A 72,089-nucleotide genomic window follows, 5' to 3' on the forward strand; every position below is an offset into this window, starting at 1 on the left:
CTAAAATAAGGGCAATTGTACGGACCAAGGCAATATACGAGTTTACGTGAGTTTACGTTAGCTAGTCTCAGTCTGGATACAGACAGTTACTTTAACGTTATATTGAAATGAAATGATTGTCTCAAATTGAAGCTATCCATTTTGACACTACTTAAACTGTGTTCATGTTATGTCTCCCCACTGCTCAGATACTAGAGGCTGAATGGCCCTGAGAGTGCTTCTCCCACCCCAAGTGTACCGAATGCAGATAGCTACATATTAAAATGAAAGTTGTTTCTGAAATGTTCATCCACGTTTATCCATTTTGGCTGTCCCCTAAAAGCTTGTTATGTCTTTGTCCCCAGATACTAAAGACGACATGGTTCTTGAGTGTTTCTCCCACCCCCAGTGTAGAGTGCAGGCAGCTACATATTGAAATTAAAGTAGTGTCTCAAATGTTCATCCACGTTTATCCATTTTGGCTGTCCCCTAAAAGCTTGTTATGTCTTTGTCCCCCAGATACTAAAAGACGACATGATCCTGAGAGTGTTTTTCCCAACCCCAGTGTAACGAGTTGGAAAGATGACTGCCCACCCAAGCATTGATGAGAATACATTTGGAATATTGAATATTATTTCATATGGAATACTTTAAATCAGAGGTGGGAAGTAACTAATTACAAATACTCTCGCTACTGTAAGGGCAGAAAGGCCAGACACTGGAGCAGAAGACTTTGTTTCGTTGTTGTTTTACATAAATTCCTATTGAAAATTGATACCTGGTAGGGGTTGGCGGAGGGTAAAGTGTTTACTTTTCTTCAGCCCCTTTCCTCGGCTTTAATTGGTAGGGCTGCTGTGATTTTCAAATGATGAATTGTGCTTCTAAAGTTGTTTTTAATTGTGTTTATCTTTTGCATGACTTCATTTTGTAGCTGAAATTAATATCTAAAAATAAACATTTTGTATTTTATCTACAATTTATCATGATTGGCCATATTTCATTTTAAGAATTTAATAGACTGTGTAGTGACGTTGTAACATTGGTTGTTATTGTTAGAAGTATTTGTACCTTTAGAAAATGAATGGATTTTGTAATAGAGAGAAGGTAGAAAAAAATAACCCAGCAATAAAGTAAGTAATAACTCACTGCTGGGTCAAAAATACATGGATAACAATTGCCCAGCAAAAGAGAAAAAGCAACCCACTGCTGGGTCAAACTAACCACATTTTGGGGCAAATCAAGTAACCCAACCATGCTGGGTCAAAATAACCCAGTGCTCGGTTACAGAAATTACCCAAGTTGACCCAGCATTTTTTTAATTTTTACATTTGGCCTATTTTATATGCCGCATACTTGCATTTTTCAAGTAGACAAGAGTGGTGAAAGAGTCCACTAAATAAGCACCAATGAGCACTAAGTGCTCAATAGGCTATATACGACAAGTAGGCTGTGTAGTCTATACTTGTATTTGCCCGGTCATACACTAAGAATCAACAGAATCTTGATTCCAGTGGTATCCTACCTAAGCAATTCTTCTCACTGCGAAAATAATTGATAGAGAAGTGCGCACGGCACAACCTGAATAAATGTAAGCACCCACACCTACCTCTCACACACCCTCTCTAGCTCATTTGAATTAATGTCATAACCCACTGAGCAAAATCTGGTTGATTCAACGTTGTTTCCATGTAATTTCAACAACAAAAATGAAATGTGATGACGTTGAATCAATGTGGAAAATTGTTTGGATTTGCAAAAAGTAATCAAAATAAGGGAATTTCATGTTTTTTTTTCACCCAACTTTGAACCTAAATCCAACGACATGGTGAATTTTTTTATTTATCTCACGTTGACTTCACATTAGTTGAAAATTACTCAACCAAATGTAAAACAAAACAAGGCGTTGACATTATGTCTGTGCCCAGTGGGAAGAACCTGTCCAACCGTGCTCTTGTGCTGTGTACTGTATGTAGTGGACAGCGGCGTATTAATATCTATAGCCTATCCATGTGATCTGTGTGAGTTGCGTGCGTTGGGGCTCTCAAAATCACTCAGAATAAATACCGTTATGCTGCTGCACCCCCACGTAGCTCTTCACCCACTGTTAATGCAAATTCCTTACAAAAGTCAGAGTTTTGCACAGAGATGTAAATACATTTATTAAACCAATATGGTTTGAAATCACGACTGTTAGCCTACATATGTTTGAAGATAGTCTTGTTGAGGTAACCTACACAAATTATGCGCACAAATATTGAAACGCAAATGGCTCCATACAAATTAAGATGTAGGCTACAGCACTCATTCCAGGTGATAATCTATCATTATACAACATTATCAACAGTTTATATATAACATTTTCTTTCAATAATGACACTATTGGATACGTTATGAGTATCTTACCTGCACGAGACGGTAACTTCAATCTTGGTCGCAGGTACCGTTGAGTTGAGCGGGTCGAAATCTCCAATTGTCGCCATGGTCAGGCTTTAAATCAGTTATTCTCAAATGTGAACTTCTCAGCTATGTTCAGCAAATACTCTTGAGCGATATCTTGTTTGAAAATATGTTCCATTCATTCACATGGGATTTTGTTTTTATAAAAGCACCAAGTATCGGCATTTGTTGACTAATGTCTTCGCAGAGTTGAGTGAGAGGCGCATACCTGTGGTTGAGACAAGTGGCAGCGCTCGAGACAGTCCTTGCTCGGAGGTGTGGCGATGGTGGATTTCATTCATCGAGGAGAGAGCGAAAGCTAGAGAGCGAGAGAGTGCACACAGGGGTCCTTCGCTCCGTACTTCTGCTTATCTATCAGCAGGTGGAGGCAGAGACTTTCGGGAAGTTGGTGCCAGCACAATGTTGGATTTCATAAGTTCATATGCATTTGGAGTGTGTGGTCTATGCAGCTCAACTGTGTACTGTAGTTTAAAAAAAATATCAAATATGATTAGAAGTACAATTGCATATAATGAATTATATTATGATCATATCATTTGGGTAGGGAGAGCTGCAATAACAATGATACATTTACAACAGTAAAATGCATTGCACCATAACACATTAGCTTGCGCTAATTATCAGTGCTTGTCCCGAGATAGACAGTGAAATGCCAAGAAAATCCAGAAAAATAAATACATACAAATACATACACATTTCACATACATAGCCTATATTCTATTACAGTACATACATGCACAGCAGACATACAGAGCCTTCAGAAAGTATTAATACCCCATTGACTTATTCCACATTTTGTTGTTTCAGCCTGAATTCAAAATTGTTTCAGTATTTTTCACCCATCTACACACATACCCCATAGTGAAAACTTGTTTTGCATATGTATTGAATATTAAATACAGAAATATCTCATTTACATAGGAATTCACACCCCTGAGTGTTATGTCATGTCAGAATCACCTTTGGCAGCGATTACAGTTGTGAGTCTTTGTGGTTAAGTCTCTTAGAGCTTTGCACACCCGGATTGTACAATATTTGCACATTATTTTTTTTTTAATTCTTCAAGCTCTTTCAAGTTGGTTGTTGATCATCGCTAGACAGCAATTTTCAAGTCTTGCCATAGATTTTCAAGCCTAATTAAGTCAGAACTGTAACTCAGCCACTCTGGAATATCCAATGTCACATTTGTAAGCAACTATATGTATATTTGGCCTTGTGTTATAGATTATTGTCCTGTTGAAAGGTGATTTTGTCTCCCAGTGTCTGTTGTAAAGCAGACTGAACCAGGTTTTCCTCCAGGATTTTGACTGTGCTTAGCTCTATTCCATTTATTTGAATCATAAAAAATTCCCTAGTCATTGCCAATGAATAGCATACCCATAACATGATGCAGCCAACACCATGCTTGAAAATATGAAGAGTGGTACTAAGTCATGTGTTATGTTGGATTTTCCCCAACCACAACGCTTTGTATTCAGGACATAAAGTTAATTACTTCACCAATTTTCTTGCAGTTTTACTTCAGTACCTTATTGCAAAAAAAAAAAGGATGCAGGTTTGGGAATACATTGGCAGTGGAATGGCCAGTACTGAAGAGCTCAATGACTTTCAACGTGGCACCGTCATAGGATGCCACCTTTCCAAAAAGTCAGTTCGTCAAATTTCTGCCCTGCTAGAGCTGCCCTGGTCAACTGTAAGTGCTTTTAGTGTGAAGTGGAAACGTCTAGGAGCAACAACGGCTCAGGCACGAGTTGGTAGGTCACACAAGCTCACAGAACAGGACCGAGAGAGAGTGCTGAAGCACGTAAGAATCGTCTGTCCTCGGGTTGCAACACTCACTACTGTGTTCCAAATTGCCTCTTGAAGCAACAGCAGCATAAGAACTGTTCGTCGGGAGCTTCATGAAATGGATTTCCATGGCCGGGCAGCCACACACAAGCATAAGATCACCATGCGCAATGCCAAGCTTTGGCCGGAGTGGTGTAAAGCTCGCCGCCATTGGACCCTGGAGCAGGAGAACGCTACCTCCCCCAATGCATAGTGCCAACTGCAAAGTTTGGTGGAGGAGGAATAACATTCTGGGGCAGTTTTTCATGGTTCGGCTAGGCCCCTTAGTTCCAGTGAAGCGAAATCTTAATGCTAACGCATACAATGACATTCTAGACGATTCTGTGCTTCCAAGTTTGCGGCAACAGTTTGGGGAAGGTCCTTTCCTGTTTCAGCATTGCAATGCCCCTGCGCATAAAGTAAAGTACATACAAAAAATGGTTTGTCAAGATCGGTGTGGAAGAACTTGACTGACCTGCACAGAGCCCTGACCTTAACCCCATCAAACACCTTTGAGATGAATTGGAATGAATGGATGAATTGGCTGAAAGTCCCCACAGCAATGTTCCAACATCTAGTGGAAAGCCTTCACAGAAGAGTGTCGGCTGTTATAGCAGCAAAGGTGTGACCAACTCCATATCAATGCCTATACTTTTGGAATGAGACATTCGATGAGAATGTGCCCACATACCATGTAGTGTATATATAGCCTATATAAAGGAAGAGAAGCTTATGTCTAACCCCAGAGAGAGAAATAGAGATATGCCAGTGGTATGCTATGACACCGACATGTAGATGGCTACCGTGTGGGCTATACAGATATAGACGTACAGAAGGAGGATCATTCGTTAACTCTGATAGGCCTGAAACTGACTTCCTCACCTCAAGTTCAACTATCGGAGTCAGTTGGTGCACTGCCTTCTTATCATAGGCCTGCAGTAGCTAAAGCTCGATAATAGCCACACCATACCAAACCTTCACAAACATTTCTAAATTTTATAAGTGTAACAGTCATGAAGAGGGTATGACAACATATTTTCTCACTCAGGAGACTGAAAAGATTTGGCATGGGTCTCCAGATCCTCAAAAAGTTCTACAGCTGCACCATAGAGAGCATCCTGACCGCTTGCATCACCGCCTGACATGCATCCGACCATAAGGCGCTACAGGGGGTAGTGCATACGGCCCAGTACATCACTGGGGCCAAGCTTCCTGCCATTCAGGAACTATGTAATAGGCGGTATAAGAAGAAGTCCCCAAAAATTGTCGAAGACTCCAGTCACCCAAGTCATAGACTGTTCTTTCTATTACCACACGGCAAGCCGTAACGGCGCGCCAGGTCTTGGTCCAAAAGGCTCCTTAACAACTTCTACTATTTACATTGACACCCCCCCCCCCCCCCCCTCCTTTGTTTTTACACTGCTGCTACTTGCTGTTTATGATGAGCTTGATGCTCCTTTCAATAAATATTGAGGGTCTTATTCTGGTGACATAATGATCGATGCTTGGCTGCCTTTGACAAATGAACATATTCTAGCACTGTATCTGCAAGCTGTTGGCTAGAGCACATTTGCCAAAACCATCTTGGTTTTCGATTTTCGGTTTCGAGATTTTTAATTTTTAAATGTTTACATTAAATGCATTATGAAATAATGACATTAAAGTGATTCTCTGTCAAGTCCACATTGGGTGGACATCAATATTAAATAATTTCATTCTTTAAAGTCATCATCTCCTCTCTGCTCAGGCAGCGGCAGCCAGCCAGACAAATGTGTGTATATATATATATATGCTCACTATACTGTACTGTTAGTCATCTTATATGTCGCAGAACTGTCTGACGAAATAATTGTAATAGTTATTTAAAGTAGCATACTTTAATGAACTGTCTCCATCCTCTCTTTGTTGTGTTGTGTATATTCCTCTCATGTGGTATATGCGTCTGTCTGTATCAAAACTAGCATAGCAGGCATGAAAGTGTTTCCTTCTCTGTCTGGGATGGAAAATCAGGCTTAATGGATTATGCTCATTGTGGTTAATTAACACGTTTCTGAGCTGAACTAGGTTGAATATTTGCCTAACTCCCTTCAGCCCAGCACCCCATATAGTTCTCGACTTGATTTCTCTTGTGAATGATTTGATTTATCTCAAGAGAAACACCCGGTTGGGCAAAAAAACTTTATAGAATTTAAAACAATAAATATATACAGACAAAATACAACAGACAGATGAACACAAATATCAATGACATCACATGTTACCACCGCATCCATCTCCAGTGCTTGTAAAACTATGCCATACCTCAAATTGCACTATTCAGTTTTTCTGTCGCCCACACATTTTCAATATTTAAATAATAATGCATTTGATCCATTCAATGTCTTAAATATGGAGGATCATTTGATCATTTCCAGCTAAGACAAAAGGTTTTCCAAAATGATTCATGAGAAAAGTATGGTCCAACCCATTGAGTATCTCACTGCACCCTCATATGCCATGTCTTCAAATATGCAAATAGATGGATATGTTAAAACAAATTAGACAGATTAAAAGTACATTTACATTGTAAAACTTCTGACAGACAACTTTCTAACTGTGCCCATAACTTTGACTTTATAGCACTCCCAGAAGGCATGAATTATTGAGTCACTGTCCATTTTACACTTAAGACATGACTCTGCCATTGTGCTGTAGAATTTGTGAATTTTGTCACTTGTATAATACATTCTATACATTAGTTTAGCATACATTTACATTAACTGTAATTTAGTCAGTTATGTACCAACACTCCCTCCATCTTGGGCCTATATCAGTTATTTTTAAGTCTTGGTTCCAATAGTTTATGTTTTCTAAGAGATTGTCAGTTGGATAGGCTCTCTGCAAGGTTTTGTATATCTTACCGATCATATGAACATCATTTTCTGACTCGAATAGCATTCCCTCAATATTGCTATGTCCTAAGTTGCGTCTATTTGAAAATGTCTACATTGGTCAGTTCAAATGGCTTTTTAATTGTCATGGAAATAATTGTATTTCCTATTACAAAGTAATTTATGGTTTCTATGCCTTTAGTTTTCCATGAAGACCAATTTATCGATTCATTTTGAAAAGAGATCTAAGGATTGTTCCATAGGGTTGTGTTTTTAGGGTGTGATATTGGTTATATTGTCATGGTGTTCTTAAAACCTGTTAAGGATAGGGCTGATTGCTGCCCCCTTTGGGGTGATTGCGTGCCCATGGTAAACAGAAAGAAAATCTGTCAAAAATTGATAATATATGCAATTAAAAATTATTATTGAATAGAAAACACTCTAAAGCTTCTAAAACCGTTTAAATTATGTCTGTAAGTAAAGCAGAACTCTCAGGGCACTCATTCTCCCAAACTCTCTCGTCATCCAAAAAGTTGGCCCAACTTTGACGTCATCGCCCCCACCCTTCCCAAGCACCTACAGTCCTGGGAACAGTTCCTATGCCTTCAGCGCGGTGTCCGCTTTCAATGGGGCTTCTCATTGTGTGAATCGCCCGCTCATGAGAGTAATGACGGGCCGAATCCTTTCGGTCACGCGAGAAAACAGGTTACTCTCATGCGCGTTCTGCTCCGGTGGTGTCTTTCTTCCAAGATTGATTAAACGATGCCTGTGTTTCTCTTCGTCCTGAGAATTGCTGTGAAGCTATATAGCATGCTAACGCTGTGTTCTGAACCAAGTTTGACAAGTTTAATCGACATATAATATGTAATTTCAACGTTTTGGTGCGCACCAACTTTACTTTTTGGCTGCATTTCAACCGAAATATGTCGTGTTTGATAACCGAAAGACACAGACTTCAAAACTAAAGCTGTTTTTGGTAAGTATAAACCCTTCCAGGTCTTCTGATGGAAGAACAGCAAAGGTAAGGGAACATTTGTGTTTTAAATTTGGGTTTCTGTGGACTCCGAGATAGAGGAGCCAAAATGCTAATTCCTGAGCGCCGACTCACATTATAGCCTAGTGAACGAAATCTGTAAAGTTAAAAATAAATGTAACACAGCGATTGCATTTAGAAGAAGTGTATCTTTCTATATATATATGTAGAACATGCATATTTAGTCAAAGTTTATGTTGTGTATTCCATGTTAGCTGACGGCATGTGCCGAAGCCATCGTCATTTCTCCGGACATTTGTGTAGCATTTCTTTAACATGGCGTCATTGTAAACAGAGATTTATGGATATTTATAGCATATTATTGAAAAAAACATAAATGTACTGTGTAACATGTTATATTACTGTCATCTGATGAAGATTTCAAAAGGTTAGTGAAATTATTTTTCTTTTAATCCTGCGTTTGGTGATTGCATATTTTGTTCAATTTGGCTATGGAAATTAGCTGTGTCTTCGGTGTGTCTTCGGTGGTGGTTTGACATAAATATGTGCTATGTTTTCGCCGTAAAACATTTTAGAAATCTGACTTGCTGGCTAGATAAACAAGTTGTTTATCTTTCATTTGAGCTATTGGACTTGTTAATGTGTGGAGGTTAAATATTTCTAAGAATATTTTTGCATTCCGTGCGCCACCGTTCCAGCTGACGGTGGGGGGGCTGGTCCCCAATTGGGAACCAACATCTTTGTCAGGTTAACTAAGAAGTTGTTCATGTTCTTCGCTTTATCTTTTGAAAACAGACATGTGCAAAGATTCTGGGGATGTGCATGGGCATCTTCAATATGTACCCATTGTTGCACAATATGTCGCAAGTAAAAGGAATTCCATGTCTGAAGGGTTAAACAACCCTCAGACTTAGGGAGATGTAAAACATATAATTTAATTATATGCATTTTATTTGCCCATATATGATCTGTTGTGACCGAGTATACTTTATTTAAAAAATGTCTTCAGTGGGGTAATTTCCTATTGCCATTTCATTTATTTTTCCACTTTACTTTTATATCCTTAGGTTTTAGAATATTCAGAAAATATTTTTTAAAAAGGGGGCATTGAGTTTTCAATATTAGTCAGGTATATCAGTATATCGTCTGTAGATATTCATGTTTATCAACACCCATACCTGTTAAGTTTGGATCCTGTCAAATAATTTCTGCAAGTGGTTCAAATGCCAATGCAAACAGGAGGGGAGAGAGAGGACATCATATAATCTATTATTTGTGTATATTTTTTCATTAGGATATTTCTATATTTTTATGAAATGCAAAATTTCAGCTGGAAAGTTGAAGGCTTACAAAGTTTTGAATAGAAAAGGCCATTCAAGATGGTTAAAAGCTTGCTCTTTCAGCATCAACAGCCATTATTGATAAATCTACATCTTGTTTTTTAGCATATTGTATTATACTGAAACATGTTCTTGTATTTGATTGTGTCTATTTTTAATAAACCCTGTTTGATTAATATGTATCAAGTCTGGTAAGACTTTTGCCATTCTGTTGCTTATGAGTTTTGTTATTTTATTATCACAATTTATTACATTTATGCAGGGGTATTCTGCAGGGGACTCTACATATTTTCCTGGTTTTAAAACTGAAGTAACTGTTTGAAACATGGAACTCTGAAGCACTGAATTGATTGACATGTTTGTTGTTATTTGAGTAAATAGGTGTGCTTCTTGTCTCAGAATGTCAATAAAATTATTTTGGGAAAGCCATCCATACCTGGTGCCTTTCTCCACGCAAATGCTTTAACAGTGTCTAATATTTATTTTGGGGTGATACATTTTTTTGTGATAATTTTTTGTCTGCTTATATTTGCTTAAGGGTTATTAAGTTTAAGAAAACTGTAGGATCAGTCCAAAAGTTTAATTCTGATTTAAATAGATTTAAATATATATTTTTTAAATTGTTATTAATAGCGTTGTTGTTTCTAATTAAAGCATTTGTATCCTTCTCTTTCAAAATCATCTTCTATTATTGCTTGAATTCTATGTAAAAACACCAGATTTGCCACTGGGGTGATATACAATGATATCAATGTGTATTTTTCTCCATGTAATATATAATTCAACATTAGAAAACGACCTTCTTGGTCAGTGTGCTGGGATATATGGGAGAAGAGTGTATTCTTATTTATCAGGATGCGCAAATCTCTGCTGTTACTACAGTAGGTGGCAGTATAGGCCTCTCCAACCCAGCTCCTCTTTAAATATAACATTTAAAATTGTTTGTAACTCTTGCAGGAAAACCATATCTGCTGACAATCTCTTTAAATGTTCAAGTACCTTCAAGTCCCCCATCATGGAACCCGTGCACATTCCATGTAATAAGTTGGATTTTGTTGGCCTTGTAAAGAAACAACTTTAACTTTGTCTGTTCCAATCTATCATTGAAGAACCAGATAAAACATTTTAGCAGACATGTCATGAGGGCCTCGAACATCCCTGCCCACCCAAACCAAGCTTGTCCCACCCTCCCTCTCATACACCAATCCTTTTTTTCACACCATATACAATCTTATACAAACGAACAACAATTTACAGATGCACACAAACAATGAATACATCTCATCTGCCCAGACCCGCATGCTCACACCCTCATCTCGAGTGCCTGCATTATTGTTTGCCACTTGGCCTGAAATTGTATCAATTTGTGTTAATGATGGCGGATTGACTGATTTCCACGTTTTATGGTATACATTTTTTCAAGATGTGTGATGAGAAGAGAATCGTTCAGCCAGTTGGGTATATCACTACACCCACATATGCCATTTCTTGAAATATGCAGATAGATTAAAATTAAGTTTACATTGTAATACTTCGGACAGCCAACTTTCTAGCTCCACCCACAATTTACAGACATTATAGAATTCCCAGAAAGCATGGATTATTGAGCCATCCATACGTCAATATACTCATCCATTCACATACAACCTATACCCTATGCATTAACATACCCATTCTCTCCCACCCTCCTATAAATATTCATATTCATCCTCCCTCACATACCCATTCATATACACGCACACATAGTGCCTTCAGAAAGTATTCAGACCCCTAGACTTTGCCAAATTTTGTTAAGTTACAGCCTTATTCTAAAATGAATGAAAGAATAAAAAATCCACAGCAATCTACACACATTACTTCATAATGACAAAGTGAATACAGGTATTTAGAAATTTTTGCAAATGTATAAAAAATTACATAAGTATTCAGACCCTTTGCTATGAGACTTGAAATTTAGCTCAGGTGCATCCTGTCTCCATTTATCATCCTTGAGATGTTTCTACAAATTGATTGGAGTCCATCTGTGGGAAATTCAATTGATTGGATATGATTTCAAAAGCCACAGACATGTCTATTTGAGGTCCCACAGTTGACAGTGCATGTCAGAGAAAAAAACAATCCATGAGGTCGAAGGAATTGTCCGTAGAGCTCTGAGACAGGATTGTGTCGAGGCACAGATCTGGCGAAGGGTACTAAAACAGTTCTGCAGCATTGAAGGTCCCCAATTCTTAAATGGAAGATGTTTGGAACCACCAAGACTCTTCCTAGAGCTGGCCAACCGGCCAAACTGAGCAATCGGGGGCGTTGACCAAGAGCAAGATAGTCACTCTGTCAGAGCTCCAGAGTTCATCTGTGGAGATGGGAGAACCTTCCAGAAGGACAAACAAATATGCAGCACTCCACCAAGCAGGCCTTTATGGTAGAGTGGCCAGACGGAAGCCACTCCTCAGTAAAAAAGAACACAACAGCCCACTTGGAGTTCGCCAAAAGGCACCTTAAGACTCTCAGACAATGATAAACCAAATTGAACTCTTTGGACTGAATGCCCAGTGTCACGCCTGGAGAAAACCTGGCACCCATCCCTATGGTGAAGCATGGTGGTTGCAGATTCATCCTGTGGGGATGTTTTTCAGCTGCAGGGGCTGGAAGACTAGTCAGGATCGAGGCAAAAATGAACAGAGCAAAGTTCAGAGAGATCCTTGATGAAATATGCTGTGATCAAGGCAAAGGGTGGCTATTTGAAGAATCTCAAATATAAAATATATTTTGATTTGTTTAACACTTTTTTGGTTACTACATATGTGTTATTTCATAGTTTTGATGTATTCGGTAATATACTACATGTAGAAAATAGTAAAAAATAAATAAAACCCTTGAATGAGTAGGTGTTCTGAAACTTTTGACTGGTAATGTATATGATTAACGTTACTGAGAATAATTCTGAAATGTCTCGACGATAAGTGTCCCTTTTTCTCTCTCCATGTCGTTGGGTAAAATGTCATATTGTGTGAGTCCACTAGGGACCTTTTGTCTTTTGTATTAAGTGTGTGTATTCTATTTTTTTTGTTAGCTCGTAAATAAATAATTAACCCAATTTGTGTAGTACTGAATAATGATCAAGGCTGGGTTTTTTGCAGATGCAAGGAGTATACGATGTTCAGAATGATGCATATGATGAGGTAATGATTAATAAGATGACTGTCTTTCGATAAAATAGATAGTGGCTTGCGAAAGTATTCCCCCCTTGGCATTTTTCCTATTTTGTTGCCTTACAACCTGGAATTAAAATGGATTTTTGGGGGGTTTGTATCATTGTATGCCTACCACTTTGCCTACTACTAAAAAATATGTTTTATTGTGAAACAAGCAAGAAATAAGACACAAAAACTGAAAGCTTGAGTGTGCATAGCTTGAGTGTGCCCCCCCAAGTCAATAATTTGAAGAGCCACCTTTTCCAGCAATTACAGCTGCAAGTCTCTTGGAGTATGTCTCTATAAACTTGGCAAATCAAGCCACTGGGATTTTTGCCTTTTCTTCAAGGCAAAAATGCTCCAGCTCCTTCAAGTTAGATGGGTTCCACTGGTGTATAGCAATATTTAAGTCACACCACAGATTCTCAATTGGATTGAAGTCTGGGCTTTGACTAGGCCATTCCAAGACATTTAAATGTTTTTCCTTAAACCACTCCAGTGTTGCTTTAGCAGTATGCTTAGGGTCATTGTCCTGCTGGAAAGTAAACCTCCATCCCAGTCTCAAATCTCTGGAAGACTGAAACACGTTTCCCCTCAATAATTTCCCTGTATTTAGCGCCATCAATTCTGACACGTTTCCCAGTCCCTGCCGATGAAAAACATCCCAACAGCATGATGCTGCCACCACCATGCTTCATGTTCTCGGGGTGATGAGAGGTGTTGGGTTTGCGCCACAGTGTTTTTCTTGATGGCCAAAAAGCCAGAGTACCTTCTTCCATATGTTTGGGGAGGCTCCCACATGCATTTTGGCACCAAAAACACCAAATGGGTTTGATTATTTTTTTCTTTAAGCAATGGATTTTTTTCTGGCCACTCTTCTGTAAAGCCCAGCTCTGTGGAGTGTGGCTTAAAGTGGTCCTATGGACAGATACTCCAATCTCCGCTGTGGAGCTTTGCAGCTCCTTCAGGGTTATCGTTGGGCTCTTTGTTGCCTCTGCTTAATGCCCTCCTTGCCTGGTTTTAGTGGGCGGCCCTCTCTTGGCAGGTTTATTGTGGTGCCATATTCTTTACATTTTTTAATAATGTTTTTAATGGTGCTCTGTGGGATGTACAACGTTTTCAATATTTTTTATAACCCAACCCTGATCTGTACTTCTCCACAATTTTGTCCCTGACCTGTTTGGAGAGCTCCTTGGTCTTCATGGTGCCCCTTGCTTAATGGTGCTGCAGGCCTTTCAGAAGATAACTTATATATAATCTCTCTCATGTGGCACTTAAAAGTCCACCTGTGTGCAATATAAGTAATTGTGAGAGTTCTGAAGGTAATTGAAGCCCCTAAAAAAGATCTGGTGCAACCAAAGGGAAAGAGTACAAAAGCACGCACCACTTTTCCATTTTGTAATTTAGAAAGTTATTTTAAGTTTCACTTCCCCAATTGACTATTTTGTGTCTGTCCATTACATGAAATCCAAATCCATTTAAAATTACAGGTTGTAATGTAACAAAATAGGAAAAATGACAATGGGGATGAATACTTTTGCAAGGCACTGTATACATGTACCTTAGAGTTTAATTCTGTAACTCCAAGCAATTTCTTCCGTGGTGCCCCAAATCCTAATGAGTTAATTGTTACCTGATTAATTTAATCAGGTAAAAAAATAAAAAAAAGTAATCAGATTAAGGAAGTCAACACGTATAAAGCCTAAAATATAAGACCAATGATTCAGGGTAGAAATGATTGTACATACATTTTATTTGTTTTTCTTTATTCATAATAACCACCTGCATATCAATTCACCTTTCTCAATGTAGCCCATTCTCTCTCTGGCGAGAATTAAGAGCAATTTAAAACAAAAACAAGATAAAATTACTTAAATGACTCAACTCGAAGATGTCTGTGTAAAGAGATTGACACGTCAATAAGGAAGATGAGTGCAATGCAGCATTTCTGTAAAATCAAAAGAAAAGTCATACTAAAATGGAAGGTTAATTTAGGAAACATGTATCCATGTACTGTATATTCCACTAGTTTCAATTAGTTGGGGGAAATTACATGCAAAAACATGGATGAGTTGAACAATCACGTGAGGTGCTTGCGTAATCCTAAAGGTAAATAATGTACCCAGTGAAAAGTGTGAACTGAAAGGAATGTATCAACTGCAAATTGTCTAGGGGCTCTGGGCCTTTTGCCTACAAACAGGGACCTAGGAATAGACCCAAGTGTCACCAATGTATCCTACCATGGACATGCCGGTTTTCAATAATTTCTCTGGTGTGGTAAATCATATCGAAGTTTGATAACAGGATGCGATGTAGTTCAAATGTTTTTGCTAAATCGTCTCTGAAATTCTTCCAGATGGGTTATGTTCAGGAAAGGTGAGGAGGGTCCAAAGTAGTTTCCTTTCTTTGATTTCAAAGGATTGGACAAGTGAAAGAAAGTCACCAGGTAAGCTTCCAACAAAGTAGACTGTTGGAAGATCCAGTGAGACAGAATGTACAAATGAGTTAAAACCAGATGATTGACAAGTGAGAGTACTCTATAAAAAAAGGTAACTTCTCACACCGATATTCCTGAACCTTCACCCCATCTCCTCTTAAACCCAACTGATTGACAGAAAGATCTCACACAGACTTTGCAGAAACAATATTGTACATTATGATCAATTGCCATTGACCATAGACAAACATTATTGAACAAAGACTGAAAAAATATAAATCATTTTGCATTCAAGTGATTGAAGGATTAAGCCATTAGCTTGCCTTTCAACTGACCAATGCGATGTGTTTTAAAGTGTAGTAGCTAGCTCTTAGTTGTGGATTCTCACAAAGCATTTAAAAAACAACAAGCTCTTTAAAATGTATAAGAAACAGAAATGACTTTGGAAAAAAGGTAAAAAAAAAAAAGGGTGAATCTCTTCCACTGCTACCGCTGAAAAGGCACAAAAAAGGTCCTGAGGTACAGTACAGCAGCCGTCAAAACCATTTGGCGTTGCAAACAAGCTAAACAAATCACAGTAAGTGCTGCCTCAAATGAATCTTTCAACGCAATGGCGCCACAACACTGCCATTTTCCTGCATAAACGCTACCTCCTCCGTGGTCGCGTTCCAGGCCCGACTACATTGCAGTCGTGCTGCATGCATCAACCAACTTAGCAGACGGCCATCAGATTGCTATATCAAATAATGCGGTTAGCTGTATGTTAAAAACCTATCCAGGCGTTGTGAGATCTGGCAGGTAACCGCGATGTAGTTGGTCTGGAATGCAGCCAAAGACTTGTCCACGTTACCTGAAAGGCCAATTGTTCAGTGGCAGTTAACTAATTTAAAGTAGGCCCCAAGTTCACTTGTTCATGCAGCAATAGAGCGCTTTTAAGTCACAGAAAGAGATGTGTTCCAGGCTGCTTATATTGCAGTCGCGCTGCTCACATCAACCAATGGTTCTGTGCCATGTCTTTCATATTGCTAGAGGAGATCATGCAGTAAGTGAATATGTTTAACACCTATCCATGTGTTGGGAGATCTGGCTACTGCAATGTAGTCAGCCTGGAACGAGGCCATAAACTTACGTACAGCAATAACAAAGACCGCGGTGTGGCTTGGAGCCGTCATGTCACAAAACTGAGAGACAAAAGTTGAGATGAAGTGACTGACCGTATGAATAGCTGTCAGAAGTGGGCTCAAATATAAGCACCTTAAAAGATCTAACACAGCCCAGCAATGGGACTGGCTTCTCCTGGATTGCGGTCTTCAGCACCAGTAATGATGGTGTAGCTTGATCCCAGATTGGCTCCTGCAACAACCATAGGAATCAGCAAGAGAGCACAAACAGATCTGGGACCGGTCTAATGGTGTGTATGTGCGGTTTAAATCTATTTAAAACAAAGGAAGACCGTATAAAAATGTTTTGTATGGCGACAATGCTAAACTGATCTTTGCTTTAAGTCTGCACATAAGTGACTTATCTGACCACAAGTTTGATTATTCAAGATAATTAACGAATTGTAAAAAAATCAGCTAAAGGTTTGCACTGATGGTGTTTTAGGATTCAACATATTACATTCTACAAAATAAAGCTACATCCAGCTTGACAGACTTTTCTACGCCGAATTAAGTTATAAAAAGTTCTGTTGCCCTGACACACTTGACTAGTGCTGTTTGTATGTAAACCACAGTATCCACTACAATGATATGGTTTATGCTTCCGCTTGATTCAGCACTGAATAGCAGCTTTCATGAGTTCAGTCACTGAAGAAAAGAGAAGGGTGGTCGTCTCCATTTAGGACGATCAGCACGTTGAATCCCAAATAATTATTTTAAAAACAGAAAAGTAAGAACTCCACATAAATAGGTGTCCATGTAAAAAGTCCTTTGTACTCTGACCATGTTCTTAGCACCAACCAAAGATAAATGACAAGTTGTTCTAAACCATGCTGCACATTTTTTATACAATGGCCAGCTGTCCCTTTTTGATACTGTGGCTGGCTTTGTTATCCCCCCGAACCACTCCCTGAATTGACAAAAAATGTGCAACAAACAAAAAAAAGGCAAAAGTCCAGAGAATAAGTTGGAAGGCATGAATAAAAAATAAAAAAAATGGAAAGAGATTTTTTTTTTTTAATCCGGGTTTGATAGATAGATATCTATAAAAATGCTTTTTTAAAGACGCTTCAGCACCTGGATAGAGTAGAGAAATGTGCACTTTTTATTTTATTAAAGTCCATACGAAACAGGATGTGGCTTTCCCCGACAAAATGAACGCTGATCGTGGATCGCAATTCAACCACAAGGTGTTACAGGACGGGGTTAAGCGGAAGGGAGGTGAAGGATGGGGGAGGGGACCATATTCACAAAGAGCCTAGGAGGGTAGATCTAGAATCAGGTCATGCCTGCCGATATGATTGTATTCATTTTGATCGAAGAGGACAAACTGATCCTAGATCAGAACTCCTACTCAGACGCTTTATGAATACGATAACTACGGGCCCAGATTTCACATTTGCGGTGGGTGACCTAATCCTAGATCAGATGATGCTGTTGGTGCCCCGGAGGCCAACGCCGCGGGCAAACTGCTCCAGAAGGCCTGTGATGGCGCCGGAGGGGCTGGGCGCGCTGGACTTGAGCCCCACGGTGGAGCTGTAGGCTGCAAGGAACACCTCCCTCACCGCCTCCAGACGAACCTGACGCTCCGAGGGGGACGGGCACCTGGGAGAGAGAGGGAGGAGTGAAAGAGAGATGGGGGGAAAAAACAGTTAGAGGAGACAGGAGAGGGAAGACCAGATGAAAATAAATTAAAAAGGACAGGGAACTGGCGAGAGAAGAAGCTACACCAATTAGTTATGACAGAAGGACAGTGTACTTCTAATCTGAGCAATCCCAGACTGCACACTTCCTCCTCTATCCTCCTCTGTTCCCCCTCTCCCCTTCAAATCAAGATGGAAATGGAAAGGTGTCCCCCCACTGGGAAGAGAGGCAGTCTGGAGAAGAAAAAAAATGAATGATAAAGAAACTCAGTCTCTCGTTCCCCTCTTTCAGTTGTACTTAAACCTCCAGTTCGCAGGGGACAGAGAATGATGAAGCAATTATTCCGTACCATAGTCTGACGCACCCCCTCCCAAGATACAGTACACACAGACACAGAGAGAGAGCAACAGCTCAGGCCATCGGTGTGTATATACGAAGACTGCCTAAACAGTCTGCCGAACACTGTTGTGTCTCTGTGTGTCTACACTTGCACATACCAGGTACCCACGCACACATCCTCCAGAACAGACTCTCTCTGCTGTCACTCAAACACACACCAACTCTATCCAACCCTGCAGGTGTGACACACACACAACGGTGGACCAGCCCAACAGGAGGCCCCAGCCCCCGCCCACTGAGCCCTGCCACCGCCTTCTCTTCCACAAAGGAATGGGGGAGAGAAAGGAGGTGAATAAATAAGGGAGAAAGGCAGAGAAGGAGGTAAAGAGAGAGAAAGATATTCCTGAGGGTTAGAGGTGTGCGTAGCAGGGGTCTGATTCTCGACCACTACGCCGAAGGGTACTCGTACATTCCCCCTCGTGAATTTAAAAGGAATACACTGGTGTGGGCAATATGGTGATAACTCCCTCCAGCCATGCTTGCACCAATCCAATGCACGGGGGGTGGGGGTGAACGAGTGCACACTTCAGGGAGAAAGGTCGAGAATCGGAATGCGATCCGTTTGTGCGTCCCAAATGGCACCCTATTCCCTACATAGCCCACCGAACCCCGGTCAAAAGTAGTGCACTACATAGGGGATTGTGTGCTATTTTGTGACGCAGCCCGTAGACTCACATGCGTCCGCTGGGCCCCTCGTCCTGGAAGCTAAAGGGGAGGGGCGAGTCGTTGGCGGCGGCGGCGACCTGTCCATGGTCGTGGATGGAGCCGCAGCCCGACACGAGCTGCCAGCTGCCGTAGTCCATGGAGAGGGAGGAGCCGGATTGGGCGTACTCCGCCGCCAGCCTGGCCAGAGTAGAGAGGGAGATGCAGAGAAAGAGTGGAAAAAGAGAATGGAGAGAGCAGGGAATGCAGCAAATACAGAGAGAGGAAAGTGAAAGAGCCAAAGGAGAGGGGGGGGGGGGGGGGGAAATAAGGAAATTCAATTGGGAGAAGTGAGAGACGAGAGAGAATCCAGCCGTGAGCTGTGAGGTCAGTGGGAGGGGGGGCTTCACGGCACGGTGTCGCGACCTCAGTAGCAAAAGTCAAAGGTCAAGGTACAACACTCACGTCAATTCAACCCAGAACTAGAATAATACCCTCAGGGGGAATAAACAGGGCAAGTCAACAAGCACAGAAACGTCATATGGATATTACACATACGGCATACCCCAATGTCAGTGGAATGGAGTTTGAACCAACTACCAAAACACCCACGCACCTTCCATTGTCATGCAAATTGACCAAACGAACAAGGAGCTCTGGATTAAGTAGCTGTACTAATAAACCAGTGGCACACACACGGGACTGTTACAGTGACTGTATTACCGCCACACCGGCGGTCATGAGTCATGACGAAAGTCAAAATCCATGTGACCGTTTAGTCACGGTAATTAGGCTTCTTCAAGCTCTGATGCTGCTGCTGGTCATTAGTAGCCTTCCAAACTTGCTTCCTGCCTAGTACTCAGCACTATTGTCCCTCTAAAAATCACTCTGACATCAATGCAAATGTAATCGAAAATCGAAATAAACACTTCATGCGAGCCTATGAGCCAACATTTCCATAGGCTATGCCATTAGGTGAGAAAACAGAGTTGATGGCCTCTATTAAAAAGAGGATCCCATCAACTTTCTATGGGCTAGGCCACCTATATTTATTTATCAACTTTCCTAATATTAAGCACATTGCTTCACTTTACAAACAGGAGTATAGCCTACCTGGCATGAAAATGAACCATGGGAAAAGCGTCCTCCATTTGAATATTAAGTGGATAGATTACATGCATTTTTCCCCCCATTCCCCTGTTGAGACAGGTGCATGATAATGGTCCATTCTAAATCAAAATTAATTTCACACATTATTTAGTATACGTAAAGACAACATTAAGAATATTCTGATGGGTGACAATATTACCCCTCACTTAAGAAATGTCCACCTGGTGCAGGAAGGCAAGAAACAGGGCATACCTTTTTTTTTTGTGCGAATTTTCAAATCATAGTCGCACACCTCATGTATCCTAGCCCACATGCCTATATTTTGATAAGGTTTGTATCACAACTAGTGGTCAAATAACTTATTAAAATTAAGCACATTAATCCGCTTCACAAGGGGTGTAGCGCCTAACTAGCATACATACGCAGGACGTGAGTTAAGTTTGGGGAAGATCTTTTTATCATAAAAATGCACCTTTATAATAAAGTACTACATGCATAATCGTATTTGCAGTCACTTTCGATAAGTGTTTTCCCGCTAATTCGTTGCATTTTGGAACCTTCGCACTTATAGCTTACTGCCATGTGTGCATTGCTGCGATTATAATGCAAAAATATATATATCAGCCGTGTTGTATTCATTTGGGATCTATCGCATCCCACAACTGTCCCAGAATATGTTTGGAATATTTATTTCTTGCACAGAAGGATAAATTGACCAATAGAATAAGTCAACTTTTGTACTATGGGGGATAGTAGACTGACATAGGCTAGTGCTTTTGCGTGACGGGTATTGGCTACGTCTGAGCGAGCCATGTGAGTGAGAGGTGCTTCAGAGCACAGCAGCTGGCAGAAGGGAATTATAATGAGCCTATTCTATTCAGCAAAAGGCATGCAGATTTTTAGGGAGCATTAGGGCCACACAAGATTGATGCCCCTGGGAAATTCGAGGTCTGGTGAGAATATTATCAAGTGCTTGCCAAATTGTGAATGAGAGACTGATGAAGTGTGTGCAGCTTGAAACTTTTTTCAAATCATTAGATTCCTATCATGTAGCCTTAGAATGTATAAAACATCAAAACATATAATCCAATGTTTGAGTCACAACTACAGTTGCATAAATAACTCTAAATTAAGCAAAAAGGAGGACCTGTTTCTTTGTTAACTGCTCAACACAGAATAGCCACATGTGCGCATTTTCTTTGAAATCGTTTGGAGAAAATATACTTTTATATTTTATTAAGCCATGTTCAACTGTATTCTTCATAGTATAAAATACAAATAATGCCATGGAATTCTAAGCAATTCTTGTCCGCTAAATTAATGAGTGTAGCCCACAGTCATATCACATAGTCATATCAGGGCTTAACATAAGTACATCTCAGTGTTCTTCTGAAAGAGACTACAGTTTGTCTAAAAATACAACATATTTTATTTGTCACATACACATGGTTAGCAGATGTTAAAGAGTGCAGTGAAATGCTTGTGCTTCTAGTTCTGACCATGCAGTAATATCTAACAAGTAATCTAACAATTCCATAACAACTACCTTATACACACACACACACACACACACGTGTAAAGGAATTAATAAGCATATGTATATTAAACTATATGAATGAGTGATGGCCGAACGGCATAGGCAAGATGCAGTAGATGGTATAGAGTACATTATATACATATGAGAAGAGTAATGTAGGGTATGTAAACATTATATAAAGTGGCATTGTTTAAAGTGCGACTTTTCCATTATTAAAGTGGCTAGAGTTGAGTCAGTGTTTTGGCAGCAGCCACGAGTGATGGCTGTTTAACAGTCTGATGGCCTTGAGATTGAAGCTGTTTTTCAGTCTCTCTGTCCCCGCTTTGATGCACCTGTACTGACCTCACCTTCTGGATGATAGCGGGGTGAACAGGCAGTGGCTCAGGTGGTTGTTGCTCCTTGATCTTTTTGGCCTTCCTGTGACATCGGCTGGTGTAGGTGTCCTGGAGGGGAGGTCCTTTGCCCCGGGTGATGCGTTGTGCAGACCTCACTACCCTCTGGAGAGCCTTAGGGTTATGGGCAGAGCAGTTGTCGTACCAGGCGGTGATACAGCCCGACAGGATGCTCTCGATTGTGCATCTGTAAAGCTTTGTGAGTGTTTTCAGTGACAAGCTGAATTTCTTCAGCCTCCTGATGTTGAAGAGGCGCTGCTGCGCCTTATTCACCACGCTGTCTGTGTGGGTGGACTATTTCAGTTTGTCCGTGATGTGTACACCGAGGAACTTAAAAAATGTTTAAAAAAATATTTAAAAAAAAAACATTACACCCTCTCCACTACCGTCCCGTCGATGTGGATAGGGGGCTGCTCCCTCTACTGTTTCCTGAAGTCCACAATCATCTCCTTTGTTTTGTTGACAGAGTGTGAGGTTATTTTCTTGACACCACATTCCGAGGGCCCTCAACTCCTCCCTGTAGGCCGTCTCGTCATTGTTGGTAATCAAGCCTATCACTGTAGTGTCGTCTGCAAACTTGATGATTGAGTTGGAGGCGTGCATGGCCACGCAGTAATGCTGCGCATGCTCTGAGGATGCGGCTGGGGATGGCCTTCAACACATTTAAATGTTTTACTCACGTTGGCTGCAGTGAAGGAGAGGCCGCAGGTTTTGGTAGCGGGATTTATTGTGATGGTATAGGCTATATTACATGGATTTATTAGACTTTTTAAAGTGTAGATGTTCCAAAGTTCTGAATCAGTAGCTTGTAGGCTATGCGTGGAAGCCAGGAGATGCTAAATGTGTTTATATTAATTATCGGTAAATTACAGTGAGACCAGTTTTTTTTATTTTTTTTTATTTACCCCCTTTTCATGGTATCCAATTGTTAGTAGTTACTATCTTGTCTCATCGCTACAACTCCCGTACGGGCTCGGGAGAGACGAAGGTCGAAAGCCATGTGTCCTCCGAAACACAACCCAACCAAGCCGCACTGCTTCTTAACACAGTGCGCATCCAACCCGGAAGCCAGCCGCACCAATGTGTCGGAGGAAACACCATGCACCTGGCGAACTGGTTAGCGTTCACTGCGCCCGGCCCGCCACAGGAGTCGCTAGTGCGCGATGAGACAAGGATATCCCTACCGGCCAAACCCTCCCTAACCCGGACGACGCTAGGCCAATTGTGCGTCGCCCCACGGACCTACCGGTTGCGACAGAGCGTGGGCGTGAACCCAGAGTCTCTGGTGGCACAGCTAGCACTGCCCTAGACCACTGCGCCACCCGGGATGCCCTCGACCGGCAGTTTTTTGCTCGACAATCCCCGACTGACAAAATATCATGACCGCCACAGCCCTAGACACACATACACGTATACAGAGAAGGGTATAATCAAGCTGTACTGTGAGACCAACCGTCTCACACATTCTACTGAAAACACAGCCTCACCACAATGTCTCACCAAGGGATGCGTGTATTTGTGCTTGTGTTCTCTACCAAACCAAAATAAACCTCCAACTTCAGCATGCCACCAACTTTTTTCTGCCTTTTCTTTATATCTGAAAGGTGTTGTCGGTATCAAAGACTAAACCTTTATTTCCTTCAACTGACCTAGTCATGATTGCTGTAAAGGTCTGCCTACAGCTTGTGGCCGTAGTGCTGAGGCGGCATTGGCACACATTAAATCATGAACATTCTATTGTTGTCCGACGTCAAACTCGTCCTTGTCAATCACAAAGCTTCACAGAAATGCTTTTACATTTTGTGCACAAATTTATTTACAACCCTGTTACTGAGCATTTCTTATTCGCCAAGATAATCCATCTACCTGACAGGTGTGGCATAAAAAAGAAGCCGATTGAAGCACATTGTGCTGGGGTCAATACAAGGCCACTCTAAAAGGTGCAGTTTTGTCATCCAACACAATGCCACATTCTATTATTTTGAAAAATAAATTACCATAAAGTATGTCTGTAAAGGGTACGTGTGTCACCGCAGACAGTCACACACTTAGATGTTTTAATTTAACATGCAGTTATTAACCTTTCATGGCAGAATGGCAAACATGCAACACAGAGAGAAACAGAGATGCAGTATGGAGTCAAACCATTTACAAAGACAGAAAGAGGGGCAGACAAAAACGTGGCATCCCTCATCGTTGTGGTCGGAGCCCATAAACTGCAACCGGCTGTGCTTGAGGTTGGTCTAGCAAATAACGTCACCTGCACGCAGAATCCCGGCCCCACTGCTATTCTGCATCTCCCTTTCCCCATTCATTTCATACTATGCCCATCTGAATAAACAGAAAATACAGAATATAAATCTTTAAAACAAAATCGGCGACTGACTTCTAAAGTGGAAGCTTACCTTCTCCCAGGCACAGACATAGGACTGCTGCCGGCGCGTGTGAAGCCCTGCTCCGATTGGTTGGAGGAGGAGGAGCTGGAAGACTTGGCCTCTTGGCTGAGGGGATGGGCCAGACGCTCATGCATGGGGTCGGGGCGGTTCCACAGCACCGTCTGGGGGGAAGAGGTGTGTCCCTTCCTCCTGGGGTGGCCACAATAAAGGAGAAGTTTGACAACCCTTATTTTAAGGCAGTTCTGTCCTTTGTGGCGCAGTTGGTAAGAGCATGGAGTCAGAGACGAGGCATACTGGACTTTATTGGGTTAAAGAGCAACTCTCCATAAAAACACACTTCTAATTTAGAAAAGAGGCTGTGGCATCGATATGAGTCAGAAACACGTATTCTACTATCAAATTGACTAGAAAAGTGTAAATAGGATAATTTGTCATAAAGTCGGTCTCATCCAAAACTGAGTTTTGCGAGACTTGTGTCTGTGACTGCATCACAAGGTAAATTAAGGTTTTTTTTTTTTCAATCCACAGCTGGCAGCACAAAAGTAATCAATTCAGAGTGAGGCTGCACGCAACCCTATGGGGCTAGTTAGAGACTACTGGTAAACTATACAACGTACATGGGACAATATGTTACATTTCCAATAGCTTCAAATTTCATCACTTAACCCCTTACACTCGTGGGAATTGGCCTAGAAATGGATAGGGCTAAATTGAAAAATTTCTTAGAACTATGAAAAGCATATACACAACCATGGTAGCAATTGAAAGGGAACAGTTTAGACATGATTTGAAAATGATTAGACCAAATGGTGGAGGACACAACAGTTCATCTGACAATACTTAATCCAAACATTACTGCTGATTTTATGTGCATTTACTGTACTTTGCCACTTCTGTTGATAAAGAAATCTGACAATACTCCAGATATATTCAGTAACATAAGAATATTCTTGGAAAAATGTGGGGTAGGTAAAACACAAGACAAAGAAATTACAAGGGTTAGAGTGAGAGGACTAACTGGTGTCTCCCAATGGCCACACACACACACACACCTCTCCAAAGCGTGCACAAGTTCCTAAGCTATTTCAATGCACTTTTATAGTCTTCAACTCTAAAGGTGCTTTTTTGAGCTCTCCTGGCTGTTCCGTTAAAGAACTAGAACTGGCTTGGAACAGTCCTGCATCTCTGCCTTTACACAATTACTATTGTTGTTTACGCAATCCAGAAACAGTCCATTATAAAAATCGCAATATGGGTCAGGTGGGCATGATTTAAAAGCTTGTTCCATTGTCAACTAGCGAAATTAGCTAAATGATAAAATACGAATTTAGTGTTAGGTTTTCACAAAATTCAGAGAAGCAGAAAGTAATTTGAGTGTACAAGGAATGGAGTCAGATGCGTAGTTGTGGCAAATATCACAATATGAACAAACAGGCTCATTCTGTTCAGGACAACGCAGTTACATGTCATATTGTAACTGTACATCATACAGTCATCATGAACGTTGACACTATATTACATTAGTTTTAAGATACAGAAATGTGAAGTGCACAATTTATGACATCAAAGCAGTATATTATAATCCTCAATGTCTCATCTTTCAAAATACAGTACCAGTCAAAAGTTGACACCTACTCATTCTGGGGTTTTTCTTTATTTTTACTATTTTCTACATTCTAGAATAATAGTGAAGACATCAACACTATGAAATAACTCATATGGAATCATGTAGTAACCCAAAAAAAGTGTCATTTTATATGAGATTCTTCAAAGTGGCCACCCTTTGCCTTCATGACTACTTTGCACACTCGTGGCATTCTCTCAAACAGCTTCGTGAGGTAGTCACCTGGAATGCATTTCAATTAAACAGGTGTGCCTTGTTAAAAAGTACATTTGTGGAATTTCTTTCCTTCTTAATGCGTTAGAGCCAATCAGTTGTGTTGTGACATGGTAGGGGTGGTATACAGAAGACAGCCCTATTTGGTAAAATACCAAGTCCATATTATGGCAGGAACAGCTCAAATAAGCAAAGAGAAAAGACAGTTCATCATTACTTTGACTGACCTTCAAGTCTTAATCGGAAAATGTCAAGAACATTGAACATTTCTTCAAGTGCAGTCACAAAAACCATCAAGCATTATGATGAAACTGGCTCACATGAGGACAGACACAGGAAAGGAAAGTTCATTAGTGTTACCAGCCTCAGAAATTGCAGCCCAAATAAATGTTTCAGAGTTCAAGTGACAGACAACTCAACATCAACTGTTCAGAGGAGACCGCATGAATTAGGCCTTCATGGTCAAATGCTGCAAAGAAACCACTACTAAAGGACACCAATAATAAGAGATTTGCTTGGTCCAAGAAACACAAGCAATGGACATTAGATTGGTGGAAATCTGTCCTTTGGTCTGATGAGTCCAAATTAGATTTTTGGTTCCAACCGTGTGTCTTTGTGACGCTGAGTAGGTGAACGGAAGATCGCTGCATGTGTGGTTCCCACTGTGAAACATGGAGTTGTGATGGTGCTTTGCTGATGACACCGTCAGTGATTTATTTAGAATTCAAGGCACACTTAAGCAGAATGTCTACCACAGCATTCTGCAGCGACACACCATCATCTCGTTTGTGCTTAGTGGGAATATAATTTGTTAGTCAACAGGACAATCACCAAACACACCTCCAGGCTATATATTTGACCATGAAGGAGAGTGATGAGTGCTGCATCAGATGACCTGGCTTCCACAATCACCCAACCTTAACCCAACAGATTATTTGGGATGAGTTGGACCACAGAGTGAAGGAAAAGCAGCCAACAAGTGCTCAGCATGTCAGAACTCATTCAAGACTGTTGGAAAAGTATTCCAGGTGAAGCTGGTTGAGAGAATGTCAAGAGAGTGCAAATCTGTCATCAAGGCAAAGGGTGGCTAATTTGAAGAAAACACTTTTTTTGGTTACATGATTTCATGTGTTATTTCACGGTTTTGATGTCTTCACTATTATTCTACAATGTAGAAAATAGTAATAATTAAGAGAAACCCTTGAATGAGTAGGTGTCCAAACTTTTGACTGGTACTGTACAGTCCTTTTACAGCATTTCCCTCACTCCCTCACCAAAAATGCCCAATTAGTGGGAGGAATGCGGGCAACTTGTCACGCACGGGGTACGAATAGCTGTCAGTCAAAGCCCATACAGATCTGTGAAGTAGAGACCCTGAGAGCTCTGACATCATGTATAGCATGTTAGCTGCCAATTTCAAAAGGGAGTGTTAATAACTTCTTTGGGCTAGGCGGCAGTATATTTACATCCGGATGAAAAGCATGTCCAAAGTAAACTGCCTGCTACTCTGGCACAGAAGGCAGGATATGTATATTATTCGTATATTTGGATAGAAAACACTGACGTTTCTAAAACTGTTTGAATGATGTCTGAGTATAACAGAACTTATTTGGCAGGCGAAACCCAGAGGACAAACCATCCAGGATTTTTTTTTTTTGGTCACTCTTCAATTCATTGGGAATCTAGAATTCTAAGGCAGGGGCTTGCAGTTCCCATAGCTTCCACTGGATTTTAACAGTCTTTAGAAATTGGTTGAGGTTTTTCCTTTGTGTAATGAAGAAGTTCGGCCATCCAGAACGAGGGTAACTTGAAGTGTACTGTTAGATAGAGGCGCGTGATCACAAATGCTCGCTACACTTTGTTATCATCCTGTATTGAACGCCGTTTATCCGGTCTTCAATTTTATCGATTATTTACGTAAAAAAATACCTAAAGTTGTATTACAAAAGAAGTTTGAAATGTTTGGACAATGCTTACAGGTAACTTGAGATATTTTGTAGTCACATTGCGCAAGTTGGAACGCGCCAAATAAATTGACATTTTGGATATATAGACAGAATTAACCTGTTGCGACGAGCAATCCCGTATCCGGGATCCTATTTATAGCCTCAAGCTCATTAGCATAACACAACGTTAACTATTCATGAAAATCGCAAATGAAATGAAATAAATATATTTGCTCTCAAGCTTAGCCTTTTGTTAACAACACTGTCATCTCAGATTTTCAAAATATGCTTTTGAACCATAGCTAAACAAGCATTTGTGTAAATGTATTGAATGCTAGCATAGCATTAAGCCTAGCATTCAGCATGCAACATTTTCACAAAAACAAGAAAAGCATTCAAATAAAATAATTTACCTTTGAAGAACTTGATGTTTTCAATGAGGAGACTGTTAGATAGCAAATGTTCCGTTTTTTCAAAAATATTATTTGTGTAGGACAAATCGCTCCGTTTTGTTCATCACGTTTGGGTAAGAAAAACCCCGAAAATTAAGTCATTACAACAAACTTTTTTCCAAATTAACTCCATAATATCGACAGAAACATGGCAAACGTCGTTTAGAATCATCCTCAAGGTGGTTTTCACATATCTATCGATGATAAATCATTCGTGGCAGTTGACTTTCTCCTCTGAATAAAATGGAACGCGCATGGAGCTGGAGATTACGCAATAATTTCGACGGAGGACACCGGGCGGACACCTGGTAAATGTAGTCTCTTATGGTCGATATGCCTACAAATACGTCACAATGTTGCAGACACCTTGGGGAAACGACAGAAAGTGCAGGCTCATTCCTGGCGCATTCACAGCCATATAAGGAGACATTGGAACACAGGGCATTCAAAATCTGGACCATTTCCTGTATGAAATTTCATCTTGGTTTCGCCTGTAGCATTAGTTCAGGGGCACTCACAGATTCTTATTTTTTAATTTTTAATTTTTATTTATTACCTTTATTTAACTAGGCAAGTCAGTTAAGAACAAATTCTTATTTACAATGACGGCCTAGGAACAGTGGGTTAACTGCCTGTTCAAGGGCAGAACGACAGATTTTGTACCTTGTCAGCTCGGGGATTTGAACTTGCAACCTTTCGGTTACTAGTCCAATGCTCTAACCACTAGGCTACCCTGCCGCTGAGGATAATATCTTTGCAGTTTTGGAAACGTCAGTGTTTTCTTTCCAAAGCTGTCAATTATATGCATAGTCGAGCATCTTTTCGTGACAAAATCTCTCATTTAAAACGGGAACATTTTTTATCCAAAAATTTTAAGAGCGCCCCCTATCTCGAAGAAGTTAACCTCTCTGGGATATGTGGGACGGTAGCAGACCATATGGCCAACATCCAGTGAAAATGCAGAGCGCCAAATTCAAATAAATTACTATAAAAAATTTACTTTGATGAAATCACACATTCAATATACCAAATTAAAGCTACACTTGTTGTGAATCCAGCCAACGTGTCAGATTTCATTAATGCTTTACGGCGAAAGCAAACGATGCTATTATCTGAGGATAGCACCATAGTAAACAAAGAGAGCTTGTTCTGTTGGCACTCCAATATGTCCCATAAACATCACAAATTATCCTTTTTGTTCGATTAAGGGCTACAAACCTCAAAACAACTACACATTGTAGAAATGTCATATACAAATATTGAAAGCAGTTCATGTGAAAACTAAAAAGGTTTGCAACGTGAAAAATAATGTTGAATTTACATTGTGCCATTTATTGACGGTCCCTAACTAGCCCCAGAGATAGGCTGTCCAAAGTCAAACCAATTTTGCCCTGGTCTAACACCAGCTGGCTGAAGCTATTAGCTAAATAATTTGGCTAACTCTTCCCACCTGCGAACACACACACAAGAGACACATCAAACCACACTCTGAAACCAACTCACATTTGAATTCAGTCATGGCTGCTAGCATATCTTAATGAACCAATTTAAAATGAGGCCAAATCAGGAAGTGCCATCACCCTTTAAAGGAATACTCATCCATGTGACATCCCTGATACATATGGGGGTATATTCAAAAGTGAAAGGAAATGTTTTGGCTGGGGTTACACTGACTTCCAGAGAAACGGTGAGGACTCACCAGCTGGAGGCTCCCAGAGGCTGGCCGGAAAACAGGTCCACGGCCTCATTGGTGAGGCTGGAGGCTCCGCCCGCATCCTCCGTGATCAGAGAGAAGTCACTGCTCAAACTGGTCACGCTGCCCCTGGCCTCCCTGGACTCTGCACCAATCACACGGGAGACATTGGTTAGCGGACAGGGCCTCGGACCAATTACAGAGGAGAGATTTGAGGACAAGGGCACAGATTCCGTGAAGATACTCTTTGGAAGCCTGCAGTTGGTTTACATGCATGTATAATACTAATTATTATTTTTTATTAAACCTCTATAGCTCTTCTATTACAAAAATAATCTTAAACCGCTTGTAAAAGGAAAATAAACAAGAATCAAATGAAATAGCTGTATAAAAGAGCATGTCTGGATTTTCTGCCCGAGTTGAAAGTTTTGAATGTTTTAAGCCTTCAGATGTTGTGACAGTCATGAGGGAACATTATTGCTTTTGCAGAGGGAAGTGGTCAGTGACATAGATGCTACACTACAGGACTGTTCTGCTAGCACAGACTGGAATATGTTCCGGGATTCATCCATGGCATTGAGGAGCATACCACTTCAGTCACCGGCTTCATCAATAAGTGCATCGTTGACGTCGTCCCCACAGTGACAGTACGTACATAGCCCAACCAGAAGCCATGGATTACAGGCAACAGCCACACCGAGCTAAAGGCTAGAGCTGGCGCTTCAAGGAGCGGGACACTAATCCTTGTAAGAAATCCCACTATGTCCTCAGACAAACCCTCAAACAGGCAAAGCGTCAATACGACAGCTCTACTAATCCTACAACATCGGCTCTGGCGCTCGTCGGATGTGGCAGGGCTTGCAAACTATTATGGACTACAAAGGGAAACCCAGCCAAGAGCTGCACAGTGATGCGAGCCTACCAGACAGGCTAAATAACTGTTATGCTTGCTTAGAGAGGAGGTCAGAGACCTGGCAGTGTGGTGCCTGGACAACAACCTCTCCCTCAATGGGATCCAAGAAAAAGGAGGACCGAACACGACCCCCATTCACATCAACGGGGCTGTAATGGAGCGGGTCGAGAGTTTCAAGTTCCTTGGTGTCCACATCACCAACAAACTATCATGATCCAAATACGCAAAGACAGTGGTGAAGAGGGCACGACAATGCCTTTTCTCAGGAGACTAAAGATTTAGCATGGGTTCGCAGATCCTCAAAAAGTTCTACAGCATCCTGACCAGTTGCATCACCATATGGTATGTCAACTGCTCGGCATCCGACCGTAAGGAGCTACAGAGCATAGTGGCTTAGGGCCCAGTACGTCACTGGGGCCAAGCTTCCTGCCTTCCAGTCACCCAAGTCATAGACTGTTCACTCTGCTACCGCAAGGCAAGCGTTACCGGAGCACCATGTCTAGGTTCAAAAGGCTCCCTAAAATTAAGAGCCACTATGACTATTTACATTGACGACCCCCCCCCCCCCCCCCCCTTTGTTCTTACACTGCTGCTACTCACTGTTTATTATCTATGCATGGTCACTTTACCCCTGTACAAATGACCTTGACTAACCTATAACCACGTACAATGACTCTGTACCCCCTGCCTAGTTTTTTATTGAGTCACTTATTTTATTTTTTACTTTAGTTTATTTAGCAAATATTTTCAAAACTCTTTCTTGTACTGCATTGTTGGTTAAGGGCTTGTTAGCACAAATTTCACGGTAAGGTCTACCTACACCTGTTGTATTCGGCGCATGTCCTTAGCTTATGCAAACAATAGCCTATAATAAGCCTTTTGCCAGATACAGTTTATAGACAATATCCATTTAAGCTTATGAGTTCATAGCTTTGTGCATCATGTTGAGGGGACAAGACATAAAAGCGCATCACGTTACATCAGAAGTGTAGTGCAGTGGGAATTCATAAAAAAGGGCATATGCCACTATTTGCATCTTTTCAAAAGTTTCTTCATAACATATCATGTATCACATTCATTTACATGAGATGCCTACATCAGAACTGTAGTGCACAGCAGGAACTCTTACAGGGTTCTTAAAAAAAAAAAAACATGTCTTAACATACCACCACTGTACTCAATGTATGAAATACACCTCTATCCTCATGTAACATATACTTAATAATGAACTGTCTCCAGGGAAGCAACTTACTCAACTTGCAGAGGTCGTCCACTGTGAAATCAGTGTCTTTGAATTGAGAGTTTTTCCTCCTGTGGAAGAGAAAAAAGGATGATGAAATAATACAGAGAGGAAGAAGAGAGCAAGAGAGAGACTGACACACTGCTCAAAAAGAAGGAAAGAGAGAAAGAAAAAGATCAAAGAATATAGAAATGTGAAGGGAAAAAAAAAAAAAAAAAAAAAACTGTTTGGTCACAGTGGGTTTTCGACGATGAAAGAACAGTGTTATTGCCCTGAGTGGCTGTAACCCTACAGTTGAAACAAAAAGAAGAGTAGCTTAAGGGTACAGTAAGGACTATTCCCTGTATTGTCCACTACTTTAGACCAGTGATCTGGTCAAAAGTAGTGCACTATATATATTGGGAATAGGGTGCCATTTTGGGGGCGGACAATGTTTTATAGAAGTGCTTTTACATTTCAAATATCTCCATTGATTCATGACATTTCACTCACCTCTGTTTCTTCTTGGCAGAGAACTTCTCTGAGACAATGTGCTTCAAAAAATTAAAGCAAAAAAAGAAAATCTGCCGGGAGGAATGAAAGATGAAGTTAAGTCTTACAGGTGTAAAAAATAAATAAATAAGGAAATTAAATGCATGACAAAATGCTGCCCCCTAGTTTTCAAAAACACCCCAAACAACTCACTTAAGTTGAAAATTGGATATCAGTTTCAGAAATCAGATACCATTTTACTCAACTTCACAAGCCATTATATCTAAATTGGCATAGTCAATTCCTAAAAAAAACTAATTCAAGAAGACGGCAACAGTGTTATAACTGTTTGAGGGCAATAACCATATTAACTAAATAGGAAAGTAATAACCAAAGTTTTAATATTCCACACACACACACACACAGAGAGAGGGGGGGAGGCATGGCATTGATAGAACGCAACTGACCTCCTCTCCTTTGGTGAGGCGATCAGGCAGCATATGACTGTAGAAGCAACAAACGAGTATGATCACCGAATCCATTAAACAAATCAAAGAACACTATTACATATGATGATTAGCTACCAACACATTTAAAATGTCCAATGCATCCTTTTATCTCAATAACAAAACATTTTTGGGTAACAATCAAGTACCTTACATTGATAGTTTTCAATTAAAATGGTAAAAAAAATAAAAATGTAAAGCTTCCCAGCAATTTCTCAAGCAAGAATTTTGGTAGGACTGTGTGGGAGTGGTCTGAGTGGGGAGGAGAAAACTGAAAATTAGCTATTGGCAGAGGTTGGGAATTCTTTCTTATTGGTCTATTAAACCTGGTGATGTCATCAGGCAGGCCAAAACTCCAAACCACCAAAACAGGCTGAAATTTCAGGCAGCCTTTTCAAACAGCTCTTAATGCCCTTTTTAGTTTATCAAAATGTTACAGTCTTCCAACCTCATTGTGTGGAAATATATAACACACAGGACAATCACGTCTTTGACTGCACTGGGCCTTTAATACTTTCTCAATGTCTGTTCCTTTCTATTCAACATACAGTTTTCTCCATGCACCTGGTGTTTACCTCGTACAATGGTTACAATGTAAGTTTTACTTTCCAATTTCTATACTGGTTGAATCAAACAGTCCAAAAGAGCAAAGTCAAGAAGACTGTAAAGCACAAATAGGGGACCGTTTAGAACATGTAATTTACAAAAAAAAAGTACATCAATAAAACCAACTGACCAGTTGTCACTCATTTTCTCTTATCTCCAGCTTAGAACCTGAATTGACCATTATTAATGCTTTTACATTTAAAGGGAAAACAACAAATAAACAAACTCTCAATGGGAGTTTAAGCCATAATGAAAGATTACACAAATCCATACATACCGCTGCATCATAACACTGATAGCTGGTAAAAAAAAGACCAATTATTACAGATATTATTAAAGGGGAGAGGTTTGGTGTATGTGTGTGTGAGAGACACCCAGTTTATCCCTCTTCCCTGGCCGCAGTCTCAGAAGTTTGTCCTGGAATAATTACTCTATAGAGCCATCTCCGGGGCAGGGATTTTTTTTGTTAATTTCTTTTTTACTTTGTTTGATGAGTTAAACTTTGGAGAGATGCACAGCGGTAATTATGAAGGAAAGCCTCGAGAGAGCGGGGAAGAGAGAGAAAGAGGGCTCCATCTCAATTCGTCTTTCGGCGATTCCTTGCATCCTATGTCCTCACCTCCTTCTCAACTACCGTATATTGGAGGAGAAGGTCCAAAGTCCCTTCTCACTGAATTTCTTCTCCAATGTGTTGAGAAGGTCAAGGAGAAAGAAGGCGAGAAATCAAGGAAAGATGAATTGACACAGTGTACTTAACTTGGCACGCTCTACCCTCTCCTCAGAGTCGTCCTTCCTATAAAAGCTCTTTCCTCAATTATGCATCTCAAACACATCTGGGTCTGGTCACGTTTCGGTCTTCCCCTCCCCACTCAGACAGTCCTCGATTGCTGTTGTGAACGCACCCATCAGTATTACTAAGGAGTAATGGGGGTGTTGTGAGAATCCTTACCCAAAGAGGAACCAGTCGTAGGCAATTGTCAGATAGAGGATTTCAGTAGGCTCCAGGCTGGCGTGGACAGCACCATCCTATTAAAAAAATACATTAAAAGATTTAGCATGTCTTTAAAAAAGCTCCACGCAAATTAGCCCCGAAAGGCGACACATAAATGTGATACTTTCTTTTTTTTTACAAAAAAAACGGAAGTATTCAAACCGTTTACTCAGTACTTTGTTGAAGCACCTTTGATAGCGATTACAGCCTTGAGTCTTCTTGGGTATGACGCTACAAGCTTGGCACACCTGTATTTGGAGAGTTTCTCAAATTCTTCTCTGCAGATCCTCTCAAGCTCTGTCAGGATGGACGGGAAGTGTTGCTGCAGAGAAATTGAAGGTCCCTCCAGAGATGTTTAAATCGGGTTCAAGTCTGGACTCTAGCTGGGCCACACAAGAACATTGAGACTTGTCCCAAAGCCACTCCTGCAGTGTGCTTAGGGCCGTCCTGTTAGAAGGTGAACCTTCGCCACAGTCTGAGGTCCTGAGCGCTCTGGAGCAGGTTTACTTTGCTCTGTTCAGCTTTACCTCGATCCTGAATCATCCCCTAGTCCCTGCTGCTGAAAAACATCCCCACAGCATTTTGCTGCCTCTACCATCCTTCACCGCCTGGCACTCAGGCCAAAGAGTTCAATCTTGGTTTCATCAGACCAGAGAATCTAGTTTCTCATGGTAGGAGTCTTAAGGTGCTTTCTAGCAAACTCCAAGTGGGCTGTCATGTGCCTTTTACAGAGTTGTGGCTTCCGTCTGGACACTACCATAAAGGCCTGATTGGTGGAGTGCTGCAGAGATGGTTGTCCTTCTGGAAGGTTCTCCCATCCCCACAGATGAACTCTGGAGCTCTGTCAGAGTGACCATCGGGTTCTTGGTCACCTCCCTGAACAAGGCCCTTCTCCCCCAATGGCGCAGTTTGGCCGGGCGGCCCCATTTACGAATGATGGAGGCCACTGTGTTCTTGGGGACTATCAATGCTGCAGACATTTTTTGGTACCCTTCCCCAGATCTGTGCCTCGACACAATCGTGTCTCGGAGCTCTACGAACAATTCCATCGACCTCATGGCTTGTTTTTTTCTCTGTCAACTGTGGGACCTTATATAGACAGGTGTGTGTCTTTCCAAATCATGTCCAATCAATTTAATTTACCACAGGTGGACTCCAATCAAGTTGCAGAAACATCAAGGATGACCAATGGAAACAGGATGCACCTGAGCTAAATTTTGTGGCTCATAGCAAAGGGTCTGAATACTTATGTAAAAAAGGTGTTTCTTTTTTTATCTCCACCTGGCACAGCCAGAAGAGGTCTAGCCACCCCTCATAGCCTGGTTCCTCTAGGTTTCTTCTTAGGTTCTGGCCTTTCTAGGGAGTTTCCTAGCCACTGTGCTTCTACACCTGCATTGCTTGCTGTATGGGGTTTTAGGCTGGGTTTCTGTCCAGCACTTTGTGACATCAGCTGATGTAAGAAGGGCTTTATAAATCAATTTGATAGTAAAAATAGATTAAAAACCTTTGTCATTATTGGGTATTGTGTGAAGATGGATCAAAAAAATCTATCTATTTTAGAATAAGGCTGTAGCTTAAAATGAGGAAAAAGTCAGCGGATCTGAATATTTTCCCAATGCACTGTACCTACCAGCTTTCTAAAAAGTCAGGCCAACAATACTTTCCTGTGGATATTTTTGTAAAAAAATGAAGTGGCTGAAGGACAAACCACAGATATCCGATAGTGACTTTTTCAAATCCTCCTACATCAGAAAGAGTGGATAAAAGTGGGATAGGAAGGAAAGAAAAACAGGGTGATATGAATGAGAGCGAGAACACTTACTGCCCACAGTGAGAGCCGCAGGAGGGACACGAAAAGAGGCGTCCGGTCCCAACCAGATATGCAGTGAACCAGGAGACCGCTCTCATCTACAGGGCAAATCAAATCACTGATTAATCAGGCTGTCATACACAATTAGTTGGCATACACAGCCTGAAACATTAGTGCATAATCAGTAAATGTTTCTTACAAGTCAGAATGTTGATTAAAATTACATTTGAATTTACTCTACCGATTGTCTGTGTGGTTGGTCTTTCAGCAGCTTGAAATTTGATAAACAAATCTCCACAGGAAAGTATTGTTGACCTGACCTTTTAGAGAGATAGTAGGTTTGCCACTGCTGATTGCGAGGCAACGTTCCTTCTGTGATTCTGGTGGCTTGGCTATTGCTTACATATTGCGCAAGTGTTTGCATCGCGTGTGTCAGTAGACTGAAAATACATCCCAACAAAACCATATACACCACCGTTCCATAGTTAACTTTTCTTTCAAAAAAAAGGAAATGTCTATTTTTTTTCCCCCATTAAAAAATGTAATTGTTCAGAAATACAGCGTAGACATTTTTTATGTTGTAAATGACTATTGTAACTGGAAACGGCAGATTGTTTATGGAATATCTACATAGGCGTATAGAGGCTCATTATCAGCAACCATCAGTCCTGTGTTCCAATGGCACATTGTGTTAGCTAATCCAAGTTTATCAATTTAAAAGGTTAATTGATCATTACAAAACCCTTTTGCAATTATGTTAGCACAGCTGAAAACTGTTGTTCTGATTAAAAAAGCAATTAAACTGGCATTCTTTCTCTAGTTTAGTATCTGGAGCAGCAGCCTTCGTGGTTTCGATTACAGTCTCAAAATGGCCAGAAACAAAGCACTTCTGAAACTAGTCAGTCTATTCTTGTTCTGAGAAATTAAGGTTATTCCATGCGAGAAATTGCCAAGAAACTGAAGATCTCGTACAACGCCGTGTACTACCCCCTTCACAAAACAGTGCAAACTGGCCCTAACCAGAATATAAAGAGGAGTGGGAGGCCCTGGTGCACAACTGAGCAAGAGGACAAGTGCATTAGAGTGCTTAGTTTGAGAACCAGACGCCTCAGAAATCATCAACTGGCAGCTTCATTAAATCGTACCCGCAAAACACAAGCCTCAACGTCAACAGTGAAGAGGTGACTCCGGGATGCTGGCCTTCTGGGCCATTGGAACACAGGAGTGATGGTTGCTGAAAGTAGACCTCTGTACGCCTATGTTGATATCCCATTTTTTTAAATCTGCCGTTTCCAGCTACAATAGTAATTTACAACATTAACAATGTCTACGGTGTATTTCTGATCAATTTGATTATATTTTAAAATCAGGAAGAAGAAAAAAATTCTTTCAAAAACAAAGACATTTCTAAGTGACCCCTAACTTTTGAACAGTAGTGTACCCACCGGCTCCCTTAAAACAATACTTTCCTGTGGATATTTTGTCCCAAATTGCGAGCGGCTGGAAGACAGACCACACAGACAACCAGCAGAGTAAGGCTGTATACAGCAATTAATTGTGTATTACAGCCTGATTAAATCAGACAACCAAATAACAAACACTTGAGAAACAAAGGATTGAACCAGGTTTTTATAGCGACTAGTAAGTGATGAGGATTTAAACTGCACAATGGCAACATCAGCGTTTGGTCTTCCCTGGGTCAAGTTTGACTTTGGAGGCCTACATCTCAGGGACCCTCACTAGATGTCCATATGAGATATGATATGACTTACCCACTCTTTACACCATGTTCATTTTACTCTGACAGAAAGAAGAAATTGGTCACAGCCCCCAAGGAGCTTTAACCAACACGCGGGCACACACACATACTGACCGTCGCTGTTGATGATGTGAAGCAGCAGCTTCAGGTAGTTCTGAGTCTGATGGACCAGGTCCCAAGACTGAAACACAAGGACAGAGAAGAACACATGAGGACTTTCAGCACGTTTTCACCAGGGGCGCATCCAGCACGTCACTAATGTTCAGATAGAAATATGCTATGTCGAACAAACATGCCTCTCTGACAATTGGAATAAGGATTAATGACATTTCTATCTGCAACGTTTGCCAAGTGAACCTGGCCCTGGTGTGGCGACTACATCTCTTATTACCTAAAATATGCATTAAAACAAACTCTTACAGCAGCGGTTTTCTAAAATCTCCTCAGGGACCCCCAACCTACTCACAATTTTGCTGTAGCCCTGAACTAGCTCACTTGAGTTAACTAATCAAGGGCTTGATAATTAGTTGACAAACTGAATCAGGTGTGCTCGCTCTGGAATGGATTAAATACATTAAATGGCTGGGGGTGCCTGAGGAGAGGTTTGAAAACACCCGTCTTAGAGAATGTCAAGACAGCATGAGAAATGAATGGTCGGCAACCATGCCGTTCCACGGCCAACAGAGGTCACTGTGAGACCAGTAATACTGTGGCACAATCGGAATCACATTTCACTGAAGTATAATTAGACGTACCGGATATGGTGGTCTAGTGGTTTGGGCCACTGCCTCCGACACACAAACACGTGTTGGCATAAGTTCGAATCCAGCCTAGTGCCCTGTGATACAATCTCCTATCTGTCCTCTCCATATCAACAAAACTGAGGAAATACTCATAAGAGGGAGAAAAAAAAAGACTAACCTGATATTCACTCCAGTTTATACTCAAGTTCTTGGTAAAGCACGCAGGGATTGTCAAAGGAGCATCCACAAAATCCTGTCAACAATAAAAATGGTATGTTTCAAAATCTGAAAATCATTCATCTGGATGAACATATGATACATCACAATCTGAGATCAGAAGACCATAGAACGACTAGAATGGGTGAGGACACAGTTAAATTGCCTAGGTTTTAGTCTTTTATCCCTTCTATTAACTATATTTCTATGCAGGAAATGTTAAAAATCGACCGGCATACCTGATTCCAGTTGAATACTAGTCCCTCGGCGGTGTAGTCTCGATCTTTGTAGTCCTTAAAGAACTCACACCCTGGAAGCAGAGAGAGGGGTCCGGTGTCACGATACAACTGTATGCATTGAGAATAGTACAGGAACTCTAGCTATCCAGTCCTGGGTTCAAATACAGTTTGAAATCTTTCAAATACTTTTAGTGCTTTAGCCTGACCGGTGTGCCAGATGGGTGGAGTTTGCATCACCCATAGCGCCGGTCAAACTCAATCAAGCCCAGTTTAAGTGTTTCAAAGGATTGCAAATAGCATTTGATCCCAGGTCTGTAGCCATCTCTCTGGGGAAGACGTTTATTAATAAGATGTAGAAACGCATTGTAAGGCCTAGTTACTGTCATCTACCTAACACTAGATTTATTTGTCAAGACTGCTGAAACCTGTTTTCCTAATAAAAAGGAGAATATTTTATCAAAGAACTGAAATGTAAACGTAGCTTGGGGTTGAAAGAATTGTCTTTACCCGGGTAAGGCACAGAGAGCAGGGTGAAGTCCGCATAGCGTTGGGCCTTATCCACCTTCTCAGACGAGGTGACACTGGACAGAGAAGAGACGAGAAGATAGTGGAAAAGAGAAATAAAATATTCAGGAGGTGATGAAAACCATACGTGTACACATGACATGATGCCTGACTTAACGGTCAGTGACACATGTACACACAGCTGCACAACCAGCGAACCATAGAAAGTATGTGAACAGACAGACACACACACGCCATGCACTCACACACGTCAACATTACATCACAATCATACAAGCACGCAGGCAGGCAGCTACATAAATAAAGATAACACACACCGCCACGCATGCAAAGGTCAACGTCCAAACAAGTGTACACTTGTTTATTACATAACAAAGTCACCATAAGGCCAACAGGAGCAGGATCCAATGACCCAGAACATATCCCCCCATGTGTGTGTATGTGCAGGGGGGGGGGGGGGGAATAAATTCAGAGTCCTGGCTGTGAGCTGAGACTTACTTAAGGCCAAACTTGACCTTCTTGTTCTCCACCATGAGGTCACAGATGTAGCGCACAGAGAGGTAGCGCAGCAGCTTGATGTCCAGACCCCGCACCTTGTCAAAGAGTTGAGAGTCCCCATTCCTGTAGCAAGGGGGAGACGGGATGGAGAGAAAGAGTTCAAAGAAAATGTTAGACGTCATCCAATGACCACAAAAATGTACAGGGCATTTTGAGCATTCAAATCAGGCAAGGAAATCAAACAACCGTCACGGGATCACGTGAGAAGACACCAACCTCACACTGTCGTCCTCTGGAACCTCTGGCTCGGACTCTGCCCCCCACGTGTCATCAGTACCACCTAGAGGGGGAGAGAAAAAGCGAATTAGAGAACGAGAGATGCGTCACTACCATATAATTCTTACATGCTGAACAGACCGGACACGTCGCGTGCACGAGCATTGCAAAATAAATGTAGGAATCCATGTTATTCAATTATTGCACCCACACTGCTCACGAGCTTCAACGAGCATCTGCGTTGCCACGGGCTAACATATAAGTCATTCCTATTTCTGAAGCAGATCGCGCTGCAAGTCCTGCCTCTCCTATCTCCTCATTGGTTTATAGAAGCAGGTACCCACGTGCCATCTCCTCATTGGTTATACCCATGTGGGTGATTGAAATACTATGAAAGTGTAGATGTCAATCACAATATAAGTTCAAAGATGAAAAAGCCTGGAAGGAGGAGAGATGACTAGAAACAATTCGTTTGACCGTTTTATTTGTGGATTAATTGTCGGACCTTGTGCATTTCAGGTAAAACAACAACTCAATGTTTATATCCCAGAACAAATTAGCTAGCAACAGCAAGCTAGTGAAATAGGACGAATTAGCTAGCAAGTGCAAGCCAACTAGCTAAATTGCCATTCATGTTTAATGCTTTTCGACCTGTCCGCAAATTGGTTCAGAGTTTGTTTTGATATTTTAACCTGCGTGTCGTGATTGCATTTGGTGTAGGGGGACAAAATACATTTATGTGCGATGGCGCACGCGCACAGCCGGTTTGGGTTCCGTGTAAAAGTGGATTCAATGAGGACACACTTGAGGATACTTCTCTCATAGGAGTTGAATCAGGAGTGTTTGTAAGGTGTTTTAGATCTATTTCAGAATGTATGGGGCCCTATGGCACTACTGACAAAACCACAATACGACTATCAACAACTAAACTAAGCCAAATGCTTAGTTTAGTAGTTGATAGTTTAGTAGTTTAGTAGTTGATGGGGAATCGACGGCAGCGATCGCATGTGGAAATATAGCAGCACTGTTTAATCGTGGAACAGAGTTTATCATTCCAGAGCCCCCAGAGGTGTGATAGATCAACTGACAAGTATTACGTTCTTGACGGTTGCTCGGCAGCACCCATCCGCTAACCGTCCTCCCGGCTAAACTTTGCGAGGCATGTCACTTCACACATCTCTTCGATGAGCCCACCACTTAGCACGCACGAACAACTAGACGATAATTTGAGGACCACATTTTGATTAGGACAGCGCCGTCGTGTTGCTTTAAGACACGTGGGGACTACCCTTGATCAATTTGTTTTCACCGAAGCTCCATTTGGATATTGGGATTAGGCTACAATTAGGCTGGGGAAATGTTAGTTAAATTGAGGTTAGGGCTGCTAGTGATCATCGTTTCTAGTTGGCTCATTTACTAGAACCTTTTGCCAGCAAGTTATACACGTAGTTTAACAAGTGGATCATTTTTGCTATTCACTCACAGTCGCATAGTAGCCTAGCCCTACTCCGGATCAAAAGCCTGTGCCTTCACTGACTCTGCTTAATCAATGTGATTTTGTTTCACTGACTCGCCATCCGTACAGGCTATTTGGTTAATTGGTCTCTGGCTGGGCAAATAAGTGGGAGGTGGTATAGCTCATCTATTCATTTGCACAGCTATCACAGATCAGAAACGTTTAGCATGCAATAATGTAGCCTAACATTCAAGTGTAGGCCTATAATTGTGCTCCATCGGGTACAGCCATCTCCAAAATGGGCGCGGAGGTTGTGGAATATGAGCACGAGACTCACATGCTTTTAAAATAGGATGGCTGTTATTTTCTTTCGTTAACATGATGAAGATAATCCCAATTTAAAACCATACGCCTGCTCCTAAACAAAGTGGAGTGAAGGTTGGAAAGAGATGAAACGTGGACTTTAAAAAACACAGGCTCTGTTTAAAAATAAAACTTTATGACAGTGGCTCCACATGTGACAACAGTTGTATGGGGAAAATATTATTTGTATTATATATATATATATATATATATGTGTGTGTTGACTGATTGGGGCAGGTATGTTTTGTCGGTTAAATTAAAAAAATAATGAACTATTTATTTAATTCGGATGTAATTAAACAAAAAAATAAGCTATTCTGTTATTTTATTAGTCTTAATGTTTCTTAGGACTGGCCTGAACGAATTAATACAATTATTCAAATAGACGCCCACCCACATCTGCACACCACTACGACCAGTCGTCACCGGCATGCGCACGGTAGGTATAGAAGGCGAGAGTGTGGCAATAACGGGCCTGTTTGTAAGGGGGGGTCATATAAGCATTGCCCAATTTTGTTAACAGGCAATGCTAATAACAGGCGTACGCAGTATAAATAGGCTGGAAGCCAGCAGTTCAGGGCCAACTGCAGTACAGGCAGCACCCCTGGAGCAGGGTAGGAGAACAATGGAAGAGGACGAGGATGTTACAACTCAAGATTTAGACAGAGCCCTAAATGGCATCCTATTCCTAAAATGTACATATTTCAAACTTTTACCCCTTTTTTCTCCTCAATTTTGTGATATCCAAATTGGTATATATAGGACATATATAGGACACCCCCGGACAGGGCCCCATCCTCGGATGGGGCCACAGTGTCTCCTGACCCCTCCTGTCTCAGCCTCCAGTATTTATGCTGCAGTAGTTTATGTGTCGGGGGGCTGGGGTCAGTTTGTTATATCTGGAGTACTTCTCCTGTCCTGTGTGAATCTAAGTGTGCGTTCTCTAATTCTCTCTTTCTCTCTCTCGGAGGACCTGAGCCCTAGGACCATGCCCCAGGACTACCTGACATGATGACTCCTTGCTGTCCCCAGTCCACGCTGCTGCTCCAGTTTCAACTTCCACCTGACTGTGCTGCTGCTCCAGTTTCAACTGTTCTGCCTTATTATTATTATTCGACCATGCTGGTCATTTATGAACATTTGAACATCTTGGCCATGTTCTGTTATAATCTCCACCCGGCACAGCCAGAAGAGGACTGGCCACCCCACATAGCCTGGTTCCTCTCTAGGTTTCTTCCTAGGTATTGGCCTTTCTAGGGAGTTTTTCCTAGCCACCGTGCTTCTACACCTGCATTGCTTGCTGTTTGGGGTTTTAGGCTGGGTTTCTGTACAGCACTTTGAGATATCAGCTGATGTACGAAGGGCTATATAAATAAATTTGATTTGATTTGGTAGTTACAGCCTAGTCTCGCTGCTGCAACTCCCGTAACGGACTCGGGAGAGGCGAAGGTCGAGAACCACGCGTCCTCCGAAACACGACCCTGCCAAGCCGCACTGCTTCTTTACACACTGCTCTCTTACCCCTAAAGCCAGACACCAATGTGTCGAAGGAAACACCGTACAACTGGTAACCGAAGCTAGCTTGCAGGCGCCCGGCACGCCACAAGGAGTTACTCGAGCGCAATGGGACAAGGACATCCCAGCCGGCCAAACTCCCCCCTAACACGGATGGCGCTGGGCCAATTGTGCGACGCCTCAAGGGCCTCCCGATTACGGCAGGCTGTAACAGCCTGGGATCAAATCCAGGTCTCTAGTGATGCCTCAAGCACTGCAATGCAGTGCCTTAGACCGCTGCGCCACTCAGGAGGCCCCCTATTTCTTATTGAATTTTAAAACACAATCCACTTGCAATGGTGCCTAACTAACCAAGACCCCTCACCCCCTCCCACAGTCCACCCAAAAACCTCCCCATCCATCCATCCATCCGCCAAAGAGTACTGGTCTAGGATCAAGTTCCCCTGTCCATGTAATCTTATTAAATATAAAGCAAAAGGGAAAAACTGATCCTAGACCTACCTATTTTCATCCCAAACGACAACATTTTCAGACAAGATAGAACTGCCAAAGGGGGCGGTGTTGCAAAGATAGCCTGCATAGTTCTGTCCTACTATCCAGGTCTGTACCCAAACAATTTGATTTAAAAAATAATAATAAAAAATAAAAAAATCTTAGCCCCTACAAATCAGCCGGGATAGACATTTTGGACCCTTTCTTTCTAAAAAATGATCTGCAGAAATTGTTGCCACCACCATTAATAGCCTGTTCAACCTCTCGTGTCGTCTGAGATTCCCAAAGATTTGAAAGCAGCTGCAGTCATCCCCCTCTTCAAAGGGGGGGGACACTCTTGACCCAAACTGCTACAGACCTATATCTATCCTACCCTGCATTTCTAAAGTCTTCGAAAGCCAAGTCAACAAACAGATTACCGACCATTTCGAATGTCACCATACCTTCTCTGCTTTGCAATCTGGTTTCAGAGCTGGTCATGGGTGCACCTCAGCCACGCTCAAGGTCCTAAACGATATCTTAACCGCCATCGATAAGAAACATTACTGTGCAGCCGTATTCATTGATCTGGCCAAGGCTTTCGACTTTGTCAATCACCACATCCTCATCGGCAGACTCGACAGCCTTGGTTTCTCAAATGGTTGCCTCGCCTGGTTCACCAACTACCTCTCTGATAGAGTTCAGTGTGTCAAATCAGAGGGTCTGCTGTCCGGACCTCTGGCAGTCTCTATGGGGTTCAATTCTACGCAGGTGACACCATTCTGTATACTTCTGGCTCTTCTTTGGACACTGTTAACAACCCTCCAGGCAAGCTTCAATGCCATACAACTCTCCTTCCGTGGCCTCCAATTGCTTTTAAATGCAAGTAAACCTAAATGCATGCTCTTCAACCGATTGCTGCCTGCACCTGCCCGCCCGTCCAACATCACTACTCTGGACAGCTCTGGCTTAGAATACGTGGACCACTACCTAGGTGTCTGGTTAGACTGTAAACTCTCCTTCCAGACCCACATCAAACATCTCCAATCCAAAGTTAAACCTAGAATTGGCTTCCTATTTCGCAACAAAGCATCCTTCACTCATGCTGCCAAACATACCCTTGTAAAACTGACCATCCTACAAATCCTCGACTTTGGCGATGTCATTTACAAAATAGCCTCCAATACCCTACTCAACAAATTGGATGCAGCCGATCACAGCGCAATCCGTTTTGTCACGAAAGCCCCATATACACTACCCACCATTGCGACCTGTACGCTCTCGTTGGCTGGCCCTCGCTTCATACTCGTCGCCAAACCCACTGGCTCCATGTCATCTACAAGACCCTGCTAGGTAAAGTCCCCCCTTATCTCAGCTCGCTGATCACCATAGCATCTCCCACCTGTAGCACACGCTCCAGCAGGTATATCTCTCTAGTCACCCCCAAAACCAATTATTTCTTTGGCCGCCTCTCCTTCCAGTTCTCTGCTGCCAATGACTGGAACGAACTACAAAAATCTCTGAAACTGGAAACACTTATCTCCCTCACTAGCTTTAAGCACCAACTGTCAGAGCAGCTCACAGATTACAGATTTCTTCCACTGCAAATCTACCATTCCAGTGTTTTACTTGCTATATTGTATTTACTTTCCCACCATGGCCTTTTTTTGCCTTTACCTCCCTTCTCACCTAATTTGCTCACATCGTATATAGACTTGTTTATACTGTATTATTGACTGTATGTTTGTTTTACTCCATGTGCAACTCTGTCGTTGTATGTGTCGAACTGCTTTGCTTTATCTTGGCCAGGTCGCAATTGTAAATGAGAACTTGTTCTCAACTTGCCTACCTGGTTAAATAAAGGTGAAATAAAATAAATAAATAAATAAATACTCTGAGACGCTTTGTGAATACGGCCCGGAACTAGATTCCCTTGCTAACAAGATTTACTTTTTGTCAGTCTCACCGGAGAAGATGTAGTTGTAGCCGGTGCGTCCGTATAGCTCCCCCCAGCCTGCCAAAGTGGACGACCGACAAATATGCTGCAATGGAAGACAACACAGGATAAGTATTAGACACACACACGTTAGCATACTCCTCATCTCAATAGTCTATAAACCAGTCAATCAAGTCCTTATTTGTTGTTTTTGACACGTTCACTTCTTTGCTCAAAAGGCAAGAAGTATTTAAAAACAACGCTCAACAGGTTTTCAAAGATTTAGAGAAAATCAAAGGAAGAGGCCATATTTAAACGTTGTGACAGATCACAAACAGAAAAGGGAACATACAGCAGCCCAGGCGAAAACTGTTCCAAACTAGAAAGGCTAGAAAGGCAAAGCTTTCACCCCCCTCAATTACAAATGACAAACGTGGTCGTAATAACCATAGTAGGCTAATAGCAAAGCAGTAACAAGCCTAGCTGTTAAAATAAGTGAAGTAAAGACAGCAATCTAAATTACTGCCTGAAAGTATGGCATTAAAAAGCTATTAACTACAAAATTACACTTCTATAAATGAAAGATATCAGAAAGGAATGTGCCAAGCCAGCTAGAGGTGACTTGAGGGCCCTGTTCAAATGCTCTTAAAAATACATCCTTCCTCAAAGCAATCACTGATCTGACATGACAGGATTAGGCTAGTGTTGGCAAGCATTCCACTGCATTGACTTCACTAATTATGTCTGACCAGATCAGTGATTACCCCAAGGAATGGAGGAAAGAAGGGTGCATTTGAAAAAGTATTCAAACAGGGCTGAGGTCTCCGGACCGCAAAGGGACTAACTTCCTGGTGAAATGAAGGCGAGACATAGGAAAAAAAATACATAAAGATAAAAATAAATCTCAAAGTTGTACTTTGCCATTGTAGAGGATGACTGGGCAGACGAACCTCCCTCGGCAGCGGGCCATCTTACTGCGGTTCACCAGGTCCTGCAGCTTGGTGATCTGGACCGTGCTCTCAAACCTGGGGACACACCCAGCAATATATGGATCATCATAAATAGATCAGCAATATATCATCTTTGTGGCTCTATTATAACAAAGCAATATATGGATCATAATCCTCAATATAGCAATGGATACAGTCCTTAGCTGTGGTATATTGACCATATACCACAAACCCCAGGGGTGCCTTATTGTTACTATGAACTTGTTACCATCATAATTAGAAAAGTAAACAGTGCAGGGGTGGGTGAATGGAGGAAGACGTTTCAACTCAAGATGTAGAATCCTAAATGGCATCTTATTCCCTATTATTTCTTCACATTTTTAAAAACACAATCCACTTGCAGTGAAGCCGCTCAACTAAAAGTAACGCGTTTGCTCTAGATATTACGGTTGGGTGAAAACGTTATGGGGTGTTTTTATGAATTATTGAGTGGCTGATTTCCCTAAATTGTGAATTTGCAAGAGGGAAACTACGGAGCAGGGCACAGACACGCATCCAGAATCATAATGCCTGAAGGGAGGGCATTCTCCCCATAAACATCGTCATCTTGCATCTATTTCCCAAACACGTACCAAAATAGAACATTCCCGTAATGTTTCCTGTTGATTCACACAATACATTTGACCTCGGACATGAAAATGGGCATATCATTTTAAACCCTGTGTCATGAATCATGACTCGTGATGATGTGGACTGAACTATATTAAATCTGTTTAGTTTCTCTGTCCAAAAACAGGTCAGGGCCCATATTCACAAAGCATCTCAGAGTAGAAGGACTTTGCTTTTAAGATCATGAATTGATTGGGCTATATGGACAGGGGGAGCTGATCCTAGGGGCTTAGATCAACACTCTTACTCAGACTGTGTGAATATGTACAGTGGACTATGGAAGGCACAAATAAACAGTGTAATTAGTTACTAAGTGTCCTTGATTAACTGTCAAATCCTTGCTTGTTTCCTCCATTGCTTTGAAAGCGCATTGGAAAAGAGGATCATGGTCCCTCCCTTGGACCACCTCCTCCAATGACCTTTGAGAGGAGTTGAGGAAACAAGTATGGAAGCAGCACGGATTGGACATCTAGCAGGCCTAATATTTTCTGACACAACAAGGTCATCACCGAGGCTAAGGTAACGTAGGTAGTAGGCTAAATACCTGTCTTTATGGAGCTCGGTGCTTTCATACTCCAGGAAGACTATCTGCTGTGGGTAGTGGCCACACACCTCGCCGTTGGTGTTGTGGATGACGCTGTACTTGTAGTCTCGGCCAAAGAGTTCCAAGCAACGCTTCTCTATCGTCTCGACCTGTAAGGCACAAATATATCAAAGTGGTTATTGTTAGTCTGTTAGTAAAAAATTCCCCCTGGGAAAGGAAAAAAAAGGATGTGCATCTTAATCATGTGGACACAAACAAGGTCAATGTATGTTTTTTGTCCCAAGTCCAACATTCTATTTCCATCCCCCATGGTTTCTGTCAAGAGTGCGGTGACAATAAGAAAATGCATACATATTGTATGCAAGTGCCATTAAGATTTCCCACTGCTTGTTTGGTCATTTCAACTAATGACATGAAATCCCACTTAAGAATATGAACCGATAAGATTACTGTTTTATCATTATCCCAGACCCATTACTTCGTTGTGTAGCCTGTGTCTATGTTGTCAAAGGAGACTTTGTAAACCAACAATGTATAGGTCTAGCTTCAAGTTACAAACAATTGTTTCTCATGGAATGCTATCCCGGGAAACAAGCGGTGTAACAATGGAGCCACAATGCCTTCAGAAAGTATTCACACCCTTTGATTTCTTTCCACGCGGTTATGTTACAGCCGGAATTTAAATGGATTCAACTGAGAGTTGTCAATGGTCTACACACAATACCGCATAATGTCAAGGTGGAATTATTGTCCTTTTTTTTCTTTTTCATTAAAAATGAAAAGATGCAATGTCTCGAGTCAATTAGTATTCAACCCCTTTGTTATCTCAAGCCTAAATAAGTTCAGGAGTAAAAATGTGCTTAACAAGTCACTTCATAACTTGTATGGCCTCAAGGGCTACCCCCAATTAGTGAACTGGTAGATTGTATGGTCGATAGGCTGTTTGTCAACCAAGATATTGTTTTAGTCAAGCAGAGACGCCCGTTTTATTTGCGCCATCTCATCGAACTAATCCATTGCGGAGGCAGAGACTAAGCCAAAGTGGAGGCCGCGGGGATGGCACAGTCCAAGAAGGAGTGTGGCGAAGATGCACAATGCAAGTCTCTCCAGAATATACTCTCACCCCAATGTGCACATTCATTGTTTCATAAATTAAGTGTGTGAGTTGTTTGTGTGTTTGTTAGTTAGTGTCTACTAATTTCCCATTACATATATCACCAAAATCAGAAGGGAAAAAAAGTAGACCTCCACAAGTCTGGTTCATCCATGGGAGCAATTTCCAAACGCCAGAAGGTACCACGTTCATCTGTACAAACAATAGACCACCCATGAGACCACGCAGCAGTCATACAGCTCAGGAAGGAGACGGGTTCCGTCTCCTAGAGATGAAACTACTTGTGTGAAAAGTGCAAATCAATCCCAAAACAGCAAATGACCTTGTGAAGATGCTGGAGGAAACAGGTACAAGTGTCTATCCACAGTAAAACGAGTTATATAAAATCGACATAACGTGAAAGGACGAAGCCACCATAATTTGCAAATAAATTCATTAAAAATCCTACAATGTGATTTTTTTGGAGGTATTAACCTCAATTTGTCTGTCATAGTTGAATTCATGAAAATTACAGGCCTCTCATCTTTTTAAGTGGGAGAACTTGCACAATTGGTGGCTGACTAAATACTTTTTTGCCCCCCTGTATCTAATAATTATATAATATTTTACCTGAACACTTTCAAAATCAGATTAGGATATTGTTGTGTAAAAATGGTGCCGACAGACAGGGCTGCCGTGCTTCTAGCTTTTAGGAAACTTGGCAGCATTTAGTTTATGTATAATTTCAAGCACATTATTAGCCCAGAACATTTTTGGGGTTATTACAAACAGCCTGGAAGAACTTTTGGATATCAGAGCGGCGGTATCTCATCAGCACTACGACCAGGAATATGACTTCCCTGAAACAGATCCTTTGTTCACACCCCCTAAGGCAAATCAAAATATTCCAGAGGGCAACCTAAAACACTGCCGGCAGAGGAGAGGTATTCGGAGTGGTCTTATAGTCCGACGGGCGCGCACACCACCCACCGCTTGCGATTATATTAATCGCTAATGTTCAGTCTATAGATAAAGTTGACGAGCTCAGGGCGAGGGTTTCTTTCCAGAGAGAAATGGGGGATTGTAACAATCTCAGATTTCTTTTTTTTTTTACACCTTTATTTAACTAGGCAAGTCAGTCATTCTTATTTTCAATGACGGCCTAGGAACGGTGGCTTAACTGCCTTGTTCAGGGGCAGAACGACAGATTTTTACCTTGTCAGTTCTGGGATTCAATCTTGCAACCTTACGGTTAACTAGTCCAACGCTCTAACCACCTGCCTCTCATTGCACTCCACAGCCTGCCTGTTACGCGAATGCAGTAGAAGCCAAGGTAAGTTGCTAGCTAGCATTAAACTTATCTTATATAATCAATCAATCATAATCACTAGTTATAACTACACATGGTTGATGATATTACTAGTTTATCTATCGTGTCCTGCATTGCATATAATCGACGCAACGAAAAAAAGCACAATCGTTGCATGACTGTACCTAACCATAAACACCAATGCCTTTCTTAAAATCAATACACAGAAGTATATATTTTTAAACCTGCATATTTAGCTAAAATAAATCCAGGTTAGCAGGCAATATTAACCAGGTGAAATTGTGTCACTTCTCTTGCGTTCATTGCACGCAGAGATAGGGTATATGCAACAGTTTGGGCAGCCTGGCTCATTGCGAACTAATTTGCCAGAATCTTATGGAATTATGACATAACATTGAAGGTTGTACAATGTAACAAGAATATTTAGACTTAGGGATGCCACCCATTAGATAAAATACCGAACAGTTCCGTATTTCACAGAAATAAATGTTTTCGAAATGATATGGTCGAATCCGGAAACTATTAATGACCAAAGGCTCGTATTTGTGTGTTACGTTATAATTAAGTCTATGATTTGATAGAGCAGTCTGACTGAGTGATAGTAGGCAGCAGCAGGCTCGTAAGCATTCATTCAAACAGCACTTTTGTGGATTTTGCCCTCAGCTCTTCGCAAGCACAGCTGTTTATGACTTCAAGCCTATCAGCCTAATGGCTGGTGTAACCGATATGAAATGGCTAGCTAGTTAGCGGGGTACGTGCTCATAGCGTTTCAAAAATCACTCGCTCTGAGACTTGGAGTAGTTGTTCCCCTTGCTCTGCAAGGGTGGCGGGTTTTGTGGAGCGATGGGTAACGCTGCTTCGAGGGTGGCTGTTGTTGATGTGTTCCTGGTTCGAGCCCCGTTAGGGGCTAGGAGGGATGGAAGCTATACGGTTCCACTGGCAATACTAAAGTGCCTATAAGAACATCCAATAGTCAAAGGTATATGAAATGCAAATGGTATAGAGAGAAATAGTCCTATAAGTACTATATTAACTACAACCTCTTACCTTGGAATATTGAAGTCTCATGTTAAAAGGAAGCAGCAACTTTCATATGTTCTCATGTTCTGAGGAAGGAACTCAAACGTTAGCTTTTTTTACATGGCACATATTGCACTTTTACTTCTCCAACACATTATTTAAACCAAATTGAACATGTTTCATTATTTATTTGAAGCTAAATTGATTTTTATTGATGTATTATATTAAGTTAAAATAAGTGTTCATCCAGTATTGTTGTAATTGTCATTATTACAAATAAAAAAATCACTTTATTTTTATTTTAAAAAATTAAAAAAAATGGCTTTTTTGGGGGGTTTTCCAATAATCGGTATCGCCGTTGAAAAATCATAAAAATCGGTCAAACTCTACCTAGAACACCTCACAATCAAATACACACTGCCCCTATCCCATTTGGACAAGAGGAATACCTATGTAAGAATGCTGTCCATTGACTATAGCTCAGCATTCAACACTATAGTACCCTCCAAGCTCATCATTCAGCTTGAGGACCTGGGTCTGAACCCCGCCTTGTGTAACTGGGTCCTGGACTTCCTGACGGGCCACCCCCAGGTGGTGAAATTAGGAAACAATCACTCCACTGATCCTCAACTCCGGAGCCCCACAAGGGTGCATGCTCAGCCAACTCCTGTACTCCCTGTTCACCATGACTGCGTGGCCAAGCACGCCTCCAACCTAATTATCAAGTTTACAGACGACAACAGTAGTAGGCTTGATAACCAACAATGACGATGCAGCCTACAGGGAGGTGGTGAGGGCTCAGAGTGTGGTGCCAGGACAATAACCTCTCACTCAACTTCAACTAAACGAAAAAAGATGATCGTGGACTTCAGGAAACAGAGGGAGCACCTCCCTATCCACAGACGGGGCCGCAGTTGAGAAGGTTGAAAGCTTAAAGTTCCTCGGTGTACACATTACTGACAAACTGAAATAGTCCACCCACACAGACAGTGTGGTGAAGGGGAAACAGCAATCTCTTCAACCTCAGGAGGCTGAATACATTTGGCTTGGCACCTAAAACCCTCAAAGTTTTACAGATGCACAATTGAGAGCATTGTGTTAGGCTGTATCACTGCCTGCTATGGAAAATGCACTGCCCACAACCACAGGGCTCTCCAGAGGGTAGTGCAGTCTGTCCCCGGTGATGCGTTGGGCAAACTACCTGCCCTCCAGGACACCAACAGCACCCAATGTCACAGGAAGGCCAAAAAGATCATCAAGGACAACAACCACCCGAGCCACAGCCTTTTCACCCCACTATCATCCGTACAGGTGCACCAAAGCTGGCACAGAGAGACTGAAAAAGCTTCATCTCAGGGCCATCAGACTGTTAAATAGCCAACACTAGCACATTAGAGGCTGCTGCCTAAATACATACACTTTGAAATCACAGGCCACTTTAATAATGTTTACATATTTTGCATTAATCATCTCGTATGTATACACTGTATTCTATTCTCTTAGTCTATGCCGCTAAGACATTGCTCGTCCATAAATGTATATATTCTTAATTCCATTCCTTTACTTAGACGTGTGTATATGATGTAAAATATTACTTGTTAGATATTATTGCAGTGTGGAAGCTAGAAACACAAGCATTTTGCTACACCAGCAATAACATCTGCTAAACACTTGTATGTGACCAATAAAATGTAATGCCAAGAACTAGTGTATTTTTACCTGGAATTTATCCTTAATGTAAAGATATGGGTGGGGCTTAAGAGGGTGTGAACAAGCTCTCCATTAGGTGAACCAAAACATTCAAGAGACAATCTCAAAAGTGGGGATACAAGTTTATCAACTGTCAAAGGAAAATAACTTTTCCCATTGTTCCTCAACTTTTTTAATTTCACCTTTATTTAACCAGATATGCCAGTTGAGAACAAGTTCTCATTTACAACTGCGACCTGGCCAAGATAAAGCAAAGCAGTGCGACAAAAACAGAGTAACAAACAAACGCACAGTCAATAACAATAGAAAATCTATGTACAGTGTGTGCAAATGTAGAAGAGTAGGGAGGTAAGGCAATAGAGGTGAAATAATTAACTGCGTTTACTTGCATTTAAACGCAGTTGGAGGCCACAGAAGGAGTGTATGGTGTCGAAGCTCATTGAGGTTTGTTAGCACAGTGTCCAAAGAAAGGCCAGATGTATACAGAATGGTGTCGTCTGCGTAGAGGTGGATCAGACAATGACCAGCAGCAAGAGCGACATCATTGATACACAGTTGAAGTAGGAAGTTTACATACACCTTAGCCAAATACATTTAAACTCAGCTTTTCACAATTCCTGACATTTAATCCTAGCACAAATTCCCTGTCTTAGGTCAGTTAGGATCACCACTTTATTTTATGAATCTGAAATGTCAGAATAATAATAGAGAGAATGATTTATTGCAGCTTTTATTTCCTTCATTATATTCCCATTGGGTCAGAAGTTACCATAGACCCAATTATTATTTGGTAGCATTGCCTTTAAATTGTTTAACCTGGGTTAAACGTGTCGGGTAGCCTTCCACAAGCTTCTCACAATAAGTTGGGTGAATTTTGGCCCATTCCTCCTGACAGAGCTGGTGTAGCTGAGTCAGGTTTGTAGGCCTCCTTGCTCGCACACACTTTTTCAGTTCTGCCCACAAATTGTCTATGGGATTGAGGTCAGGGCTTTGTGATGGCCACTCCAATACCTTGACGGTTGTCCTTAAGCGATTTTACCACAACTTTGGAAGTATGCTTGGGGTCATTGTCAATTTGGAAGACCCAATTTCGACCAAGCTTTAACTTCCTGACTGATGTCTTGAGATGTTGCTTTAATAAAGCCACATAATATTCCTCCCTCATGATGCCATCTATTTTGTGAAGTGCACAGTCCCTGCTGCAGCAAATCTCCCCCACAACATGATGCTGCCACCCCTGTGCTTCACGGTTGGGATGGTGTTCTTCTGAACGTGGTACCGTCAGGTGTGATGATGTCAATTAGCCTATCAGAAGCTTCTAAAGCCATGACAATTTTCGGGAATATTTTCAAGCCGTTTAAAGGCACAGTCAACTCAGTGTATGTAAACGTCTGACTTCACTTCACAGGAATTGTGATTGTGCGTTATAAGTGAAATAATCTGTCTAACCAATTGTCAGAAATTACTTGCGTCTTGCACAACGTAGATGTCCTAACCGACTTTCCAAAACTAGTTTGTTATTAACAAGAAATTTGTGGAGTGGTTGAAAAACTAGTTTTAATGACTCCAACTTAAGTGTATGTAAACTTCCGACTTCAACTGTATACAGAGAAAAGAGTTGGCCCAAGAATTGAACCCTGTGGCACACCCATAGAGACTGCCAGAGATCCGGACAACAGGCCCTCCGATTTGACACACTGAACTCTATCTGAAAAGTAATCGGTGAACCAGGCGAGGCAGTCATTTGAGAAGCCAAGGCTATGGAGTCTGCCGATAAGAATGCTGTGATTGACAGAGTCAAAAGCCTTGGCCAGGTCAATGAAGACTGCTGCACAGTACTGTCTTTTATTGATGGCGGTTATGATATCGTTTAGGGACCTTGAGCGTGGCTGAGGTGCACCCTTGACCAGCTCAGAAACCAGATTGCATAGTGAAGAAGGTAAGGTGGGATTTGAAGGGGTCGGTGATCTGTTTGTTAATTTGTCTTTCAAAGATTTTAGAAAGGAAGGGCAGGATGGATATAGATCGATAAGTTTGAGTCTAGAGTGTCAGCCCCTTTGAAAAGGACGATGACCACGACAGCTATCCAATCTGTGGGGATCTCAGACGATACGAAAGAGGTTGAACAGGCAAGTAATAAGGGTTGCAACAATTGTGGCAAATAATTTTAGAAAGAGAGGGTCCAGATTGTCAGGCCCAGTTGATTTGTAGGGGTCCAGATTTTGCAGCTCTTTCAGAACATCAGCTGAAGTTTATAATATACGATTTTGTAGCACTGAGTCTACCTTGATCCAACGTAAAAAAAATAATTTAAAACACCATTTCATAAGCCTGAATCAAGGCGGTGGGTCACAAATTTGCCCATTTGGGGCTCTGAGTGTATTTCTGATTGGCTTGATGGACCACCACTGATGAGCTGTGGGGTTTCTCAAAGTAATGTTTTCTTCACCTCAAACAGCAAGCAAACAAAGTCTGGTTTTACATCCATTGATAATGAAAATAGTTCCTCAGTGCATTTGAAATATATTTTTCAGCTCTCTCACTTTCGATAACCGCTCAGCGTGAAAGGGAAAAATGTCATGCTATGATCCATTAGAAACGTCATAAAAATATGCCTACCTGATTACTTCTTATGCTTTACATAAAAAGCCTACAGCTGTGTCTGTCCAGAGCTCACTGGCATGGGAAACTGAGGACCCAGAATATTTTATACAATGTTGCAAGTATCCTAGTATGCACTTTGGGTCAGACAAATTGTTGATCTAATGTTTCAATTTCATTGCAGACAGGCCATGCGTAGCCAATGTGATAGGATATGAACTTTTATCAGGGTATTCTCTAACTGCAGGCTGCAATGTTTTTAATTGCAGGCTTTATATGCTATTTTTACATAGTCAGCAATGGCAATAGAAGTTACTTTTTAGGTTTGTATCATTTTCATTTAGAAAATTCATTAACCACATGACAATCATATTAAGATACGAAGACGTTATTATAAATTAAATGAAACCGTTCCTATTTCATCAAACAGTGCACTTCAAGCATCAGACAAGCTCAATGCATAGATATGGAAAAATACACATTTAAAATTTCAACCAATCGATTGGTCGAAAGAACAGACAACTTTCAGTCAACCAATATTTGTTTTTGGTCGGGGACAGCACTAATGGAATCACTCTGTGTGCACTGTTTGATGGGGAGTTTAACATGATTTTTGAAGGACTACCTCATCTCTGTACCCCACACATACAATTATATGTAAGGTCCCTCAGTCAAGCAGTGAATTTCAAACACGGGTTCAACCACAAAGACCAGGGAGGTTTTCCAATGACTTGCAAAGAAGGGCACCTATTACTAGATGGGTCAAATGTTTTTGAAAAGCAGACAGTGAATATCCCTTTGAGCATGGTGAAGTTATTATTAATTCCACTTTGGATGGTGTATCAATTCAGTCACTACGCAGATAAAGGCGTCCTTCCTAACTCAATTGATGGAGAGGAAGGAAACCGCTCTGGAATTTCACCATGAGGCCAATGATGACTAAAACAATTATCAAATCAAATTGTATTTGTCACATACACATGGTTAGCAGATGTTAATGCGAGTGTAGCGAAATGCTAAGAGTTTAATGGCTGTGATGGGAGAAAACTGAAGACTGATCAACACTGTAGTTACACCACAATACTAACCTAATTGACTGAGTGAAAAGGAAGGCTGAACAGAATAAAAAAATATTGCAAACATGGATCCTGTTTGCAACAAGGCACTAAAGTAATACTGTAAGAAATGTGGCAAAGCAATTCACTATCCTGAATACAAAATGTTGTGTTGAATTGGATTTGCTCCAAACGTATTACTGATTATCACTCCATATTTTCAAGCATAGTGGTGGCTGCATCATGTTATGGGTATGCTTGAAAATCAGTAAGAACTGGGGAGTTTTTTTTAGAATAAGAAAAGAAAAAGGAATGGAGCTAAGCACAAGAAAAATGCTATAGGAAAACCTGGTTCTGTCTGCTTTCTACCAGGACACTGGGAATTTAGCTTCCAGGAGGACAATTACCTAAAACACATAGCCAAATATACATGGGACTTGCTTACCAAAAAGACAGGGAATACTTCTGAGTGGCCGAGCTACAGTTTTGACTTAAATCTGCCTGAAAACCGATGGCAAGACTTGAAAATGATGTCCTAATAATGCTCAACAACCAATTTGACAGAGCTGGAAGAATTTGGGGTAAATGTTGCACAATCCAGGTGTGGAATGGCCTTAGAGACTTACTCAGAAAGACTCACTGCTGCCAAAGCTGATTCGAACATGTATTGACTCAGGGATAGGGTGGTATATGTAAATTAGATATTTCTGTATTTAATTTTAATACATTTGTAAAGATTTCTAAAAACATGTTTCCACCTTGTCATTATGGGATATCGTGTGTAGATGGGTGAGAAAAAAATATTTAAATCAATTGTGAATTAAGGCTGTAACACAAAATATGGAGTACTTCAAGGGGTATGAATACTTTAAGGCACTGCATGGCTGTGTGGGTACACCGACCCTAACCCTATCAAGGTGTGCATCAATTTAATATTTTGTATTGTTAAAATTATTTCACGCAGAAATGAAATATGTTAATTTAGACCGAGAGTCAGGGATCTTAACAAAAAAAAACACTACAGAAGACGCCTTTGTCGAGTGACTTGTGTAATGCAATATGAACGGAGAGTCGTGATCGAGAGTTAATGGTAGACCATCTCTGGGAAAATACATAGCTAAAGCTGGTCTATTATATGACATGCAGAAATTATGATAATACAAAAATATGCATGTTGAGGACCGCTAACTTACCCGTCGGGAGACTTCTTTCGCTCTGTACTGTGTCTTCGAAAACAAATCTATCAAATCTGCTATTTCCTCGCTCTTTCTGCCGGATAACGTTTGTCCGGAGGCCGTTAGGCTCCCAGACACAGACGGGGATGCAGCCATCATCGTTCCGCGACCCACCTTGGGCTCTATCCGAACTCGTCCGTCCTCAAACACCGCAGCACATTGGGAACGGGAAGAGCCACCAGGCCATCCCTTCCCAGCCAGTTTATTTCTGACTGCCCGCTTGAAGGGGCCGGAGCCGGGTATTTTTCCTGAATGCAGGGCACCGCCGGGTTGGAACCCTCTACAAACAAGGGCGTCTAACTAAATCTTCCAGGCAAAACTGTCCAGGCAAGAAGGCTGTAGGTAACGTGGCTAACTTAGCCGGAGGTGGATGATTTGGTTGACTAACGTTAGCTAACTTTATCTAGTTAACTTAGCTCATTTTAGAACGTATCCACGCTCCAAGTTAAAACCACCACATTACCAAAAGTTAGCCTTTAAAATTGAATGCAGACGATCACCCAGCTGACTTGTTTGTAGTCCTTGCCCTCATCACGCGTATGTTTGGTGTTGACAGAGTAATACTAACGTTACGAGATTAAATCATGTAGTCCGGGGGCCTGACTCAGGAAATCTCAAGGACTCCTGGCCTAGTCACGCGTTTCCTCAATGTCACGTCTTAATTTCCGCAAGGCAAAGATGACAGAAAAATAGGAACGTTTCCAAAACGATTAATTCCGTAGCTGCAGGGATTCAAATGCGTATTTGTTGTTCTCGATCAAAATCACACGAATGTGCAAGTGTTGAAATGAACTGTCTCAAGGAACAAGTGGTAAACAGGAAATTGAAACCAGCACGTGACCACTATCGCCCCCTGACAATGACGTAAGGCACTCAATTCTTAAACGCTCATTAATTAACAGCCAATTGTCAATTAAAGTGGGACTTTCTTACATAAACCACAGATTTGCAATAAAGTGTGATATTTTAAGTTCATTAAGTCAGGATTCCTATTTGACTCTGCCACGTCTCCGTTTTAGGGGGTAATCAGCATTAATATTGCAGATAGATTGTTGCTTCCATCAACGTAATTGTCTGCATCATTTCCAATCCCCCATATATTTTGGGGGGTAAATATATCTTTCTAAAAACAAACATATACACATACATATATGAATAAACATTCATACATATACACATATATATACTTACATACACATACATATATGCATACATACATACATATACACATTTTTTTTTTAAATATACCTTTATTATTCCCTGCAAACCCTACCATCCCTCGCCCAATTGGAGTAAACTAAACAATATCACTTATGCTTCTACATTCAAATTATACATACTATACACATTTTACAGACACAATCTATTTTACAATAGTTATATTTTGTTTGGTTTTAGTCCTGGCCTTCCTCTATTTTTGATGTCCATCCAGTAAATGTTGCAATTCTTCAGCTATTCCTGGACCTGTGACCAAAAATGAGCTACATATGGACAGTACCAAAATAAATGATCTAATGACTCCGCCTCCTTGCAGCAAAAGCTGAGAAGATTGTATCTTCCATATATATATAACATTCTATTGGTTGCAAGAATTTTGTATAATAATTTAAATAGAAAAATGTGAAGTTTTGAATCCAGTGTCGTTTTGCGTGTCAATTCATAAACCATATGCCATGGAATCGGTACATTGAAAATCTCTTCCCAACTATTTAGCAATTTATATGGCACAGCTGTCATTTATTTGGTCCTTAAATGAAACTGGTATATATTTTTATTTATCACAATTTTCTTTAACCATTTTTGGTCTTTAATGCAGGGCCGACAGACAAGTTCCTTACTATTTCCTCCTTCCACTTCCACTTCCTTTCACCAACTTTCTATGGCTTGTTTAAAAATTAATGACATTTTGGAGATTATTTATTTTTCAAATAACCGAAAGTGAGCAGCTGTAATCTGAATAAAGGGAAAAAAGGCCATTTTTGAGCATGGGGTGAGACATTCTTACTAATTTACTAGAAAACCATTTTAAAATTACACTACCGTTCAAAAGTTTGGGGACACTTTGACATTTCCTACTTAAAAAAATAAAATAAAAAATGACCCCTTTTTCTCCCCAATTTCATGGTATCCAATTGTTTTAGTAGCTACTATCTTGTCTCATCGCTACAACTCCCGTACGGGCTCGGGAGAGACGAAGGTTGAAAGTCATGCGTCCTCCGATACACAACCCAACCAAGCCGCACTGCTTCTTAACACAGCGCCATCCAACCCGGAAGCCAGCCACACCAATGTGTCAGAGGAAACACTGTGTACCTGGCAACCTTGGTTAGCACGCACTGCGCCAGGCCCGCCACAGGAGTCGCTGGTGCGCGTTGAGACAAGGATTTCCCTACCGGCCAAACCCTCCCTAACCCGGACGACGCTAGGCCAATTGTGCGTCGCCCCACGGACCTCCCGGTTGCGGCCGGTTACGACAGAGCTCTGGGCGCGAACCCAGAGTCTCTGGTGGCACAGCTGGCGCTGCAATACAGCGCCCTTAGCCACTGTGCCACCCGGGAGGCCCGGTGGCCATTTCCTACTTTTTGAAAGAAAAACACGTTTTTTGTCCATTAAAATAACATCAAATTGATCAGCGATACAGTGTAGACATTGTTAATGTTGTAAATGACTATTGTCGCTGGAAACGGCAGATTTTTTATGGAATATCTACATAGGCGTTCAGAGGCCCATTATCAGCATCCATCACTCCTGTCTTCCAATTTTAAAATGATAATTGATCATTAGAAAACCATTATGCAATTATGTTAGCACAGCTGAAAACTGTTGTTCTGATTAAAGAAGCAATAAAACTGACATTCTTTAGACTAGTTGAGTATCTGGAGCATCATCATTTGTGGGTTCGATTACAGGCTCAAAATGTCCAGAAACAAAGAACTTTCTTCTGAAACTCGTCAGTCTACTTTTGTTCTGAGAAATGAAGGCTATTCCATGTGAGAAATTTCCAAGAAACTGACGATTTCGTACAAGGCTGTGTACTACTCCCTTCACAGAACAGCGCAAACTAACCAGAAAAGAAAGAGCAGTGGGAGGCCCTGGTACACAACTGAGCAAGAGGACAAGTATATTAGAGTGTCTAGTATGAGAATCAGACGCCTCAAGTCCTCAACTGGCAGCTTCATTAAATTGTACCCGCAAAACACCAGTCTCAACGTCAACAGTGAAGAAGCGACTTCAGGATGCTGGCCTTCTAGGCAGAGTTGCAAAGAAAAAGCTATTTCTCTGACTGGCCAATAAAAAGAAAATATTAAGATAGGCAAAGAACACAGACACTGGACAGAGGAACTCTGCCCAGAAGGCCAGCATCCCGGAGTCGCCTCTTCACTGTTGACGTTGAGACTGGTGTTTTGCGAACTGAAAATAGTTGTGCAGCGACCTGACAAAGCTTGAGAGGATCTGCAGAAAAGAATGGGAGAAACTCCCCAAATACTGGTGTGCCAAGCTTGTAGCGTCATACCCAAGAAGACTCAAGGCTGTAATCGCTGCCAACGGTGCTTCAACAAAGTATGGAGTGAAAGGTCTGAATACTTACGTAAATGTGATACTTCTGTTTTTTATTTTTAATAAACCAGCAAATATTCTAAAAAACAGTTTTTGCTTTGTCATTATGGGGTATGGTGTGTAGATGAGGATTTTTTTTTAATCCATTTTAGAATAAGGCTGTAATGTAACAAAATGCGGAAAAAGGGAAGGAGTCTGAATACTTTCAGAATGCACTGTATACATAGAAATATCAATAGAAAACAGGTCAAATGAAACAAAGTGCAGCTAGTTTGCAGTCTTACCAGCTTCAATTTGAAGTGGCTGTTAGCTGTGTGGTTGACTAGCTCCTCTGAACAACAGTGTCCTGACAAGAGAGCAAATTTTCTATGCTAAGTGAAATCACACATCATTAGCTCATTGTTATGGATGTCTCCAAATAAATGTCACTAGAAAACAGTTTAAACAAATGCAAATGCAGCTACTTTGTTATTCTGGCTGCACTGTTTGAAGTGACTAAGTTAGCCGTAGTTGGCTAGCTAGCAAGCAAGGGATAAGAACGTTATAAGCCAGTATGACAATAGAACATTTAGAACGAACGACTGGGTCACGTCCATGGATATAGAGCAAAAAGAATTAACGACTGGGTCACATCTATGGCAACTGAACCGAAAGAAGGAACGACCAACCGGATTGGCTAGCAACCCTAGATTTGTGTTGGGACAATATCTTGTGGAAGGATGAAAAAGTATGAATAAATGAATAAAAATAACCTTATTAATGAAAATATGTAAATCCTTATTTGAATATGTTGGTAACCTGTTGTATAAAAGTTATAATGCCCTTGAAGTCGGTGTTTGGAGGGCATATTGGCACGTGAAACCTGTGAAACATAGTGTAGATGTCTAAGCATGGTTCAAGTTTGGTCCGGTCCGGACCAAATCTAAACCAATCATACACATACAGTAACAGTTAAAAGTTTGGACACACCTAATCATTCAAGGGTTTTTCTTTATTTTTACTATTTTCTACATTGTAGAATAATACTGAAGACATCAAAGCTATGAAATAACACATATGGAATCATGTAGTAACCAAAAAAGGTTTAAACAAATCAAAATATATTTTATATTTTATATTCTTCAAAGTAGCCACCCTTTGCCTTGATCACAGCTTTGCACACTCTTGGCATTCTCTTAACCAGCTTCACCTGGAATGCTTTTCCAACAGTCTTGAATGAGTTCCCACATATGCTGAGCACTTGTTGGCTGCTTTTCCTTCAGTCTGCAGTCCAACCCATCTCAAACCATCTCAATTGGGTTGAGGTCGGGTGAATGTGGAGGCCAGGTCATCTGATGCAGCACTCCATCACTCTCCTTCTTGGTCAAATAGCCCTTACACACCCTGGAGGTGTGTTGGGTCATTGTCCTGTTGAAAAACAAATGATAGACCCACTAAGCGCAACCAGATGGGATGGCATTTCGCTGAAGAATGCTGCGGTGAAGAATGCTACTGGTTAAGTGTGCCTAGACTTCTAAATAAATCACTAACAGTGTCCCCAGCAAAGCAACCCCACACTATCACACCTCCTCCTCCATGCTTCACGGTGGGATCCACACATTCAGAGATCATCCGTTCACCTATTCTGCGTCTCACAAAGACACAGCGGTTGGAACCAAAAATCTATCATTTGGATTTATCAGACCAAAGGACAGATTTCCACCGGTCTAATGTCCATTGCTCGTGTTTCTTGGCCCAATCAAGTCTCTTCTTCTTATTGGTGTCCTTTAATAGTGGTTTCTTTGCTGCAATTTGACCAAGAAGGCCTTATTCATGCAGTCTCCTCTGAACAGTTGATGTTGAGATGTGTCTGTTACTTGAACTCTGTGAAAAACATAGTTGGGTTGCAATTTCTGAGCCTGGAAACTCTAATGAACTTATCCTCTGCAACAAAGGTAACTCTGGGTCTTCCTTTCCTGTGGTGGTCTTCATGTGAGCCAGTTTCATCATAGCGCTTGATGGTTTTTGCGACTGCACTTGAAGAAACTTTCAAAGTTCTTGACATTTTCCGATTGACTGACCTTCATGTCTTAAAGTAATGACGGTCTGTCATTTTTATTTGCTTATCTGAGCTGTTCTTGGTCTTTTACCAAATAGGGCAATCTTCTGTATACCACCCCTACCTTGTCACAACACATCTGACCGGACCAAATCTGAACCAATCATAGAAGTCTATGTTTGGGCCACACCAAAACAAATGACACAGGAAAGATGTCCGGTCAGGACCGGAAAACGACTTTGAATAGGCGTCGTGTCGGTCCGTGCTTACTGGGGTATAAATTGCTTTCCTTATTGCCAAGGCAAACAGAAAGCCAAATATGGTGTGGTATGAATGAAGGTGCATTGCATATGTTTACTGAAAGAAATATACAGTTGAAGTTGGAAGTTTACAAATACAATTAAATACAATTAAACTCTGTTTATCACAATTCCTGACACTTAATCCTAGTAAAAATTCCCTGTTTTAGGTCAGTTAGAATCACCACTTTATTCTAAGAATGTGAAATGACAGAATAATAGTAGAGAATTATTTCTTTCAGTTTTTATTTCTTTCATCACATTCCCAGTGGGTCAGAAGTTTACATACACTCAATTAGTATTTGGTAGTGAAATAATCTGTCTAAACAATTGTTGGGATTATTACTTGTGTCATGCACAAAGTACATGTCCTAACTGACTTGCCAAAACTGTAATTTGTTAACGAGAGATATGTGGAGTGGTTGAAAAACTAGTTTTAATGACTTTTAATGACAACCTAAGTGTATGTAAACTTCCAACTTCAACTGTATGTTTCAGAGGTGAATGAATGAAAAATCGCTTCCATTACTTTTTTTTCACTGGTTCCGGGGGACTTTCAGACGAGTCTTATGAGACCTGTGGGCGTCCTAAAGCAAAACATATATGTGTCTGTGAGAGTTCCATCTTTCCATAGAGGGGTAGTTTGTAGGCCAAACCGTTTGGACTCCACAGACAATTTCGTGGGAAGACTGATTTTTGAGATGTCTCATGGTCTGACAAATACCTCTCTGTGTTAAGCGTGTGTAGCGGAGGCGAAGTCAGGTGCAGGAGAGCAGAGTGTAGCATACAGGCGCACTTTAATTCCGTTCCAAATTGACAGCACAATAAATACATACAGGTGCCAAAACCACGGAAACAACAAAAGTAATGCGCCTGACAAACCACATAACAATAAACAGCTACACACAAAGACATGATGGGAAACAGAGGGCTAAATACATGTAGGTTGATTAGGGAAGGAAAACCAGGTGGAAAAATGGAGAGGCGATGGCTAGAAAGCCGGTGACGTCGATCGCCGAACGCCACCCGAACAAGGAGAGGAGCCGACTTTGGCGGAAGTTGTGACACTGGCTCTGTCACCTTTCACCGCAGATGAGGAAGTGTTACACAGGGGGGTGTTTATTTTCATTTTTATACTAATTAGATTAGATTGCCCGTTTTAAGCCATTCAATGGTTCTTTGCACTTCAGAAAAGTTTTTTTCCTCTTTTTAGTGATAATTAAGATGTAAGGCAGCTCATTAAGAAACGATGAGTGAGAGTGCCATTCCAGTTTATGTAATCTGTTGTGTTATACCATCACTTTTTAAATATGACGATGACCAGCAGGGGCGCAACTTTGGTTTTAGAACCTGGCTGTGGGTCTGGGGGTTTTCCCTTATAATTTTTGGGGGCATCTAAAGCTCATTTCCTTCATTTCTACACAATATAATATGACCCTTTTGATGAGTGAGAAAGTTATAGACACAAATATCATACCCGCCCAAAAAATGATGGTGATGTTGAGAGGTTAGCATGTCTTGGGGGTATGATATTTGTGCATCTATCTTTCTTACTCATCATCATTCACACTTCATTCAGGATTATCCATAATCATTGTAGCATCCAAATCAATGTAGAAGTGTTTAGAAACATATTCTATTCTTATTTACAATAAGGACTCTGAAATTACACAATACATTATTTACCATTCATTTCTATTGAGCAAAAAAAATTCTGAAACACAACCAAAACAAACAGAAAACATATCCAACAAATTTGTAGATTCACAAGCTTGATGTAGTCATTGCGTGCTATGAGTGTTGGACTAAATACTTAACTTTTTACTACTTTAATACACATACAAGTGAATTTGTCCTAATACTTTTGCTCCCCTAAAATGGGGGTCTATGTACAAAAGTGCTGTAATTTCACCCGATATGGATGAAAATTCCCTCAAATTAAAGCTGACAGTCTGCACTTTAACTTCACAGTCATTGTTTGATTTCAAACTTTTGGAGTATAGAGCCAAAAGAAGAAAAAACTATTCACTGTCCCAATATTTACGGAGGATTCATATCATAGGCCTAATCATATCATAGGCCTCTTTTTACTTGCATCGCTCCAACCCAACACACCCCACTCAGCTTTAGAATCTTAGTAAAACATTCGTTATTGGTTTCGAGTCTGTTAGGCCAAGACCAGAGTGACAACCAACTCTATGGCAGAACCTAGGGCCAGGACTGAGCAGCCCAGCAGCTAGGAATTGCCTAAATAGGTATCTCCCCTGACGTGGACATGTTTTCAATACAGACTCCTTTTGTCGTACAGTATTCCATATAAGGCATCCAGACCTTATGGAAGTTGTACAGTATAGCCTTAATCTTGTAATAAATCAAATCTAGTGATACATAACTTGACATTTCTGCCATCCATTGTGACGTTGTGGGAGGATAACCAACCTTCCGATTAATGGCAATGCTAGGTTACACAGTTTCTTCTGATAAGAGTCTTCAGTATCAACATTTCCAAGTAAACAAAAACAAGGAGAAGGGTGAATCTGTAAACATGCTGAGATAAAAGAACATACTCTTTGCCAGAATTCAGCCAGCCTTCACAAGAGCATAACATATGCAAATAGATCCCCTTTTTGTGTTTTACACCTCCAGCAGTGGAATAACATTTCTGAAAGCATTATTTTCATGTTCACTGGCATATAGTACGTTCTATGGATGGTCTTAAACTGCAGTAATTTATGTCTGTGATGATATGAACATGACTCGGCATTCAAGCATATCTGTATCCATTCATCATCATCAATGGTGTCTCCCAGGTCTTTCTCACATTTTTGTTTGACATATTTTGTGTCATGGGGAAAAACCTTTATCAACCCTTGATACAGTTTGGAAATCAACTTTAGAGGTTTGTCTGGCTTCTGGCTTGTCCAGTGTTTGCTGCACAGAGAGAATAAAGTGTTGCGTCTGCAAAAGTTCACGTCAGCGCCGTCACAGATTGGTCTTCCCTAGTTGCCTGACCCTGGCCTGCTGAGACCCCTGTCACCATCTGATCCTTCTTAGATGAAGCATGACGAAGAATTACCTTGGTGTACATTAGTACATTATATTATCCAAGAATAGAATCAATGGTTCAATAATTGAAACAAGCATTATTCCCAGATCCCAGGCTGTAGCCTACCCATCAACTCAAGATTGGAACTTGGCATAATTTCACTGGTTGTTATAATATATTGCAAAATTCACCTGAGCTCTGTAGACTGGTCTTCCCTGGCTGTCTGATCTGCTGGGACAACTGTCCCCATCTGATCCTGCTAAGGCATGATGAGCATAGTGTTGTGGACTGACTGCACCATGACAGTGAAGCCTGTAGAGCTGTTTATACCATGTCAGTGTGAAAAGTAGGGAATTAGCTTGGGAAACTGACAGATCAACAACATTACATTGCTGTACTGACTAACAAAAACTCACATCGTGCTGTCAAAAACGTCAGAATATCGGTCTTCAGTCGTTTGGCCGCTGGTTTCATCGTTTTATTCGGGTCTAGTATGATTGAGGCAAAATGAATAGCTAAAGTTAGTGAAAACTAGCCAAGTTAATTTACTTCTATTGAAATGGGACAAAACAAAGGCTTCAAAACATTTCCATACACACAACAGCTGTTAGATACTGCTACCTGACAGATAGCTAGAGGCTAGAGCTGAACTGGCTGTGGTAGCTACTAGCTAGCTAGTTCATTCACTTCAGACAGAACTTCAGTCGAGAGGTGATTAAACATGTAATGCATTATCTAATGTTACATGTCAGTTACATGTCATTTTGTGAAAATGGCGCCGGAGGAGATGGCCTCCGTTTTACGGTCTCCTAACCAATTGTGCTATTATGTGGGGGTTTTTGCGATATTTGTAAATTATTTTGTACATAATGTTTCTGCAACTGTATCTTAGGGAAGAAAAGAGCTTCTGGATATCAGGACAGCGATCACTCACCTCGGATTAGACAAAGATTTCTTCAACAACAACAACAACAAGCAGGACTCAAACGATATTCTCCAAACACCCCACAGGGCAGACGTCCCAATTATTCGCAAAAGGAAGCGACGCAGAGGACAAAGAGCCGGATGCCTTGTCCGGACCCGCAGAAGGCAACTAGGAAAGCAGCCGTTACCGTCAATATTGCTCGCCAACGTGCAATCATTGGACAATAAACTAGACAAGGTAAGATCACGAATATAACATATCCTACCAATGCGACATCAAAAACTGTAATATCCTATGCTTCACGGAATCGTGGCTGAATGACGACATGGATATTCAGCTGGCGGGAGACACGCTGCACCGGCAGGATAGAACAGCAGACTAAGACGAGGGGGAGGTCTGTGCATATTTGTGAATAACAGCTGGTGCACAAAATCTAAGGAAGTCTCTAGATTTTGCTCGCATGAAGTAGAGTATATTGTGATAAACTGCAGGCCACACTACTTGCCTAGAAACTTCTCAGCTATACTTTTCGTGGCTGTTTATATACCACCACAGACAGATGCTGGCACTAAGACCGCACTCAGTAAGCTGTATAAGGAAATAAGCAAACAGGAAACCACTCACCCAGAGGCGGCGCTCCTAGTGGCCGGAGACTTTAATGCAGGGAAACTTAAATCAGTTCTACCAAATCTCTATCAACATGTTAAATGTGCAACCAGAGGGGGAAAAAATCTAGATCACCTGTACTCCACACACAGAGACGCGTACAAAGCTCTCCCTCGCCCTCCATTTGGTAAATCCGACCACAACTCTATCCTCCTGATTCCTGCTTACAAGCAGGAATATAAAAGAATGGTCTATAAAAAAATGGTCAGATGAAGCAGATGCTAAACTACAGGACTGCTTTGCTATCACAGACTGGAACATGTTCCGGGATTCTTCCGATGACATTGAGGAATACACCACATAAGTCACTGGCTTTATCAATAAGTACATTGAGGACATCGTCCCCACAGTGACTGTACGTACATACCCCCACCAGAAGCCATGGATTACAGGCAACATTCGCACTGAGCTAAAGGGTAGAGCTGCCGCTTTCAAGGTGCAGGACTCTAACCCAGAAGCTTACAAGAAATCCCGCTATGCCCTGCTACGAACCATCAAACAGGCAAAGCGTCAATACAGGTCTAAGATTGAATCTTACTACACTGGCTCTGACATTCGTCGGATGTGGCAGGGCTTGCAAACAATTACAGACTACAAAGGGAAGCACAGCCGCGAGCTGCCCAGTGACACGAGCCTACCAGCTAAATCACTTCTATGCTCGCGTCGAGGCAAGCATCACTGAGGCATTCATGAGAGCATCAGCTGTTCCGGACAACTGTGTAATCACGCTCTCCGTAGCCGACGTGAGTAAGACCTTGAAAAGGTCAACATACACAAGGCTACATACACAAGGCTGCGGGGGCCAGACGGATTACCAGGACGTGTGCTCCGGGCATGTGCTGACCAACTGGCAGGTGTCTTCACTGACATTTTCAACATGATTGAGTCTGTAATACCAACATGCTTCAAGCAGACCACCATAGTCCCTGCGCCTAAGAACACAAAGGCAACCTGCCTAAATGACTACAGACCGGTAGCACTCACATCCATAGCCATGAAGTGCTTTGAAAGGCTGGTAATGGCTCACATCAACACCATTATCCCAGAAACCCTAGACCCACTCCAATTTGCATACCGCCCAAACAGATCCACAGATGATGCCATCTCTATTGCACTCCACACTGCCCTTTCCCACCTGGACAAAAGGAAAACCTATGTGAGAATACTGTTCATTGACTACAGCTCAGCGTTCAACACCATAGTACCCTCAAAGCTCATCACCAAGCTAAGGATCCTGGGACTAAACACCTCCCTCTGCAACTGGATCCTGGACTTCCTGACAGGCCGCCCCCAGGTGGTGAGGGTAGGTAGCAACACATCTGCCACTCAGATCCTCAACACTGAAGCTCCCAGGGGTGTGTGCTCAGTCCCCTCCTGTACTCCCTGTTCACCCACGACTGCATGACCAGGTACGACTCCAACACCATCATTCATTTTGCTGACGACACAACAGTGGTAGGCCTGATCACCGACAACGACAAGACAGCCTATAGGGAGGAGGTCAGAGACCTGGTCGGGTGGTGCCAGAATAACATCCTATCCCTCAAAGTAATCAAGACTAAGGAGATGATTGTGGATTACAGGAAAAGGAGCACCGAGCACGTCCCCATTCTCATCGACGGGGTTGTAGTGGAGCAGGTTGAGAGCTTCAAATTCCTTGGTGTCCACATCAACAACAAACTAGATTGGTCCAAACACACCAACACAGTCGTGAAGAGGGAACGACAAAGCCTATTCCCCCTCAGGAAACTAAAAAGATTTGGCATGGGTCCTGAGATCCTCAAAAGGTTCTACAGCTGCAACATCGAGAGCATCCTGACCGGTTGCATCACTGCCTGGTACGGATATTGCTCGGCCTCCGACCGCAAGGCACTTCAGAGGGTAGTGCGTACGGCCCAGTACATCACTGGGGCAAAGCTGCCTGCCATCCAGAACCTCTACACCAGGCAGTGTCACAGGAAGGCCCTAAAAATTGTCAAAGACCCCAGCCACCCCAGTCATAGACTGTTCTCTCTACTACTGCATGGCAAGCAGTATCGGAGTGCCAAGTCTAGGACAAAAAGTCTTCCCAACAGTTTTTACCCCCAAGCCATAAGACTCCTAAACAGGTAACCAAATGGTTACCCGGACTATTTGCATTGTGTGCCCCTTTTACGCTGCTGCTACTCTCTGTTATCTTATATGCATAGTCACTTTAACTATACATTCATGTACATACTACCTAAATTGGCACGACCAACCAGTGCTCCCGCACATTGGCTAACCCGGGCTTTCTGCATTGTGTCCCACCACCCGCCAACCCCTCTTTTTACGCTTCTGCTACTCTCTGTTCATCATATATGCATAGTCACTTTAACGATACCTACAATAAGCCTGACTAATAGGTGTCTGTATATAGCCTTGCTACTCTTTTTTCAAATGTATTTTTACTGTTGTTTTATTTCTTTATTTTTTCTTCGCACCATTGGTTAGAGCCTGTAAGTAAGCATTTCACTGTAAGGTCTACACCTGTTG

The 72,089-nt window shown here is 41.5% G+C and overlaps 2 protein-coding genes across 4 annotated transcripts in view; both read right to left on the reverse strand.

The window, feature by feature from the left end:
- The window catches only part of LOC109867580 (copine-9-like), a 224,315-nt gene extending 221,586 nt beyond the window's left edge, over window positions 1-2,729 (reverse strand). Inside the window, exon 1 of the mRNA XM_031826680.1 lies at window positions 2,383-2,729. Coding sequence (XP_031682540.1) covers window positions 2,383-2,459 — 77 coding nt within the window. The 5' untranslated portion in view covers window positions 2,460-2,729. The remainder of the gene's footprint in view (window positions 1-2,382) is intronic.
- An 11,658-nt stretch (window positions 2,730-14,387) lies between these two features.
- On the reverse strand, window positions 14,388-59,904 carry LOC109891575 (myotubularin-related protein 14). Of its 3 annotated transcripts, XM_020484118.2 has the most exons (19): window positions 59,002-59,904; window positions 49,000-49,148; window positions 47,753-47,861; window positions 46,867-46,942; window positions 41,096-41,159; window positions 40,820-40,942; window positions 40,305-40,378; window positions 39,798-39,868; window positions 39,521-39,595; window positions 38,714-38,780; window positions 36,853-36,938; window positions 34,989-35,065; window positions 33,395-33,431; window positions 32,949-33,019; window positions 32,469-32,527; window positions 30,310-30,448; window positions 24,385-24,564; window positions 18,974-19,141; window positions 14,388-17,860 (listed from the first exon to the last, which is right to left on the reverse strand). In XM_020484118.2, the coding sequence occupies exons 1-19, from the start codon at window positions 59,140-59,142 to the stop codon at window positions 17,680-17,682; spliced, it is 1,947 nt and encodes a 648-aa protein (XP_020339707.1). In that variant the 5' UTR covers window positions 59,143-59,904; the 3' UTR covers window positions 14,388-17,679. The 3 variants fall into 3 exon arrangements, with proteins under 3 accessions (XP_020339707.1, XP_020339712.1, XP_020339716.1); XM_020484123.2 differs by lacking the exon at window positions 18,974-19,141; XM_020484127.2 differs by lacking the exons at window positions 14,388-17,860; window positions 18,974-19,141 and adding an exon at window positions 22,753-24,310.
- Window positions 59,905-72,089: the final 12,185 nt, after the last annotated feature.

The sequence above is a fragment of the Oncorhynchus kisutch genome, linkage group LG1 (genome assembly GCF_002021735.2).
Source record: "Oncorhynchus kisutch isolate 150728-3 linkage group LG1, Okis_V2, whole genome shotgun sequence".
In the NCBI taxonomy this organism is placed as follows: domain Eukaryota; kingdom Metazoa; phylum Chordata; class Actinopteri; order Salmoniformes; family Salmonidae; genus Oncorhynchus; species Oncorhynchus kisutch.

Coding starts and splice junctions, on each gene's coding strand:
- LOC109891575 (XM_020484118.2), bottom strand. CDS start 59,142: ATGATGGCTGCATCCCCGTCTGTGTCTGGGAGCCTAACGGCCTCCGGA. Junction 40,379..40,819: donor AAGGTCAAGTTTGGCCTTAA/GTAAGTCTCAGC, acceptor TTCTCTGTCCAG/TGTCACCTCGTCTGAGAAGG. Junction 38,781..39,520: donor TAAACTGGAGTGAATATCAG/GTTAGTCTTTTT, acceptor CTTGTGTTTCAG/TCTTGGGACCTGGTCCATCA.